General features: G+C 41.1%; 2 pseudogenes; one reads left to right on the top strand and one right to left on the bottom strand.

Moving 5' to 3' along the window:
• Positions 1 to 39,585: 39,585 nt before the first annotated feature.
• Zfp715-ps1 (zinc finger protein 715, pseudogene 1) lies at positions 39,586 to 64,365 on the bottom strand (annotated as a pseudogene).
• Atp6v1g1-ps1 (ATPase H+ transporting V1 subunit G1, pseudogene 1) lies at positions 40,881 to 41,223 on the top strand (annotated as a pseudogene).
• Positions 64,366 to 65,350: the final 985 nt, after the last annotated feature.

Here is a 65,350-nt window from a genome sequence, read left to right as displayed (position 1 = left end):
ATGAGCAAGGGATGGGGGCAGTCAGGGATGACTATGAACTAGTGGGTTACCCGGCCCACGCCAAGGTCCACTGTTCTTCGGGCAGTCCATAAGTATTGTTTGTTGCCAGTAGGCCCCTGTACCCAAGGTCTTTGGATACTGGCCCACTGGAGCATAGGAGCACAGAGCATTGGGTCCCTGTATCCATAAAACAACTGGGTAGGCTTCCCTCCTATCTCTGCACATAGCCAGCACTCCAGGACCGAAAGGCTCTCCAGTGTCCCCTCTTGTTCTTTCTGGGGCAGTCCCTGACCCAGTGTCTTTTTTTTTTCTTTGCATTAGGCACACTGATCTTTAGCCAGGAATTCTCTTCTGTTGCCAGGTACTGTCTTCCTAGGTTCCCTAACTACTGTGGCCAGTATATGTTCCTCTCTTGTCTTTTATCTCTCTTTAGCTCTCTAGCTTCCTCTTCTTTTTGTCTCTTTTCTTCCCTAGCTTTCTGCTCTTTTTACCTTCTTTTCTCTTTCTCTTTGTTTAACGTTACTTTCTCTGTAACTTATACTAACTCTCAGCAACTTAGCTTAACCCTTCAAATTTCTGTAACTTTCTCTTCATACCCTTTCCTTATCTTAGCCAGATTGGTGGGGCATTTTCCAGCCCCTAGGAGACCCACCCTTGGAGCCTGGGGGCAGACCTGGAGCACTCCCTACCTTCAGGCGTATTGAAGTCAACAGTCAGGAGCCTTCCATCCATGTCTGGAACATTCTTTCTGGCCTCTAGCAGGATTCTGTCTTTCCTTGGTGGTAAAGAAGATCTGTAACAGTTACTAACAAGCATCTCACGTGGGATGGTGAGAAAACAAGAGGAGAGAGGTCCACTGAAGAGGACAAATAGCATTTAGTCACACAGCTAAACCAGGAGGCCTTTTTCTGGACAAAAAGGCCACTGTAAATATAAGCACAAGCTTTGTCTATGAAACAGAAAGGCGAGCAGAGAGTCAGCCTAGCTGTTACCAGCTGTCTCTCTGGGCTTAGATTTTCCCTTAAGGAGTACCTACCTCCCTTCAGTGTCAGCTTGGTGGCTTTGTCTCTCAAGAGAACTAGCCTCCAAATGACACTAGGCTTTTAGTAACAACTAATAACAAAAGGATGGAGAGATGGTTAGAACCTGGTTGCTAGATGCCAGGTGGCTGAAAAAAGAATCATAACCAGTTCACCTGGGGCTATCAGGACCTAAGTAGCAGCCCTTTACCAAACGGTCTCACTGGGTTTAAAAGCCCATGGAAAAGAAAACATTAATCCTGACTGGCAAAACAAAGTTCTTCACAGTTGTAGATTCTTTGAAACTATTTTAGGGGCTCTTTTTGTCCCCCAGCCTGGGGCATTTTAACCATAGGGGCAGGAACTGGCTGCTGTGGGGATAGGACCAAAGGCACTCTCCATGTTAATGATGATCAGCGAGAAAAGTAATTTAATGTTGGAGACCGACTCCTCCCTTGGAATAAGGACAGCATATAAGGCAGGCTTCCTTAAAGAACTTCTCTTAATGAGCGCTCTCCTTCTGTGAGCAAATGTCAGAAATTCCTTTGTTTTCCTTATAGTCCTCTCCCACCTCGCTCTCAGCCTTTTTAGATAGTTCTTCCCGTAGCATTTCTAACACCGCCTGTCCCTTTTTTTATAGCCTGTTGACAGCATTTCTGATCTTTTAGGCAGCTACGCACTAAGTGCCATACCGGCTGAAACTCCGCCTTTCAGATTCCTTACTCCCGGGGCTGGGGATTTAGCTCAGTGGTTAGAGTGCTTACCTAGGAAGCGCAAGGCCCTGGGTTCGGTCCCCAGCTCCGAAAAAAGAACCAAAAAAAAAAAAAAGATTCCTTACTCCCAAGGAAAATTTAAATCTTTCCCAGCTCATCACAGCTGGCTGGGAGCACAAGCACAGATAAAACACTATGGTTTTGTTTTGTTTTTCTTTCCTTTTTTTAGAGCTGGGGACCGAATCCAGGGCTTTGCGCTTGCTAGGCAAGAGCTCTACCACTGAGCTAAATCCCCAACCCCCAAAACACTATGTTTTAAAAATTAACTTTGGCTATCAACCAACACACCGCCACTAGAGCGGGGTCCACAAAATTAAGTTTCTTACTCACTAAGCGTTAAGGGGACCAAGTAAAACTCTTCGACGAACAAAGCAAACAGTTTCATGATTTCAAACACAGTCATCGGTCCAAGATTTTAAACACAGTCGTCAGTCCAAATTCAAACACGAAACAAAAGTCAAAAAGACACTAACAGACACCAACACGTCCAGAAAACCACAGTCAGGTCACAAAGAAGACAAACAATTCCAACAGTCAAACAAGTAACAAACAGACGCGCCGCGCGGCTTTGGTACCAAACTGAAACCAAGAATTCAGACGGAGTCAGTGAGGGTCTTGGATCCTCTACTCCAATAAAATTCAGACGGAGTCATCAAGGGTGCGGATCCCTCTGAAAACGGACGGAGGTGCCACGGATCCGGATCTCCCTCTCCTCCAACCACCCTTGGAACGTCTTCCAGGGCTGCGGGGGAGAAGTCCGAGCTCGTCAGCTCCTTCTCTGGCCCACCCAGATAGTCCCCAGATCTGAGCCTATTGATCGATCGTTCACAGGACAAGACACAACAGACAAGACAAACACCGGCCGGCTTACCTCCCGGTGGGTGGTCGGTGATCTCTGGGCGGAGGGTCTCCAAATCCCGGACGAGCCCCCATAATGAAAGACCCCCAAAGAGGACCTTTCCCTCAGGAGGAGTCCCAAGCGCCCAATGACCGAGCCGAGTCCACTCGGATGCAATCAGCAAGAGGGTTTATTGGAAAACACAGGTACCTGCGGGCACACAGTCTCTTCGGAGGACTTGCGCGCCCAGCAGCTCCAGCATGGGGCTTTTATAGGGATTGGGGAAGCAGAAGCGGGCGTACAGAAGCAGATGCATAGTTACAGGGATTGGTGGATTCAAACGAGGCACATAGACATGTTCACATATGATTGGCTATTTCACATGATGAGGTAATAAGGCATAGCTACACACATTGGCAGGTTTGGGGCGTCCTGGATGTCGGGGGCTGGGGGCTTATCTCTTCCTGCCAGGTGGCCTGTGAGTCAGATCCGGTACTCCTGGTCTATTCTGCATTCCTTTCCTTATCTTTATGGCTTGCCAGTCCTGCCTAGACAGTGTTTCCTGTGCTCCTTTATCTTTATGGCCTGCTAGTCCTGGCTGTAGGGCTTAGCCCTCAGTCTGTGACCTTTTGGGGTTTATTCTTTTAATTTTGTATCTGTGGCCTTTTGGGGTTTATTCTTTTAATTTTGTATCTCCAAACCTAGAATTCGTATAATTCTCCTTTCAATTGGAATCTCAGGATCAGAGATATCCCCTCTCCAAAGGACCTGGCCCCAGACCATTACCAGCTCTCCCAAGCACATGGCTGGTTTTACAGAAGGAGCTCTATTTCTTGTTTTTGTTTTTTTAACAAATACATCAAGGCATTAAGGAAAGGCTCCAAGTTCTGGGACCCAGGCTGTTACATGCTCAGCCAAAGATATGGCTCATTTTCAGAGGGAACCATGTAATTCTCCATCCATGAAGGCCTCACGGAGAGCCTTGCTCAATCAGGCCATTCTGCAACACAACAGTGCTTTTCCTTTTCGAATGGTATCACCAGATGTCTTGTCCATGGGACAGAACTATGCTTTTCTCAAGAAGAAAAGCAGTCCTTTATGGCACACCAGGCCTTAGTGTTAGTTACAACCCCACAATGCTCCATTGAGCAGTTTTTTAATAGGCTGGTCTTTGACCCGGTCATGGACATTGTGGGTGTTTGGTAATTAAGGTTCTCTTCTTTTATATGATCTGGAGCCATATCTCCCCACAACCCTGAGAAACAAACATGTGTATCCTACCACCCTAATCTCTGACATGATTGGTTAACATACTACTTCTATGTGGGATGTTTTAAAGGGAGTCATTCCCTCAACTAAATTTTACTCTGTGTGACCTACTATTTTCCAAACTTTGGATAATCCTTTAAATCACAGATTCTAATCTCATCACAGCTTAAATTTGGAGCGTTACACAGTGGGTGAGATGGGTTTTACAGTCTCCACGAAATTAACTCCAAACGGATGTTAAGCAGCAAGGGCACACCTTCTACAACATACCAGACAAACCAGGCCTCTCCGAATTTGGCATATACCTAAGGATTTTTCTACATGCAAGCCCTTGCTCCAAAATGAAGTTATCCAGATGCCACCACTGAGTACATCTAGCAGCTCAGATCATAGGGAACCACACAGGGGGCTGTTAGTTTCCACTCCATACAAGGGTTGGGCCTGCCACCCGGACTCCCGCTTCTCAAGTCACCTTCTCTTCAGGTTAGGGGCAGTGGTCCCAGGCTCACCATATTGCCATTCACTTGCAATTCACCCGTCCGAACTCTGCTAAGGCACAGAGAAGCAGAGGTCAAACCACATCAAACCAATCCATTATGGTTGCTCTGCAATGGAGATGAACCTGCAGCAGAGACCCAAGTGCTCAGAAGTACCTGCTCTTCTGATCGGAAGGTCTTCTTGGAGGTCCTCATTGGCCAGTGAATCTTGAGTGACATGTGCACCAACGTTAGGCTAAGAATGGGAGGAACCTACAGCAGGCAGGAAAGCATTCGGAAGTTCCTGCCCCTTCTAAGTGGAAAGTGTTCTTATAGACCCTGATTGGCTGCTGCATCTTGAGTGACGTGAGCACTGCCCTTAGGGTTAGAGTGCATTGAAAGTACACAGTAAAGGCTTTCCTGCCCCAGGATTCTAGTGTAGGAGCTGACACTTTTCTGATGGTCAAGACTCTTGTTTCAATGTCACTTGTGCCAGTCCTCCAATAACCTATCTTTCTACATTCCAACACTCAGCAGGAATTTCTTCATTCGCCTCCTGGTTCTGCTGCTTCTGCCTCTCCCTTTCCTCTTCCTCCTCCGCCCCTCCCCCAACCGTCCTCCGTTCCTGCTCTTGAATCAAGGTGAATTGCTTGCACAGTCTATTTTTCACCTTTTAGCAGAGGGAAGTATAGGACCCACAGGCAGAAAGATTCCAAGGATAGTGACAGTTACAGGGCTATTGTAGGACACAATAGGTATTCGTTTCTGTGATTTCACACAGATGTCAAGAAAGGAGGAATTGATATTCACCAGCCACATGTTGTGATGGTCTGAAAATCACTGAAAGAAAAGTAGGCGACCTTTCTCTTGAGGTCATCAGAACTCATGGGAGCTCCTCTGCTCCCTTTCCTCACATCCTGTTTCATCTGTGTCCTGCTATTTCTCACCCCTCTTCTTCCAAGAAGTTCTTCTAAGCCAAGAGACAGAGATAGAGTCAAAAGAGACTGCCCACCAAGAGGGCTCTCGAATGTCTAATTGCTGCTAAAGACGACTCTATCTTCCTCACTATACCTTTGTCAGGCTGTAGCAGGTCATTGCAATTAGTGGTTCTGCTGTGAGGATCCAAGCACAGTCTGTAGGGAGTCAACAGTTTTCAACTTAACTGATGAGCACCTCAATGCATCCAGCTGACATGGCCTCAAGTCTGACAGCAAAGAAACAAGATCCCTCTCCAGCAATTTGTCTTAAAATAGGCAAGAACTTTCCTCTCTTTAGAATTCTTCTCTAGTGAGACTTTCAGACACACAACCAAACCACATATTTTCAGAACACACCCAGCTGCATCTGAAAAGGCAATATCTTCCTAAGCTTTGGTATTTTACTACAACTACTCTTTCTAGGAACCATAATCAAATATCCTCAACAATTTATGCTCTTCTTTTTGTTTTTTCTCAATCCTAGATTCTTCCCCACCAATTTCTTCTTTGTTATGTATGTGTCAATATAAATGCTCAAACATATTAATAAATTTTTGACTGCATTTCTACTGGTTATATGTATATGGTTGAAGGACTGACCATGTTGCACTGATTAGCCAAAAAGAAATTCACTGCTTGAGCCTAATTCTCCAACTTGAGGAGGAGTTCCAAAGTTTAATAAGCAATAGGATTTGCAGATCACAATGCATCCACCAATTATTAGGAAAATAAAGAAGGGGCCTCCCTCCTTAGAGATGGAGATCAAGTGCCTGCCTGGAATCTAAAACCTACAAATGTATTTTTTTTTATTTACATTTTCAGCTTTTTGCTTTTTGTGGGGGGAGAAGTCCCCTACCTTGATATACAGGTAGATGTCACCCAAATTCCCAAGAATGATTAAACCATGCTTTGCCCACTCAGAACTGTCACTTAACCTTATGTAAAATGTGACATGTATTTTATGGTCTGCCGTCCTCTTTGTTATTTGTCAGAGACCACATTTGATCATACATCTTTAAGCTAGACAATCTATTCCCTGGTAATATGCTTTTGGAAAAAGGGTTTCTGTCTCGGTACTCCCTAGGATGTATTTTGGCCCTGGAATTGGACTGATTGGATTGACAGTTGCCTGGAAAACTTTTACCTTATTGTAATATGTTTTAGGTATGCTGGCAATGATTTGCCTGGTGTTAGGTGCCCTGAATTCTGATCCAGGTTGAAAAAGACAATTTTCATGAGGTTTTCATTCTCATGTCTTCCCAAGATTTCCTTTCCTTTCTTCAGGGACCCATCTAGGAAATCATGACCTCCCCCCACATGTCCTAGCACACATATGATGAGAAACATGATCAAGAATAGACAACCTAGGATAGAATGTACCCCCCAAACACAGAGTCCTAAACGTTCTATCAGACCATTGAGATTTCATTCCCAGTATATAAGGTGGCCCTGACTAAAAGTAGTAGAGCCTTTTAATAGTCAAATCAAGGCACTACTGGTAGCCAGCACATCTTCCTCAGTGGGAGGTGAAAACACATATCTGTATTAGCAGAGGTTTTCCAGATGAACAGAACCCAAAGCATGGCTCTCTCTATGTATGGATGAAGTGGATATAGAGAAATGTCTCATGGAATGTTGTCCACAAGTAAAACAATGACTGTGTAACAATGGCAAGCTGAAGAATACAGTCGTGTCTATATGTCTCAGCTGGTCTTCAGCATATTCCAGAATTCCTAACACGGAACCTCTAATGCCAGAAAAATAGTGATCTCTCTTGCCAGAGTATGGCAGGAAGAAAAAGAAAAAGAGTTCCCATCTTCATCATCCTTACAAATGTAAGCTTCTACCAGAAGATATAGCCTAGATAAAGATTTTTCTTGTCAACTCAAAAGCTCCAGAAAAAAAGAGGGGTTTTGCCATGTTATATATTCCAAATAAGAAAAAGACCTCACATTAACCACCTGTTTCCGTTTAGGTAGTTGAGTGCAGCAATTTGACGTGAAGGGCGTTTTACCTCATCCTGAGTCCTGTGTGTCGAAGGCTGTGACATTCTAAACAAGACTCCATTTCTTTTTTTCCTTTTTCTTTTATAGGATATTTTCTTTATTTACGTTTGAAACATTATCCCCTTTCCCAGTTTCCACTCCAGAAACCCACTATCACATAGCCCCTCCCCTGCTTCTCTGAGGGTGCTTCCACAAACCCACCCACTCTTGCTTGCCTTCCTGGTATTCCACTACACTGAAGCATTGCAGCTTGACAGGACCAAGGGTCTCTCCTCCCACTGATTTCCAATAGGGCCATCGTCTGCTACAGATGTAGCTGGAGTCATGGGTGGCTCCACGTGTGCTCTTTTGTTGGGCGTTTAGTGCCTGGAAGCTCTGTGGGATCAGCTTTGTGGGATTCTTCCTATGGGGTTGCAAACCCCTTTAGGTCCTCCAATCCTGTTTCTAACTCCTCCATTGGGGACCCCGTACTCAGCCCAATGGTTTGCTTTAAAAATCCACCTCTGTATTTGCCAGGCTCTAGCTGAGCCCTTCACGAGACAGCTTTATCAGGCTCCAGTCAGAAAGCATTCTTGGCATCTGCAATTGTGTCTGTGTTTGGTGACTGTATGTGGGGTGAACACCCTGTGGAGTATTCTCTTGATGTCTTCCCTTCAGTCTCTACTCCATACTTTGTCTCCTTATTTCCTTCTGTGGGTATTTTGTTTCCCCTTCTACGGACTGAAGCATCCACACTTAGCTCTTCCTTCTTCGTGGGTTTCATAGGATGTGTTACTTTTATTGTGGGTATTCTGAGCTTTTGGGATAATATCCATTTATCAGTTTGTGGATATCATGTGTGTTGGTTTGTGACTGAGTTACCTCAGTTACTATGATATTTTATAGTTCCAACCATTTGCCTAAGAATTTTATGCAGTCATTGTATTTAATGGCCATGTAGTACCCCATTGTGTAAACTTACCACATTTTCTGTATCCATTCCTGTGTTCGAGGCCATCTGAGTTCTTTTAAATAAGGCTTTGATAAAAATAGAGCAGCATGTGTCCTTGGGAAATGACACCCTCGACAGCAGTCACAAAAACATAAAATACATTGTGACATTAACCAAGCAAGTGAAATGTCTGCATGACAAGAACATTAAGCCTCTGAAGAAAAATTGAAGATCTCAGAAGATGGAAAGATCTCCCATGCTCACAGATTGGCAAGATTAATATTGTAAAAATGGCCATTTGGCCAAAAGAAATCTAACATTCAATGAAATCTCTACCAAATTTCCAACTCAATTATTCAAAGATTTAGAGCAATTTGCACATTCATTTGGAATAACAAAAAAAAAATAAAAACCAGAATAGCATACAAAATACTCAACAATAAAAGAACTTCTGGGGAAATCATCATCCCCAAGCAGTACTACAGAGCAATGGGGATAAAAACTGTGTGGTATTGGTACAGAGACAGGCAGATCAGAGGAAAAGCATTGAAGACCCAGAAATGAACCCACACTCATGTGGTCAACTGATGTTTGACAAAGGAACTAAAACCATCAGGTGGAAAAAAGATAACATTTCAAGTAATGGTGCTGGTTCAACTGAAGGTTAACATGTAGAAGAATGCAAATTGACCCATTCTTATCACCCTGTACAAACCTTAAATTCAAGTGGATGAAAGAACTCCACATAAAACCAGATATTCAAACTAATAGAAGAAAACTTGGGGGTGAGCCTCAAATACATGGGAAAAGGTGAAAATTTACTGAACAAAACACCAATGGCTTCTCTCCAGGTGTATGTGTTGCTGCAAAATTATAAAAAATGGAATGCTGTCTTTTACCCCCACTTGGTCAGCACCACAGTGCCCCTAGATATCTGGTAGATATCTTAATCTCAGTCAGCAAAGCCTCTCATTGGCTTTGCTCGAGCCCCTATAACACTTCCTAAGGCCTCTCTCTGAGCCTGGCAACAATCTGTCTACCAATGCAGTCCCCAAGGCAGGCTGTAACCATGCCAGAAATATACATCTCAATTCCATCATGGCTTAGAGTCCCAGCTGACACATACTCTATGAAACTTAATTCCCCACAAGAAACAACACACAATAACCTCTGATCCAATTGATAAGATCCTCTTCCCTCAAACCTTTCTGCCACTCATCCTTCCCTCTCATCCAATGACAGGCCTCGTCCTATCTTGTACCTGCCTTCACCTGCTTAATGACATCACCCACTCCCCCTTGCCTTTTAAGATGACTGTGCTCTGTGCTGTCTTTCCCTGGCAGGTGAGCATCTATGACCGTGAAGGCTGAGCTGTTCAGTTTCAGCGGGTACAAGATCTACCTGGGACATGGGCAGCAGTATACCAATACAGATTGGAAGGTTTTCCAGTTTTCTTACTGGCAAAAGTGAGTCTGCATTCCTTTCCAAAGGAATCCTAGGCAGATGAACTAGACTGTCCTCTACAGAAACACAACACACCACACACACACACACACACACACACACACACACACACACACACAAACACAGGCTGAAGAAATTCAAAAGAAAAGAACCCACAGTACAGTCATGTTCCAGGGAGTCATCCCTGTGTGTCTTGTGCTGATATAATGCTAAGAAGAATCAGAAAACGGGAGTCAGGAAAGCTCACTGAGAGGAGGCTATAAGGACTGACAAAAAAAGCAAAAAAGGTTACGCGGATATCAAAGATAGCAATGGTGGCTGCCAAGGCCCCCACAAAGGCAGCCAATAAACAAAAGATTGTGAATCCTGTGAAGGTCTCTGCTCTGAGAGTTGGTAAAAAAAAGCTAATTTGGTAAATCAGAGTTTAAAATAAAATCTGTCTTTAACTCTAAGCAGAACAAAACAAACAAAAAAAGATAAATGTGGATTGGAACGCTTTTATCACAATTATTAATTTGTAGGATTTCTCTACAGTAAGTATTTTTCTATGTATTTGGAGACTATTATGTTGGGAAAAGGCTTTGTCACATTGGTTACATTTGGAGGGTATCTCTCCTCTGTGTGTTCTTTAATGTATTTGGAGATTACTGTGTTGTGAAAGGGTTTATCACATTGCTTAAGGTTGTAGGGTTTCTCTCCAGTATGAACTCTTTTATGTGTCTAAAGACTACTTTGTTGTGAAAAGGCTTTAACACATTCACTACATTTGACAGGTTTTGCTCCTGTATGAATTCTTCTATGCATCTGGAGTCTACTTGGTCGTGAAAAGGCTTTATCACATTCATGACATTTGTATGGTTTCTCTCCAGTATGAAGTCTTTCATGCTTTTTAAGTTTACTGTGATTTGCAAAAGCTTTCCCACATTGACTACATTCATAAGGTTTCTGTCTAGCTTGTGTTCTTTTATGTATTTGGAGAACTGTGTAAGGAGCAAAGGCTTCAACCCACTGAATAACTTCAGAGGGCTTCTTTTCTGAATGAATCTCTTCATTCCCTTTGAGGATGACTGTGAGCATGAAAAGCAAAGGGTTTTCCACAGTGAGTATATTCGGAGGGAATCTCTGCACTCTGACTTCTTTCATGCCTGAGAAGATAATATGCACATGTGAAAGGTTTACCACACTGATGAACACTTTCATCTGGATGATTTAATGTTACTGTTTGTCTAAATATAAAGAGGCATCTGGCCTCAAATTTTTTTCATTTTGTTCACGTTCAAGCTTTCCCCTTCACTATTGGCTGTTTTGCAGGTTGGAACATACCTGAAATGGCAGAGCATTTATTACATAGCTCAGATTTACATATCCTTTTTCTATAAAAGGTTTTTCCCAAAGTTGAAGAATAGGAAAAGAACTCAGAGTTTTAATACACTACATGTATTCCAATATTTACTGTACTGTTCTTAATACTATATTTGCAAATTGATGCAGGAGAAATAGAAGCGTTTCTACATGCCTTGTACTCAAGAGAATTTTCTACAGAATTACGTTGATTATGTGTTCCCAATGAAGTTGGAAAACCAATTAAATGTCATCTTGAATCATGTTGAAAATGTCTACTGTTACACCAACACACAATATATCTTCTCATTGTTATGGGACAGAGTGAAAGAGATTGAGATAGATACACACACACACACACACACACACACACACACACACACACAAAGACACACACACAGAGGAACAGGAAGAGTGAGAGCGAGACAGAGAGACAGAGAGAAAGAGATACATTGTTTCCTTCAGTATCCAGTTTATATACATGGTTTGCATTCATTATGATATATAACATACCTATGAAAGGAAGACTAACATTTCATTCACATAGTTTAACACTTTGTTCTTCATAGACATGTGATATAGAGATTAACATTACTGCACAACAATCCTTCTTAGCTCCAACAATCTGCCCATCTCACTAAATGTAACAATGTCACTACTAATATATGAGTAACACTAGCTTTACTATAGACTACTTGCTTATTAGAAGAATTTGGACATGTATTTGTCAACTATTCAATGTGTGGAGCTTTTACAAAATTAGCAGAAATGTATTGCCAGCTGTACAGTGTAATTGTCATAGGGCTGTGTTTCAAATGGTGATATACACTAAGGCATTGTTTCTAAGTCCTCTTTCTTAAAAAATTGCATTGCAAAAACAAATCAGATACAGGGCATTGAAGAATATGGTTTTGTTAGAATGTAAATATCATCAACGCACTTAAAGCTGTGCTTATTTACACTTGCTTTACTTTCAAACTTTGAGTACACGTTAAAATTTCTTCAGAGGCATATTTGAATGAGCTTGCACATCATAATTACCTTCTCTGTCTTCTAGATCTTTGACAATGTTCCCCAATATTTTGGTCTTCCCAACTAAAGCCTAAAACAGAGTAAGAGAAAAAGTATGGATGGAAAATATGAAAAAAAAATGTAAGTTACTATTGTCAGTGAACCATAGAGTCATACGTGCTTTATTCACTATATTCTTCATCCATCTCAATTGAAATTACAGAAGTGCTTCAAAAGAAAGAAAGAGTTTTCTCCAATTTTAAAACAGAAAAATGGAATTTACACTCTTACCTATAGCATTGAGGCTCCTGCAGGTCTCCAGCATGACATCTTTGTAGAGCTTCTTCTGGAAAGGATCCAGCAAACCCCACTCTTCATGAGTGAAGTTCACATGCACATCCTCATAAGTCACTGTCTTCTCGAGTATCCCATACATGGGAACAAAAGAAAGCATGATAGAGACAACATTGGGCATGTCTTCTTCATAGACAATGTATTGGTATAATTATGGGGCCTGTCCCACTTATTTCCTGACTCCGAAGTTCTACTGTAACTACCAATTCATATTAGAAGGAAACTTAATAATGAGGTTCACCCTGGTCATTTCTTACCATGTTAAATACAATGTAGCCTTTCTAGAGAAATGTCACCTACCTGTATAGAGAGGACACTGCTCTACAAGATCAATAGTGCTTACTACAAATCAAAGATTTTCTATTAACATTAACATTTACTAACTTTAAATATCAGTAAGCAAGCTGGGTCTATTGTCTTATGCCTCTAACACTGCAGTCAGGAGACAAAAGCAAAAGTACAATTTGAGGTAGATGACAGTGTGGTGTATACAGTGAGTTCTAGAACAGCGAAAGATACATAGTAAGAACCTGCATCCTCTGCCAGAATTAACCAACGAAACCAGAAATATAGAAAGAACTCAGGTTTTTAATTAAATTCCTAGGAAAATTATACACATAATCCATTTCATCTTCCGGAAACCTGTAGTACCCAGGTTCAAATTATAACATTCACAAGATATTACCAAATGGGAATCTATGTTCAAATAGTTACAATAGGACAGAAGAAAATATTAGCAATGTGAAAGTTGATTAGATGTAAACAACACAGTGCAGGATGGAGGGCTCAGCAGTGAAGTACAGGGCATGGATCTCATGCTTTGACTGGGAATCTGCATGTAAATTATGTAGTTCCTTGTCTCTAATTGGATTTTGATTGATCAAGATCCATTGACAGCAGCCAATGGAAAGGGTAGAAAAGGTGAGAAATCCAGGTTCCCAAAGGTGAGGAAAGAGAAGCAGGAGACAGGAAAGAGAGATTTGCTTTGCTTTGGAGAGAGAGCCGACAACCATGTAAGATGTTCAGAGGAGTGGTCATTGGCCGCAACCCCAGGTTGGCGATTAGAATTGCAATTAACCTGAAATTAAGCTGAGAATAGGTTTTTTTGTGTGTGTGTGTTGAGCAATGAAAAGATAAGTGGGCAAGTAAGCTAAGGTCAGATATAGAGCATAGAGCATAGAATAATGGAAAGGACACACTATCTGTGGGAGGCTTGGAAAACCACTGCCAGTGAGACATAAGTCAGGGTAAATATATTAACGTGTGTGTGTGTGTGTGTGTGTGTGTGTGTGTGTGTGTGTGTGTGTGTGTGTGTATTGTTTGACTTTGGCCCCCTGATACGGGAAGAAATAAAGAAAGAAGCTAAAACCTTTTTAGAGTTTAAATGGAAGGCACAACATACCAAACCTTATGGAATACAATGAAAGCAGTGCTAATAGGAAAATTCATAGCTTTGAGTGCCTCCAAAGAGAACCAGGAGAGAGCATACACCAGCAGCTTGACAGTGCACGTAAAAGATCTAGAACAAAAAGAAGCAAATACACTCAAGAGGTGTAGAAGGAAAGAAGTAATCAAACTCAGAGTTGAAATCAACCAAGTAGAATCAACAAAACCATGAGCTGGTTCTTTGAGAAAAATCAACAGGATAGATAAATCCTTTGCCAGAGGGCACAGAATGTATCCAAATTAACAAAATCAGAAATGAAAAGGGAGACATAACAACAGAATCTGAGGAAATTCGAAAAATCATCAGATAACTACTTCAAAAGCCTACATTCAACAAAACTCGAAAATGTGGAGGAAATGGACAATTTTCCAAACAAATACAAGGTACCAAAGTTAAATCAGGATCAAATAAGCCATCTAATCAACCCGATAATTCCTAAAGAAATAGAAGCACTTATTAAAACTCTCCCATCCGGGCTGGAGAGATGGCTCAGTGGTTAAGAGCACTGACTGCTCTTTCAGAGATCCTGAGTTCAAATCCCAGCAACCACATGGTGGCTCACAACTATCTGTAATGGAATCCTCTCCTTGTGTGTTGAAGACAGTGACACTGTACTCATAAAATCAATAAACAATAAAAAATATGTTTGAAGTTAAAAAAAAAACTCTCCCATCCAAAAAGAGCCCAGGTCCAGATGGGTTTAATGCAGAATTCTATCAGACCTTCGTAGGAGACCTCATACCAATACTGCCCAAACTATTCCACAAAATTGAAACAGATAGAACACTACCCAATTCCTTCTATGAAGCCACAATTATGCTTATACGCAAACCACACAAAGACCCAACAAAGAAAGAGAACATCAGACCAATTTCCCTTAGGAATATTGACACAAAATTATTCAATAAAATTCTTGCATACCTAATCCAAGAATACATCAGAATGATCATCCGTCATGATCAAGTAGGATTTACCCCAGGGATGCAGCAATGGTTCAATATATGGAAATCCATCAATATAATCCACTATGTAAACAAACTCAAAGGAAAAAAAAAGACATGATCATTTCATTAGATGCTGAAAAATCATTTGAGAAAATTCAACACCTCTTCATGACAAAGTCCTGGAAAGATCAGGAATTCAAAACCCATACGTAAACATAGTAAAAGCAATATACAGCAAACCAGTAGCCAACATTAAACTAAATGGAGAGAAACTTGAAGAAATCCCACTAAAATCAGGGACTAGACAAGGCTGACCACTCTCTCTCCCTACTTATTCAATATACTACTCGAAGTCCTAGCCAGAGCAATCAGACAACAAAACGAGGTCAAAGAGACACAAATTGGAAAAGAAGAAGTCAAAATATCACTATTTGCAGTTGATATACTCAAGTGATCCCAAAAGTTCTGCCAGAGAACTATTAAGCCTGGTAAACAACTTCAGCAAAGTGGGTGGGTATAAATTAACTCAAACAAATCAGTAGCCTTTCTCTACTCAAAGAATAAACAGGCTGAGAAAGAAGTCAGGGAAATGACACCATTCACAATAGTCACAAATAACATAAAATACATCGGTGTAACTCTAACCAAGCAAGTGAAAGATCTGTATGACAAAAACTTCAAGTCTCTGAAGAAAGAAATTGAAGAAGATCTCAGAAGATGGGAAGAACTCACATGCTTGTGGATCGGCAGGATTAATATAGTAAAAATGTCCATTTTGCCAAAAGCAATCTACAGATTCAATGCAATTCAATTTTTCATAGAGTCAGAAAGAGCAATTTGCAAATTCATTGGCAGTAACAAAAAACCCAGGATAGTGAAAACTACCCTCAACAATAAAAGAACTTCTGGGGGAATCACGATTCCTGACCTCAAGCAGTATTACAGAACAATAGTCATAAAAACTGTAGAGTATTGGTACAGAGACAGAAAGGTAGATCAGTGAAATAGAAGACCCAGAAATGAACCCACACACCTATGATCACTTGATCTTTAACAAAGGGGCTAAAACCATTCAATGGAAAAATGATAGTATTTTTAACAAATTGTGCTGGTTCAGCAGGTCAGCATGTAGAAGAATGCAAATTGACCCATTCTTATTGCCCTGTACAAAGCTTAAGTACAAGTGGATCAAGGACTCCCACATAAAACCAGATACACTCGAAACGATAGACTAAAAGTGGGAAAGAGTCTCAATCACATGGGCACTTGGGAAAATTTCCTGAACAAAACACCAATGGCTTATGCTCCAAGATCAAGAATCGACAAATGGGATCTCATAAAACTACAAAGCTTCTATAAGGTAAAAGACACTGTCATTAGGTCAAAATGGCAATCAACAGATTGGGAAAAGATCTTTACCAATCCTACATCTGATAGAGGGCTAATATCCAAAATATACAAAGAACTCAAGAAGTTAGTCTCCAAAGAGCCAAATAACCTTATTGAAAAATGAAATACATAGCTAAAAAGAGATTTCTTAGCTGAGGAGTATCAAATGGCTGAGAAGTTCCTAAAGAAATGTTTTATGGGCTGGAGAGATGGCTCAGCGGTTAAGAGCATCCGACTGCTCTTCCAGAGGTCATGAGTTCAATTCCCAGCAACCACATGGTGGCTCACAACCATCTGTAAAGAGATCTGATGCCCTCTTCTGGTGTATCTGAAGACAGCTACAGTGTACTTATATATAATAAATGAATAAATAAAAAAAAAAAAAAGAAATGTTTGACTTCCTTAGTCATCAGGAAATGCAAATCAAAACAACCGTGAGATTCCACCTCATGCCAGTCAGAAAGGCTAAGTTCAAAAGTTCATGTGACAACAGATGCTGGCCAGGATGTGGAGAAAGAGGAACACTACTCCATTGTTGGATGGGTTGCAAACTGGTACAACCACTCTGGCAATCAGTCTCGAGGTTCCTTAGAAAACTGGACATTGTAACTACCTGAGAACCCAGCTATACCTCTCCTGGGCATATACCCAAAAAATGCTCTAACATACAGCAAAGACACATGCTCCACTATGTTCATAGCTGCTTTATTTATAATAGCCAGAAGCTGGAAATAATCCAGATGCCCTTCCATAGAGGAATGGATACAGAAAATGTGGTACATCTACACAATGGAGTACTACTCAGCTATCAAAAACAATGACTTCATGACTTCACAGGCAAATGGATTGAACTAGAAAATATCATCCTGGGGTTGGGGATTTACTTCAGTGGTAGAGTGCTTAGTGCCTAGCAACCGCAAAGCCCTGGGTTCAGTCCCCAGCTCCGAAAAAAAGAAAAAAAAATATTATCCTGAGGTAACTCAATCACAGAAAAACACACATGGTATACACTCACTGATAAGTGGATATTAGCCCAAAAGTTCAAATTGCCCAAGATAGAATCCACAAATCACAGGAAGTTCAAGAAGAAGGATGACCAGGGCTGGAGAGATGGCTCAGTGGTTAAGAGCACTGAATGCTCTTCCAGAGGTCCTGAGTTCAAATCCCAGCAACCACATGGTGTCTCACAACCATCTGAAATGAGATCTGATGCCCTTTTCTGGTGTGTCTGAAGACAACTACAGTGTACTTAATAAATAAATAAATCTTTAAAAAAAAGGAAGGATGACCAACGTGCTGATGCTGCACTCCTTCTTAAACGGATATTCGTAGGAGGGTATATGGAGGCAAAGTTTGGAGCAGAGACTGAAGGTATGGCCATTCAGAGCCTGCCCACATGGGTATGCATCCCATTTATGTACAGCCACCAAAACTAGATAAGATTGATGAAGCTAAGAAGTGCATGCTGAAAGGAGCTGGATATAGCTGTCTCCTGAGAGGCACAGCCAGAGCATGACAAATACAGAGGCAAATGCTAGTAGCAAACCATTGAACTGAGAACTGGATGGCTGTTGGAGGAATTAGAGAAAGGATTGAAAGAGCTGAATGGGTTTGCAACCCCATATGAACAACAATGCCAACCAACCACAGCTCCCAGGAACTAACCACAACCCAAAGACTATACATGGACAGACCTATGGCTCCAGCTACATATGTAACAGAGGATGGCCTTGCTGGGCATCAACGGAAGGAGAAGGCCTTGGTCCTACCAAGGCTGGACTCTCCACTGTAGGAGAATGTTTGAAGGTAGGAAACAGGGTAGATAGGGAGAGGAACACCCTGATAGAAGAAGGGGAGGGGGAGGGGATAGTGAGCTTACATCGGGGAAACTGGGAAAGGGAATAACATTTGAAATGTAAATAAAAAAATCCAATAAAAGAAAATCAATGGCAGAGAATATCACTTCCCATTCCAATAAACAGGAATGGAGCAAGGCAAGAAGCCTGCAGGTCAGAAAGCAAGTCCTGTGGCTCTGTCTCAGATATATGTGGCTTACATTTTAAGGGGCAACTTCTCATATATCTGTTTTTTGGTTACTTCTACCCTGTGTGTGCAGCTCTCCACAGCAGATGTCTCATGTTTTGTATCTCAACGTCATGTGGTCAGGAAATACAACTGAAGCTGCATCCTCATGACCTCAAGTAATGAACTCAACAGGCTCATCATTGGGGCCTGACTCTGCAGAACACAGATGGCTGGAACAGTGCTGAATTGAAACCACAGAGCAAGCATCCATGACCTTTGCATCCTTCTTGTTTCCAACCCACAAGAAATAAGTGGTCTTGTTGAGTCTGGCTTCTAAACTGGGCTGGACCCCATCACAGATGAATAACAGTTGTAGAATCTTTTACTGGGACTAGGAATCACTTTGCCTACTCCTTCCATTAATTGGAGGGTTAACAGAAAGGTGTGCTACTCTTATGGCATCCTGTAATATTTCAAGTCTATAGCAAGGGCCCTCTGTTTAATGGTGAAAATCTCCTTGCAATTCAGTTCCTGTTTCTGTTTCAGCACTTGAGGGTCATATGAAACTCCCTTTTGTTCTGGGTACCCACAAACTTTGCTTTCACTTCTATCCCACTTGTTGAGTTATTTCATTTAAAACTTCTACAAACCAGACCTGAATTTCCCCTACATGTCCTGGTACCACAAACCAAAAGCTTGTTGTGTGCACTGCACAGAGACAGGAGCAGCAACACACCATCGAATGGCTAGAACTGCAGAGCCGCCCCTCCTCAAAGAATGCACAGTCACTGAGGAAAAACAGCCAAGTGCATCTACCCAGATCAACACATGAACCAAAAGAACAGTGTGGCAAACAGCACATCCTAGTCTAGCAGACTAGACTCTGATAGATCCACCAGTGTGCTCTTCCAGGTCTGGGGTTTGGGGTCCTCTTACTCATCACGGTGGGACTATGATCTTCCTCAGATTTCTTAATGGCTGTGTCTAAGGCCTTGCTATCTCGCACTGGTGTGTCTGACTGCTCGGTCTTCCCATGTCCCTCATTAGTTTGGAATACACAGCTAGACCAGCATCTCCCCTACTGGAGGTATGCTGATCAAGTAACTCAGACAAAACAGGTCTTCTGTGATCCACACTTCCACACGAAGTTGTTAGTGAGGTTAATTCTTACATAGGTTCCTCTTTGTTTGTAATTACCCACCAAAGGACAAAGAAACACTAATGAAAGGGTTTTTTTTTCTTTCCATTGTCCACTCCTGACACATCCTGGAAGGTTTCGCAAGAGTATCTTCCAGGAATAGGTTGCAGAGTCAAGATTGAGTGTTGAAAGCAGTAATCAATGAGATAGAATAATGCAAGCCTGAGCTAAAGAAGATACTGCTATAAATACAGACAAATAATCAAAGCAATTGGCAAGTAAATTGAAAATATTAGTGTTTGGGAATCGATGGAGAATTGAAACAAGCAATAAATTTGTCTGCCATTCTTTAAAAAAAGAAATTCAAAGAGTAATGCCAACAATGGACTTCTGGAAATGGAAAATAAATACAACAGCAAAAATGCATCGGTAAATTAACTTTGAAAAAGAGTAGGCCATTCCCTGGTAGAGGCAATGGCATCAATAAAATCCTTTTTAATTTGATTTTGCCCCTATGTGGACTGGTAGGTGCTGAGTCCTGTAACCTGACACACAGCCTCAGCTAATGAATGGGCTGTATCTCAAATATCTGAGGTGACTAAACTATGTCAATGAAGACAGCAAATAGCCACATAGGACAGTGCCCTACCTGCAAATCCAATATTCATTCGATCAGCCTAATCTCACCCACCAATCTTATGTGTTTACATTAGAACGTATGAATTAACACTCATTAGGAAATTACAAAATCACCCGCCCTAAGTCAAGCAGGACTTTATTCATAAAGGTGAGCCCTGCAGCTCAGTGATTTAAACGTCAATTAGTCTGTGATCTAGCTGTTGCCTGCCCTGTTTTCACTCTGCACTGTACACAGGACACTGGTCCTCCTGTTCTATTCTGAGGGCAGAAGTCCTGCCCCACATACAAATCCCTTCCCTGTTACTGCAATGCACACAGTTCATTCCCTGAATCAAATAGGTAATTTTAAAACTCGGTTGTGGTACTGCCCTTTATCTTAAGAATTTAGAAACTTAAATCAAGGGGAAAGCAAGGCCATTGCTCTGGGGACCAATACACATGCTGTAGGCCACCTGCTTCACTTCCATTTTCCTTCCCCACCTTCCCTCACTTCTCTCCTTCTCCCTAAAGCTTTTCAGCTCCATCTTACCTTCCCCAGCCCAATAACCTGCTCTAGCCTTTACTTTACATGATAAAATGGGGAGAAGTTTCCAATGAAGTCACCAGAGTATGTGAAATACTCCTCATTCTAGGCAGCCCCTCTGCGGAAAGTGGAATTAACATCAAAATACAAACAGCACCAGAGCAATCCACAGTGCCTCTTACTATTTCCTAAGCATTGGAAGATCCTACATCATAGACTCTACTCTTCCCATCACACATTAAATTCGAGTGCTACCCAGCCTTTGAGGTGTGGTTTACAACACCTACAAAATTCACTCCAAATTGATTTTAAATGGCAAGGGACAAGTTCTGGAAGATACTGAGAAACTAGGTCTCCGAATATGGCATCCTGCCCATGATGTTTCTGACAGAAACCCCTTGCTCCAAAGGCTTTGCACAGATACAGCTCCCAAACTGAACACATGAGAACACCTAATGACTAGGACCACAAGGAATCTACAAGATGGCTGCTAGTTCCCACCAAGCCCATGCATGGGAGGGCCACCTCCCTGCCTCCCCCTTCTCAGTCCACTGCTAATTCAGGTTAGGGGCAGTGGTCACATGCTCGCCATGATTCGACTTGGTAGTTCAGGGTTGGCACTCCGGTAAGGCACTCAGCAGCAGAGTTCAAAGCACGTCACACCAACCATTCAAGCCTGCTCAGCAATGGAGTGGAACTTGTACCACGAACCAAAGAACCTGGAAGAACACTCCTTTTCTCCTGATTGGAGGGTCTTCTTAGAGGTTCTGATTGGCCAATGAATCTTGAGTGACATGAGCACCTCCATTACGATTAGAGTGTGCTGACGGCACAGAGAGAATGTTTTCTGGACAGCATTGTACTCTATGAAATGTCCCTTTGCAAATCTGCAAGATTTGGGTTTCGGTATCACATTTGCCTCTCCTGCAATAGCTACCTTTCTGTTTTCCAGCACCAAGCAGGAATTTCTTCCCTCTCCTCCTTCCACCCCCATCCCTCATCCTCCTCTTCCTCATGCTGCTGCTCCTCCTTCTCATGCTTCTCCTCCTCTTCCTGTTCTATTTCTTCTCCTCTTCCTCTTTCCTTATCTTCCTTTTCTCCTCCTCTTCCTCCTCCTTCTTCTACTTCTTGTTCTTCTTGTTTTTGTTCCTTCTCTTTTTCTTTTTCCTCTTCTTCTCTTTTCTTCTACCCTCTTCCTTCCCCTCCTCCTCCGCTCATGCTAAACCTCATTAAATAAAGATGGATAGCATCTAAAGTCCATTATTCACTACATGACCCATTAACAGAATGGTTCCAAGCATAATAAAATTAAAGAGAGATTTTAGGACACAAAATATGTTTGTTTCTGTGATTCCACATTTGCATAAGGAAAACTGTAGCTAATATTCATCTGCTATACGATGTAAGGGTCTGAAAATTGTTGAAGACCCCAGACTCTGTTAGTATACAAAAACAAAGAGGGTTATTGTGCAGAAACAATCATCATTCAGGGGTCAATCATGAATTGAAATAGCAACCCTAGAAAAAGGAACAAAATTTCTTTTAGGGGAAGTTTCTAGACTAATCAAATATTTCATTGGTGGATGCTATGGTGTCACAGGTTGTCATTGGTCTGCATTCCTCTGTCATGAACTTTTCACCATGTAATGAAATAGAGCTGCCCAGTGCAGATGGCCCATTCTGGGAAAAGGTATTTCCCATTTTTTTGTAGTTATCCCTGGGCTGGCCTTAGGGGGTGTATGCTTATGAATTTGTTCTAGATTTTATTGTCTGTTCCTAGAGCCGGTGTCTCATGACTTTCTCTATGTTAATTGTGGTCTACTACAGAAGCTGGTGCTTTATGGCTGTTTTTTAAGTCAGGCCTGGTCTTCCGGTTTGTTTAAATGGAGATAAAAGGGGTTTATCCTTCACTCTCATTATGATTCTCCAGAAATGGGCTTTATCTTGTTCTTTCAATATGAGACTCTAGACAACCCTGGGAAAAAAGCAGGAAGTTGATGCCGATCACAGTGGAGCACTATTGGTAGCCAGCACATCTTCCTCAGTGGGAGGTGAAAACACATATCTGCATTAGTAAAGGTTTTCCAGATGAACAGAACCCAAAACATGCATCTCTCTATGTATGGATGAATTTGATTTAGAAAAGTCTCTCATATAATGTTGTCCAACGAGTAAAACAATGACTGTGCAACAATGGCAAGTTGAAGAATACAGTCGTGTCTGTATGTCTCAGCTGGTCTTCAGCATATTCCAGAATTCCTAACACGGAACCTCTAATGCTAGAAAAATGAAGTGATCTCTCTTGCCAGAGTATGGCAGGAAGAAAAAGAAAAAGAGTTACCATCTTCATCATCCTTACATATGTAAGCTTCTGTTGGGCCCTTCCTTGGAGTATTTCCCTTCCCCCTTGCTGAGTGAGCCTTTGAGCCTGCTGTGGCAAGAAGTTGTGTACACCCTTGGCAGCTACTCTAGGCCCCTGTTTTGGAGACTTTCCATGATGTTATTTCCTGGTTCCTGGTTGGGGGTTTTCCACTTACTAGCACATGACCTTTGAGACGTGTCTAGCACTTTTCCACTGCTTTTACCCCTTGTATACAAGGAGATTTCAGTAAAGCCCAGATGGCATTCTCTTAACACGAATGACCTCAGTATGTGTTTCTTCTTAAATCTCGCAGGCCTACTCCCGGTTCTCAGTGTTGTGATGACGCAGGCATTGTCAAGCTTCCACCAGAAGCTGTGTCCTAGATAAAAGATTTTTCTTGTTAACTCAAAAGCTCCAGAAAATGAAAAAGGTTTTCTGATGTTATATATTCCGAATAAGAAAAAGCTCTCACCGTGCCTACGTTTCAGTTTAGGTAATTGATTGCAGTACTTTTACCTGAAGTGCATTTTACCTCATCCTGAATGCTGTGTGTCTCAAGACTGTGACATTCCTTAGAAGACTCCATTTTTTTCTTTTATTGAATATTTTCATTATTTCCATTTCAAATGTTATCCCCTTTCCCAATTTCCCCTTCAGAAACCCTCTACCACATAGCCCCTCCCTTGCTTCTATGAGGGTCCTCCCACACACCCACCCACTCTCGTTAGCCTTCCTGGCATTCTCCTACACTGAAGCATGGCACCTTCACAGAACCAAGGGCCTCTCCTCCCACTGATGTCCAACGGGGCCATCCTCTGCTGCATAGCTGGAGCCATGGGTTGCTCCATGTATACTCTTTTGTTCAGCATTTAGTCCCTATGAGCTCTGGGGGATCTGCTTGGTTGATATTATTGTTCTTCCTATGGGTTGCAAACCCCTTCAGCTCCTCCAATCCTGTCTCTAACTCCTCCATTTGGGACCACATTCTCAGTCCAATGGTTTGCTGCAAAAATCCACCTCTGTATTTGTCAGGCTCTGGCGGAGCCTCTCAGGAGACAGCTCTATCAGGCTCCAGTCAGCAAGCATTTCGTGGCATCTGCAATAGTGTCTGTGTCTGCTGACTGTATATGGGATGAATTCCCATTGGGGGAGTCTCTGGATGGCCTTCCCTTCAGCCTTTGCTCCACACTTTGTCTCCTTATTTCTTCCTGTGAGTATTTTGTTCCCCCTTCTAATAGAGACTGAAGCATCCACACTTTGGTCTTCCTTCTTTTTGAGTTTCATATGGTCTGTTCAGTGTATTGTGGATATTCTGAGCTTTTATCAGTTTGTGTATACCATGTGTATTTGTTTGTGACTAAGTTACCTCGCTTAGTATGATAGTTTCTAGTTCTGTTAATTTGCCTAAGAATTTCACGCAGTCATTGTATTTAATAGCTTGTGTAAATATACCACACTTTCTATATTCATTCCTCTGATGAAGGGCATCTGGGTTCTTTCCAGTTTCTGGCTATTATAAATAAGGCTGCTATGAACATAGTGAGCATGTGTCCTTGTCTGTTGGAGCATCTTTTCAGAATAGGAACAGGTGTGGTATACCTGGGTCCTCAGGAAGTACTATATCCAATTTTCTGAGGAAACATCAGTCTGATTTCCAGAGTGGTTGTCCCAGCTTGCAATCGCACCAGGAATGGAGGAATGTTCATCTTCCTCCAAATCCTCTCAGGTATGTCCAATAACCTGAGTTTTTGAGTTTAGTCATCCTGACTGGTCTGAGGTGGAATCTCTGGGTTATTCTGATTTGCATTACCCCGATGACTAAGGATGTTGAACTTTTCTTTAGGTGCTTCTTGGCCATTTGATATTCCTCAGGTTAGAATTCTTTGCTTAGCTCTGTACCCCATTTTTAATAGGGTTATTTGATTTCTGGAGTCTAACTTCTTAAGTTCTTTATATAATAGATGTTAACCCTCTATTGGAGGTAGGACTGGTGTTCGAGGCTCTTCCCCACTTTCATTTCTATTAGTTTGAGTGTATCTGATTTCATATGGAGGTCCTTGATCCATTTGGACTGGAAAATTTTACAAGACCACGTGGACTAGAGCATTTTACAAGGAGATAAGAATAGATTGCTCACTGCCATTTGAACCACTATCATTTGTTGAAAATGCTGTCTTTTTTCTGTTGGATATAAACCACCATATAAACAAACTCAAAGAATAAAACCACATGATCATTTCATTAGGTGCTGACAAAGCATTGGAAAAAATTCAACATGTTTTTATGGTAAAGGTCTTGAAAAGTTCCAGAATTCAAGGCCTATACCTAAACATAATAAAAGCAATATAGACCAAAACCTTGTAGCCAACATCAAACTAAATAGAGAGAAACATGAAGCAATCCCACTAAAATCAGGGACTAGACAAGGCAGCCCTCTCTCCCTATTGTATATAGTACTTGAAGTCCTAGCCAGAGCAATTAGACAACAAAGGGAGGTGAAATTGAAAAGGAAGAAGTCAAAAATATCACTATTTGTAGAGGTATGATAGTATACTTAAGTGACAAAAAAATTCCACCAGAGAACCCCTAAACCTGAAAAATAACTTGAACAAAGTATCAGTGTATAAATTAACTCAAATAAATCAGTAGCTGTTCTGTCCTGTACTCAGAGAAACAACAGGCTGAGAAAGAATTTGGGGAAATAACACCCTTCAGAGTGGTCACAAATAACATAAAATACTGTGTTTTGACACTAACCAAGCAAGCGAAATATCTGTATGACAAGAACTTCAAGTCTCAGAAGAAAGAAATTGTACCCTATATTCCAGATCTCCTTCAGAGTTTTGACATAAAGTCATGTTTTGATTTCGTCAAAGCCTTTTTCAGCATCTGATGATATGATCATGTGTCTTTTTTCTATCAGTTTTTAATATGGCAGTTTATGTTGATGGATTTTCATATATTGTACCATCCCTGTATCCCTGGAATGGAGCCTAGTTAACCATGGTAAATGGTGTTTTAATATGGTCTTGGATTCTATTTATAAGTATGTTATTGAATATTATTGCACTGATATTCATAATGGAAATTGGTTTGAAATTCTCTTTCTTGGCTGAGTCTTTGTGTATTTTAGGTATTAAGGTGACTGTGGGTTCCCAGAATGAGTTTGGCAATATTCCTTCTGTTTATATTTTGTGCAGTGGCTTCAGGAATGCTTGCATTAGTTCCACAGAACTGGACAGGAGTGACCCACCACCGCTGAATAGATACAGAGATTACAATAGAAGGCAGTTGTTTAGGTACATCTCAAGCATTACAGTCCAGAGGGCCTTTCCGTCATCTTCTTTAACATCTGAAGCCCCACCCCACCCAATACTTCATCCATACTCCATGGTTCTTTCTTTCATTTTTAAAGATTTATTTACTTTATTTATATCAACACATTGTAGCTATCACACAAACCAGAAGAGGGCATCAGATCCATTTCAGAGGGCTTGAGCCACCATTTGGTTGCTAGGAATTAAACTCAGGACCTCTGGAAGAGCAGTCAGTGTTCTTAGCCACTGAGCCATCTCTACAGCTCCCATGGTTCTTTATAAATACCTGACTTCCACAGTTTTAGAGTGACTTCTATTTGAGGTCCAGGGTCCCCTGATAACAGACTTGACGTCACCTAGAAGCACCACTACTCAGATTTCCTAAACGAATGTTTTCTGGAAACAAAAAACCAAAGTAGGATCCCATTTAGCCAATCAATCTTCATGCATACATATTCCTTTTCCCTCCTCACAGGAAGCTTAAACTGCATCAGATATACACCTGACATGCCTTGTTGTGGACTCCCAGTGCTGCCAACTGAGTCCAGAAAACACTCAGATTATATTAGGGAATTTCAATAAAATAAGGTATGCTCTTTCTTTTTGCAATTTTTTCTTGAGACAGAATGTCATCATAATGTACACCACCCTGGCCTAAAACTTAAGACTGGCCTATCACCATCCCCATATCCTGGGATTACAGGTATACACCTCAACACCCAGCTGAAATGTTTTTTGAATGTCTTAGCTTTGAATCAAAGAATGAATGACAAGGTAAGAATTAAAGAATAAACCTCATGGTTTTGATGTTCAGTAATACCTACTGAAATCTTATACTAATAATTTAAACTGGCAAATCATTTCCTATGTTCTCAAAAATAGGGTTATTTTCTTTGCCTTGTTCATTTTCTCCATGTAAAAATGTTTCAACTGTGTGTGTGGATATACACCTGTGCCATGGGTGTAGGTAGCAGTGAGAAAACACCTCACAGATGTCTATTATCTACTTCAACTATGTGAGATTTAGACATAAAACCCAAGAATGCTTTTACGTTCAAGTGACATTATTGATCCTTATATGGTTTAACATTTTATATACTGCTGGTGTCTGACATACATATGCCAGACCCTAAGTATAGAAATAAGAAAAGAATTTGTAGGTAACATAGGTCTATCAGACATTGAAATCAGGTCATCGGGATTAGAAGCAACCAGCTGTACTCACTGAGACAGTTGTCTGGCACTCATTTGTGGTTCTGAGAAAAGTGCTCTGAAGAAGTATTTCTTCGAATGAAATAACACTTAAAAAAGACAGTAGTACATCATTTCCTTTTGCAAAGAAGATTTATTATCAATTTGTGCTGTTTTCCTCAATTCTTATAGGGCAAGGTATTTACAATCTGAAAAGAAGGCAGTATTTTCTGACGAAATATTTCACCTAATCTTTTTTGAGCATCAGTGAGAAGGCTCATTGTGAAATGTCTCTGGTGTGCAAGGGTGGGAAACTGACCTTGATCACCACATAACAATGGCCAAATACAAAGCATGCAACAAATGTGCATCACACAAATATAACTGTCAATTTATACTATAAAAATATAATTGTCAAACTATATACATATGTGTGTAAATATCTATATATTTCCCTTTCCTGACCATTTGATAGTTCACCCTGCTGCAAGTTTTGAATAATGCTCTGTGCAAACTATCCACCTTGATTATACATATATATATATTCACTTGAATTATATATATACATATATATATAAAATCACTTTGAAATTATGTTGTGAGATATACGTGACTGACTGTTCTACAAGACCTCTAGAAACAGGTGAATTTGAGTATACACATCAGATTATTGAGTGACATGAACACTTCCTTAGGGTTAGAGTATGTTATAGGCACACATCATAGAGTTTCAGGGCTCAGGATTCTACCAGGAGCTGACCCTTTCCAGATCCACAAAACAATGTGTTTAAGTAGCACTTGTGCCTGTTCTCTCATAGCTTATCTCTCTGTCTTCTAGCACTTAGCAGGCATATCCTCTTGTTCCTCCTGGAATCAAGGTAGATAGTTTGCATAGTACATTATTCAACGTGCAGAAGGGTGAACTATCAAATTGTAAGGAAAAGGATATTGTCAGTAGGAATAGCACAGCAGCCTAGAGATTTGGACAGAATCTTAACTAACCTGTCATCTGACAGAGGGTTAATATTCACAATTTCTAACAAACTCAAGAAGTTAGACACCAACAACTGAAATATCCCAATTAAAGTAGAGGGCACAGTGCTGAACAGAGAATTCTATACAGAGTAATTGTGAATCGCCAAGGAATACTTAAGGAAATGTTCAAAGTCTTTAGTCACCAGGGAAATTCAAATCAAAACAAGTATGAGCATCAATCCTGCACCTAAAAGTATTGCTATCGTCAAAAACTCAAAAATTAGTACACACTGGAAAGAAGGTGGAGCCAGAGAAACACTCATCTATTACAGGTGGTCGTGCGAACTGATACAACCACTTTGAAAATCATTTTGTCAGTTTCTAAGGAAATTAATAATAGTTCTACTCACGACCCAGCTATGTTACTCCTGGGCATATACCCAAAAGATGATCACCCATACCACCAGGACACTTGCTCAACTATATTAATAGAAGCTTTATTCATAATAGACAGAAACTGGAAAAAAAAACTTTTTTTTCCTTTTCTTTTTCTTCGGAGCTGGGGACCGAACCCAGGGCCGTGCGCTTGCTAGGCAAGCGCTCTACCACTGAGCTAAATCCCCAACCCCCCCCAAAAAAACTTTTTCTCTCCTTCAACTGAAGAACAGATAAAGGAAATGTCATTCAATTATACAAGGAACACTCAGGGATTAAAAACAAAGACATTATGCAGGCAAATGGAAAAAGAAAATGTTATCCTGAGTGGCATAACCCAGACCCAAAAGTACATGAATAGTATGTAGTGACTTATAAGTGGATATTAGAGATTAAAGTATAAGATAACCATGCTAAAATCCATAGACACCCCCCCCCAAAAAAAACCCAAATAAGATGGCCCAAGGAAGGCTGGTTGATTTTTTTCTCTTACGATTTCAGTGGTGGACAGGGGAAGGGAATTGGGTAGGAGAAGAAATGGGGAAGCAAGATGTGGGTGGGAGGAGGACAGGTGTAGGGATAGCAGAGGATTTAAAGGATAAAGGTGGTATAGGGCTGTACAAGGCATCTCTAGACCAGCCAGGTACCTGGAAGAGGGAGAACCCCCAGTATAAGTATTGCAAGACTCTAGCTAAACCTCCTAGGAATGGAAGCTGTAGAACATGAAGAGGTCACTGTACTCAAGCAGGTCTCCTACTGGCAAAATAAAGACATCACCCCACACACAAAATCTTCCATCTAAAATCTGTGCTGTCTATAGGACAAATATGGACAAGGATGGTTTAGACAAAGACAGAGTGGAGAACCAATGAATGGGCCAAATTCATATCCACCCAATGGTTAAGAAATAATCCCTCCTGCTACTAAAGATATCATGTTAGGCTTGCAGACAGGATCCTAACATAACAGGATGCTGGTTTCTGAGAGGCTTGAAAGAACAGTTTAGAGAAACAGATGCAGAGACAAATAGCCAAGCACTAGACAGAGCTTGGAGAGTTGTGTGGAAGGATTTGGGGAAGGATTAAGTGACCAAAAGAAGATAGGGAATCACAGGAAGACCAACAGAATTTACTACCCTGGAACCTTGATGGCTCCCAGAGACTGAAAAACAAGCAAATCTGTGAGGATGAACTGGATCTACGCCCCATCTCATATATGGAACAGATGTCCAGCTTTGTCTTCATGTGGCTTCCTGAATTTAATGCCTGCCTGTGGATCCCATTCGCCTAACTGGGCTGTCATGTCTGGCCTCAGTGAGACTATGTGTAGAGTCCTATAAAGAATGTGTCAGTGTAGAAGGGTTGAGGGGCAGGTAGGTTTGGGGATCATACACAGGATTGGTTCCTCCATCTCAGAAGAGAAGGTGAGGAGGAGCTGTAAGAGGGTAGTGAACGAGATGAGCTAGTACTAGGGTTTAAGATGAAAAAAAATCAATAATATTTTTAAAAATCAATTCTAGACTCTTAAAAAAGACAAATATCATTGAAAAAATTCCACATAGCTTTATTGACTTTGAAAAACAGAAAGCCATTCCTCTACAGAGAGAAGGGCATTAAGAAGGTACTGTGCCCCTAGGTACAATGTTAACTTCTGAGATATGTAAACATACATTGTTTGAGTTAGTATTCTACTGCTGTGAACAGACACCATGAACAAAGCAACTCTTTTAAAGCCAACATTAAATTGGGGCTGGCTTACAAGTTCAGAGACTCGGTCAATTATCTTCAAGGTGGGAATATACCTGTATCCAGGCAGTCATGGTGCAGGAGAAGCTGAAGGTTCTCCATCTTCATCTGAAGACTGCTAACAGGACAAGGGTATTAAAGCACACATGGAAAAGGCCACACCTTCCAAAAGTGCCACTCCATGAGCCACGCATGTAGGAAGCATCAGAAACACAGACAACGAAAACCAATGGCCTGTTTCTCATCCCTCTGAGATGAATTAACTGTGAGTAGATAGAACATATCTCCAAGGAGCACCCTCTACTTTTAAATATTCACTGGATCAAGCTAACCTCCCCAAATTGTATGCACAAATATCTGGTCTGCATTCATTCACATGATGTGAATTATGAATACATACTGGGAAATTACAAAATCCTTACGCATGCCACAATGAGGTACTGCTTCATAATTGTGACTCCAGCAGCTCCTTGCCTATAATATTTATTCCTGTGAATTACACAATAAGAGACTACTCTCATTCTGGTCTGAAGTTAAAATCCTTACTCATGTTGAGTCATGACAACATGACTCAAACAGGTAATTATAATACTGAGTGGTGGTAAAGCCAGCTAATTTAAGATTTTAGCTAGGTTAGTCTAGGAGACAACACATTACTGCCCCGTGGAAGAACAATGGAATCAAGGTCCACCTAAAGGAGTTTTTCTTACAAATATCATTCTAGACTGGAAGTAGTTGTTCTAGAAATAGCATGCATTTCTTGGAAGAAATTACTCTACATATTAAAAAGATTTAAAATATCATTTTACTAACAACCTACACACAGCTGCAGTTAATGCTCAAAGACAACACAAGCTAGAACACAACTGGCACTCCACATATGCTGCCATTCTGAAGTCTCTATTGTTTACAGGTCCCAGGTTGTATTTTAAATATTTGAATAGGGACATGAGCCTAGAAGTCTAGCCTCAGACAGAGATGGATATTTACAAAGCAAATCTCCCACCACAAGATCATACTATATGATCAAAATATAGATTTGTAAGATGTTATCAATGATACAACTCTGCCATATGCAAAGGAATAGAAATACAAAGTCAAAAACCATCAAGTAAAAGTCACGAAACAGCATTGTTGTGGTTTGCCCTGAAGTTATCTGTATTTTAATGCTAATTCCACTGCCCCAAGGACAGCTGCCTAGTAACATACTCAGGAATCAGGTGACTTCACCAGAACCTTCTCCCCATTGAATTTGTTAAGTAAAGGTGAGGGGCAGGTACTGGATAGAAGGAGTCCTGTCATTGGAGGAGAAGGAAGGATGGGCAGGAGAGAAGTTTGAAGGAAGAGGAGGAGACTAGAAGAGAAAGGAAGAGACGGGGGGAGGAGAGGAGAGAGAGAAGCCGTGGCAGGACAATGGAGGCTGACATAAAGATTTTGCACTGTGTATTTACAGGTTGTTATCAATGTTCCTAAGGGATGGATGGTACCAGGCTTTGTATGTTTAAGTGAGCAATTATATCTTATAATTGTATCTAAGATTATTGTGTTTTGTGTTCTTTTATGTGATGGTTTGAGTATAGGAAAGTGTGCAGCGGAGGCAGGAGTCACTGAGCCTCCGAGGAGTTGGGATGTGTTTCCACTAAGATATCTAAGGGCTGGGGATTTAGCTCAGTGGTAGAGCAATTGCCTAGCAAGCACAAAGCCCTGGGTTCGGTCCCCAGCTCCAAAAAGAAGAAAAAAGAAAAAAAAAGATATCTAGCAGATATCTTGGGGCACCGCGGTGCCGAACCAAGTGGGGTAAAAGACAACAATACTTTTTTTAATTTTTATATTTTTACAACAACACAGCATCATGGTTTACTCACATGTGAACAGTTGGGCTGATCTATTTTAATCCTGAAATAGGGCAGATTTTCATGTTGAGCCAGCTGGTTCAGCGGATGGCCACAGTCCCTTCCATGTAGGGCTGGAAAGGAGTTCATTTTAACACTGACTGCTGTGTATATAAGGCCCGTGACACCCCTGTAGAGATATACACTTGTTCAAGTTTTGTTTTATTTTAGTTAAATGGTTGATTTTCATGCCTGTTTTTGTGCAGATTAATCCCAGAGGCCAAGCGGGGCATCGTATCTCTCCCAAAGGCAGTTACCAACCAGGTAGTCCTGGGAACTGGACCTCTATCTGTTATAACAATGTCCAGTTCACTGAAGTGCTATGCTGTCTGTCTGGTGACCTTTTTATTTATAATTCATTTTCATACATCTTCAATAAAATATATTGCAATATTTTCAACCTTCTCCATCTATTACCAAATTCTTCCTTTCCAGCTACTTTCTTGTTAAGAATGTGTGAGAATGTATGCACATATATATGAAGAAAACCTGCTGTGTACATTTCTGTTGGTGTGTACATGGTTTCAGGGATGAAGACTTTGCACTCAATAGGCCATTAAGGAGCTTATCATAGCCTGAGAATAATTTTCTGACTTACAAGAGAGTCAGAACCTGAAGTCACTTAAGCTGTTTGAGACAGGAGGCATTATCGAGAATAGAAAACTTGTGGTGGTAAACATTGCAGCAACACTTATTGGTGTCATGATCCTGAACTTCTGGAGCTGCAGGGAAGACTATGGCTATTGGCCTGAGCCAATCACAGTCTGCCTTGGCTCTCTAGGCCTAGCATCATATCCTGTTGTCCGTTACTATCTTATAAGACTGTGAAATCTTGAAACTAATGTCTCCATCTTCAAAGCGCCATGATTATAGGCATATGCCACCATTCCTGGTTTACATTGTTTCCACTTCAACTGGAAACACATTAGAATTACACCATGTATAAGATGAACAGTTCCCCTTAAGTATATTTAAAAGCAACTTTACTCTGCAAGCCTCCATTTCATGGTCTGTAGAATAAGGGCAGAACTCTACCCTAGATTTGGCAAATTATAACCGAGGCCATGAAAAAACCAAAACAATATCTCTCTTAGTTGGAAGACAGTGGAGTTTTTGGCAGGAGGGCTGCATATGATGGGAGACTTACTAGTGCTAGAGCTAGAGCCTGTTTTCTAACTACTCCAACCAGCTAGGCTGAACCATTCACCCTTATTAAGGCAAAAAAAAATTGTTACATAGCAGTAACATGCCCACCTATAAAAGGTGTTTCCTTCTAAGACTGAAATGCCATATTACAAAGGGAAACATAGTATTTGATTTTCTTATTATTCATTTTGTCCTGTTTTCTTCTATCCTTAGATGACAATCACCTTACAATTTCAATTGAAGATAGTATTTTACTGAGTTAATTAGTCTTTCACCTAATTCTATTTGAGCATCAGTGAGAAGGCTTAGTGTGAAAGGTCTGTTTTGAGAAAGGATGGCAACCTGACTTTGATCTTCATACAATGATGACCAAAAGTAGAATCCACAAAGTTGTCTTCCAATCTCCAAATATCTGTAGTGATCTAAAATGCATCATCACATTCTGAACGCACACAAGTGTAAAAAAAAATTAAAAGAAATCTCACTGCGCTTAAATCATCCTATGTCTGCAGATAATTTCCTTACAAGACAATGTTTTCAAGATAATGTGCATTTGAATAACTCACAGGATATGAAGCATGGACTGCCAAACAATACATACACATTGCACAGCAAGGTATATTGTGAGATATACAGTTGATTGCTGATTACTGTCCATTATTACTTCTCTGTGAGATAGATGATTATGATTCTTTGGGCATATACCTAAGGCATTTAATGTTCTATTTTCATCTGTTAAGCATTTTAACATTAATATTATTAAAATGTGTTGAGCTAACAGGGCATATTAAGCATATATCTTCTGTCCCCATATTTGTACTCAGAAGGCTGACACATGAGTATGAAGAGGTAAAACAACACTGAATAATTACTGACAAAGCCAGGCTGTAAAACAAACAACATCTCAAAGGAATTTGTGAAATAATGAAAAACTAAAGAGAGCCCACCATAGTTTCACCAGCAACCTTCCTGGGAATGTATGATCACACTACCCTCATATTTAAATGAACAATGACCCAGTTACAAGACTGGGATCCAACTCAATAGACAGCAGCAGAAAAGTACCTTTTACCAAGTAAAGTGGAATTAAAGATGAACAGAAATCACAGAAGGAATTCCAGAACAGCCCAAGAAACAGCCCTACATGCATTTGCCATGCATACAACAAATTTTAATATCTATTCCAGAGGGTTGAAAATAAGAAGCACCCTCATAAATCTGCAAAGCTTCTGTAAGGCAAAGGACACTGTCATTAGGACAAAATGGCAACCAACATATTAGGAAAAGATCTTTATCAATCCGACACCTGATAGAGGCTAATATCCAAAATATACAAAGAGCTCAAGAAGTTAGACTCCAGAGAGCCAAACAATGCTATTAAAAAAATGGGGTACAGAGCTAAACAAAGAATTCTCAGCTGAGGAATATCAAATGGCTGAGAAGCACCTAAAGAAATGTTCAACATCCATAGTCATCTGGAAAATGCAAATCAAAACAACACTGAGATTCCACTTCACACCAGTCAGAATGGCCAAAATCAAAAACTCAAGTGACAGCAGATGCTGGCGAGGATGTGGACAAAGAGGAACACTCCTCCATTGTTGGTGGGACTGAAAACTGGTACAAACACTCTGGAAATCAGTCTGGACGATCCTCAGAACATTGTACATTCCACTATGTGAGCACCCAGCTATACCCCTCCTGGGCATATACCCAAAAGATGCTCCAACAAACAACAAAGACACATGCACTGCTATGTTCATAGCAGCCTTTTTTTTTTTAAACAGGCAGAAGCTGGAAAGAACCCAGATGTCCTTCAACAGAGGAATGGATTCAGAAAATGTGGTACATCTACACAATGGAGTACTACTCAGCTATCGAAAACAATGACATCGTGAAATTCATATGCAAATGGTTCGAACTAGAAAATATCATACTGAGTGAGGTAACCCAATCACAGAAAAACACACATGGTATGTACTCACTGATAAGTGGATATTAGCCCAAAACCTCGAATTACCTAAGATGCAATCCACCGACCACATGAAGTTCTAGAAGGATGACCAAAATGAGGATGCTTCACTCCTTTTTTTTTTCAATTAGATATATTTCTTTACTTACATTTCAAATGATATTCCCTTTTCCGGTTTCCTGTCCACAAGTCCCCATCCCCTCCCCTCCCCCTCCCCCATACCGGTATTCCCCCCATCCATCACCCTTACTGTCCCCCCATATTCCCCTGCACTGGGGGTCCAACCTTGGCAGGACCAAGGGATTCCCCTTCTACTGGTGTCCCAACAACGTTATTCTCTGCTACATATGCAGTTGGAGCCCTGGGTCAGTTCATGTAGTCTTTCGGTAGTGGTTTAGTCCCTGGAAGCTCTAGTTGGTTGGCATTGTTGTTCTTATGGGCTTGCAAGCTCCTTCAACTCTTTCAATCCTTCCTCTAATTCCCCGCAAGGGGGTCTTCAATTCTGTTCCATTGGTCTATCTGTCTGTCTCTGTACCAATACCATGCAGTTTTTATCACTATTTCTCTGTAATTCTGCTTGAGTTCAGGGATAGTGACTCCCCCTGAAGTCCTTTTATTGTTGAGGATAGTTTTAGCTATCCTGGGTTTTTTGTTATTCCAGATGAATTTGCAAATTGTTCTGTCTAACTCTTTGAAGAATTGGATTGGTATTTTGATGGGGATTGCATTGAATCTGTAGATCGCTTTTGGTAAAATGGCCATTTTTACTATATTATTCCTGCCAATCCATGAGCATGGGAGATCTTTCCATCTTCTGAGGTCTTCTTCAATTTCTTTCTTCAGAGTCTTGAAGTTCTTATTGTACAGATCTTTTACTTGCTTGGTTAAAGTCACACTGAGGTACTTTATATTATTGGGTGTATTAAGAAGGGTGTCGTTTCCCTAATTTCTTTCTTGGCTTGTTTCTCTTTTGTGTAGAGGAAGGCTACTGATTTATTTGAGTTAATTTTATACCCAGCCACTTTGCTGAAGTTGTTTATCAGCTTTAGTAGTTCTCTGGTGGAACGTTTGGGATCACTTAAATATACTATCATATCATCTGCAAATAGTGATATTTTGACTTCTTTTCCGATCTGTATCCCCTTGACCTCCTTTTGTTATCTGATTGCTCTGGCTAGAACTTCAAGAACTATATTGAATAAGGAGGGAGAGAGTGGGCAGCCTTTTCTAGTCCCTGATTTTAGTGGGATTGCTTCAAGTTTCTCTCCATTTAGTTTGATATTAGCAACTGGTTCACTATGTTTAGGTATGGGCCTTGAATTCCTATTCTTTCCAGGACTTTTATCATGAAGGGGTGTTGAATTTTGTCAAATGCTTTCTCAGCATCTAATGAAATGATCATGTGGTTTTCTTCTTTCAGTTTGCTTATATAATGGATCACGTTGATGGTTTTCCGTATATTAAACCATCCCTGCATGCCTGGGATGAAGCCTACTTGATCATGGTGGATGATTGTTTTGATGTGCTCTTGGATTCGGTTTGCCAGAATTTTACTGAGTATTTTTGCGTCGATATTCATAAGGGAAATTGGTCTGAAGTTCTCTTTCGTTGTTGGGTCTTTGTGTGGTTTAGGTATAAGAGTAATTGTGGCTTCATAGAAGGAATTTGGGAGTGATCCATCTGTTTCAATTTTGTGGAATAGTTTGGATAATATTGGTATAAGGTCTTCTATGAAGGTCTGATAGAATTCTGCACTAAACCCGTCTGGACCTGGGCTCTTTCTGGTTGGGAGACCTTTAATGACTGTTTCTATTTCCTAGGAGTTATGGGGTTGTTTAACTGGTTTATCTGTTCCTGATTTAACTTCGGTACCTAGTATCTGTCTAGGAAATTGTCCATTTCCTGTAGATTTTCAAGTTTTGTTGAATATAGGCTTTTATAGTAAGATCTGAATTTCCTCTGAGTCTGTAGTTATGTCTCCCTTTTCATTTCTGATTTTGTTAATTTGGACACACTCTCTGTCTCCTCTCGTTAGTCTGGCTAAGGGTTTATCTATCTTGTTGATTTTCTCAAAGAACCAACTTTTGGTTCTGTTGATTCTATGGTCCTTTTTGTTTCTACTTGGTTGATTTCAGCTCTGAGTTTGATTATTTCCTGCCTTCTACTCCTCCTGGGTGTATTTGCTTCTTTTTGTTCTAGAGCTTTTAGGTGTGTTGTCAAGCTGGTGACATATGCTCTTTCCTGTTTCTTTCTGCAGGCACTCTGAGATATGAGTTTTCCTCTTAGCACAGCTTTCATTGTGTCCCATAAGTTTGGGTATGTTGTACGTTCCTTTTCATTAAATTCTAAGAAGTCTTTAATTTCTTTATTTCTTCCTTGACCAGGTTATCATTGAGTAGAGCACTGTTCAATTTCCACGTATACGTGGGCGTTCTTCCCTTATTGTTATTGAAGAGCAGCTTTAGGCCGTGGTGGTCTGATGGCACGCATGGGATTATTTCTATCTTTCTGTACCTGTTGAGGCCCATTTTTGACCAATTATATGGTCAATTTTGGAGAAAGTACCATGAGGAGCTGAGAAGAAGGTATATCCTTTTGCTTTAGGATAGAATGTTCTATAAATATCTGTTAAGTCCAATTGGCTCATGACTTCTCTTAGTCTGTCTACGTCTCTGTTTAATTTCTGTTTCCATGATCTGTCCATTGATGAGAGTGGGGTGTTGACATTTCTTACTATTATTGTGTGAGGTGCAATGTGTGTTTTGAGCTTTAGTAAGGTTTCTTTTACGTATGTAGGTGCCCTTGTATTTGGGGCATAGATATTTAGGATTGAGAGTTCATCTTGGTGGATTTTTCCTTTGATGAATATGAAGTGTCCTTCCTTATCTTTTTTGATGACTTTTAGTTGGAAATTGATTTTATTTGATATTAGAATGGCTACTCCAGCTTGCTTCTTCCGACCATTTGCTTGGAAAGTTGTTTTCCAGCCTTTCACTCTGAGGTAGTGTCTGTCTTTGTCTCTGAGGTTGTGTTTCCTGTAGGCAGCAGAATGCAGGGTCCTCACTGCGTATCCAGTTTGTTAATCTATGTCTTTTTATTGGGGAGTTGAGACCATTGATGTTGAGAGATATTAAGGAATAGTGATTATTGCTTCCTGTTATATTCATATTTGGATGTGAGGTTATGTTTGTGTGCTTTTCTTCTCTTTGTTTTGATGCCAAGACGATTAATTTCTTGCTTCTTCTAGGGTATAGCTTGCCTCCTTATGTTGGGCTTTACCATTTATTATCCTTTGTAGTGCTGGATTTGTAGAAAGATATTGTGTAAATTTGGTTTTGTCATGGAATATCTTGGTTTCTCCATCTATGTTAATTGAGAGAGAGTTTTGCAGGATACAGTAACCTGGGCTGGCATTTGTGTTCTCTTAGGGTCTGTATGACATCAGTCCAGGATCTTCTGGCTTTCATAGTTTCTGGCGAAAAGTCTGGTGTGATTCTGATAGGTCTGCCTTTATATGTTACTTGACCTTTGTCCCTTACTGCTTTTAATATTCTTTCTTTATTTTGTGCGTTTGGTGTTTTGACTATTATGTGACGGGAGGAGTTTCTTTTCTGGTCCAATCTATTTGGAGTTCTGTAGGCTTCTTGTATGCTTATGGGTATCTCTTTCTTTAGGTTAGGGAAGTTTTCTTCTATGATTTTGTTGAAGATATTTACTGGTCCTTTGAGCTGGGAGTCTTCACTCTCTTCTATACCTATTATCCTTAGGTTTGATCTTCTCATTGAGTCCTGGATTTCCTGTATGTTTTGGACCAGTAGCTTTTTCCGCTTTACATTATCTTTGACAGTTGAGTCGATGATTTCTATGGAATCTTCTGCTCCTGAGATTCTCTCTTCCATCTCTTGTATTCTGTTGGTGAAACTCGTATCTACAGCTCCTTGTCTCTTCTTTTGATTTTCTATATCCAGGGTTGTTTCCATGTGTTCTTTCTTGATTGCTTCTATTTCCATTTTTAATTCCTCCAACTCTTTGATTGTGTTTTCCTGGAATTCTTTCAGGGATTTTTGTGACTCCTCTCTATGGGCTTCTACTTGTTTATTTATGTTTTCCTGGAATTCTTTTAGGGATTTTTGTGATTCCTCTCTGTAGGCTTCTACTTGTTCTCTAAGGGAGTTCTTCACGTCTTTCTTGAAGTCCTCCAGCATCATGATCAAATATGATTTTGAAACTAGATCTTGCTTTTCTGGTGTGTTTGGATATTCCATGTTTGCTTTGGTGGGAGAATTGGGCTCCGATGATGCCATGTAGTCTTGGTTTCTGTTGCTTGGGTTCCTGCGCTTGCCTCTCGCCATCAGATTATCTCTAGTGTTACTTTGTTCTGCTATTTCTGACAGTGGCTAGACTGTCCTAGAAGCCTGTATTTCAGGAGTGCTGTAGACCTGTTTTCCTGTTTCCTTTCAGCCAGTTATGGGGACAGAGTGTTCTGCTTTCGGGCGTGTAGTTTTTCCTATCTACAGGTCTTCAGCTGCTCCTGTGGGCCTGTGTCCTGAGTTCACCAGGCAGGTCGCTTGCAGCAGAAAAGTTGGTCTTACCTGTGGTCCCGAGGCTCAAGTTTGCTCATGGGGTGTTGCTTATGAGCTCTCCGCTGTGGCAGCAACCAGGAAGATCTGCGCCGCCCTTTCCGGGAGCTTCCGTGCACCAGGTTTCCAGATGGCGTTTGGTGTTTTCCTCTGGAATCAGTAATGTGTGCAGAGTGCAGTCTCTTCTGGTTTCCCTGGCGTGTCTGCCTCTCTGACGGTTTAGCTCTCCCTCCCACGGGATTTGGGTTCAGAGAACTGTTTATCCGGTCGGTCCCTTCAGGTTCCGGCGGTGTCTCAGATTGCTTCAAGCCTTCTTAAAAGGGGGAATAAAAACATCCATAGGAGTGCCTATGGTGGCAAAGTTTAGAGCAGAGATTGAAGGAACGGCCATTCAGAGCTTGTTCCACATGTGGCCCCTAACAGATTGATCACCTGCTAAACGTTTTACCCTTGCATAAAAATACTGCAAAGTGCAGAATTTTACCACATTGACTACATTTATAGGGTTTGATGCAGCATGGATTTCTCTCTTGATTTCAAAAATGACTGGTACCAAGCTTTACCACATTGCCTATTTTCATGAGGAGTTTTACAAGTCTGTGTTATTTTATACAAGGTAAATATCACCTGCAAAGTCCTTACCACGTTACTCTCACAGTTTCTCTCACTGGTGGGTTCTTCTAGGAATTCTGAGATATGTTATGGGCAATGACTCACAGGGCATCCAGCAGCTATTGCAGGCCGAGAAGCAGGCAGCTGAGAAGGTGTCCACGGCCTGAGAGCCAAAAAACGAGAGGCTGAAGCAGGCCAAAGAAGCCCAGGCTGAAATTGAACAGTACGTCCTGCAGAGGGAGAAGGAGTTCAAGGCTAAGGAAGCTGCAGCACTGGGGACCCATGGCAGTTGTAGCAGAGAGGTGGAAAAGTAGACCCAGGAGCAGAGGACTATCCTCCAGAACTACTTCGAGCAGAACAGGGATTAAGTCCTGGATAACCTTTGTGTATGACATCCAGCCAGAAATCCATGAAAACTACCGCATAAACTGATAGGAGGTGGAAGTGCCTGCTCTGTGGTTTAACATGGGATCTGCCCCCACAGAATAGGAAACCAACCCAGAGTGTGAGTTCTGTTCTGGAAGGCATTAAATTATTTCTCTATACTGTCACTTTTTGAGAGTATCAAATCTAGCTTTTCGCACAGACTTACTACTCAAGTAAAATTTCATCTTCTTACCTTGTGAGTCTTTAAGAAATATGTCACCTGTTTTCCTTAGTATTCTAGCAAGTAGTGGATATTAATGTTGACTTTTCTTTTTTTAGTCTAGTAGAAAAAGAATTCTTTAAAGAAAGAAAGGGAATAAATTGTTCCCTTCTACCCTCCTAAAGGTTAGGGCGTTATCTACTAAAAAGTAATAACTTGCTGTTTGTAATGCCTATGGAGACGCAGTTCTCCTTATAGGACTCCAGCCTGAAGCATTTAGGGCAGTGGATATGCTTGTTCAGGGTGCTGTTATTGCATCCTAACCCAAGTCACTAGAGGCTAGAACTCAACTTGTTATTTGGTGTGCTTGCAATCATTTAAAAGTTAAATTTTGTCTCGCTTTTCAAAAAAAAAAAAAAGATGACTGTGATATGCAAAGGAATACCATATAATGTCCATTCATAAGGTGTCTCTCCCTTACTCCCTCATTCCCTCAGTCCCTCCTTCCCTCCCTCTTTCCAGGATGTGCTCCTTGCTGCATTAGGAGATAACTGTACTGGGCATAGGCTTTACCATCATGCTTATATTCATGTTTCTCGCCAATACAAATATGTTCATGATGATTAAGACTATGATCACATTCAAAGGGTTTCTCATCAGCATGTTCATATATATTTTTAACAGTGAAGGCATTGTAAAAAGGCTTTTTAACATTCATGATTTTGGGGGATTTTTCTCTCCAGTGTGTCTTCCTTTATAAATTTGTAGGTGTAGATTAATAATGTTAAGAAAATGCTTGTCACATAGATTACATTTGAAGAGCTTCTCTCCAGTATGTAGGCTTCCATTTCTTTTAAGATGACTGGGCTCTTCGCTGTCATTCCCCCAGGAGGCAGACATGTATAACCTTTCAGCTGGTACAAGACCCACCCTGGACACAGTGAGCAATACACCAGGACCGGTGGCAAGGTTTTCTAGTTCATTAATGCCAAATGTGAGTATGCATTCCATTCAACAAGGAATCCTAGACAGATATACGGGACTGTCGTCTACAGAAGAAAATACAAAACAGGACAGTCGGAAAAAATTCAAAAGAAAAGAATCAAAGTGCACTCAAGTTCCAGGCAGCCATTGTTGGTGTGCCTCTTCCTGATATAATGGCCAAGAAGAATCAGAAACCAGTAGTCAGGAAAGCCCAGTGAGAGCAGGTTATAAGAGCTGCCAAGGACGAAAAACAGGCTAAACAGGCAAAAAAGGAGACAGCAATCACTGCTGCCAAGGCCCCCACAGCCTGTGACTGTCTCTACTCCCAGAGTGGGTGACAAACAGTAATTTGGTAGCTCAGAGTTTAAAAATGTTAGACAACTGTGGACTGTAAAGCTGTTATTACAGTGATACATTGATTACATCTGTAGGGTTTCTCTGCAGTATGTATTTTTCTATGTATTTGGAGACTATTATGTTGGGAAAAGGCTTTGTCACATTGATTGCATTTGGAGGGTATCTCTCCTGTGTGTGTTCTTTAATGTATTTGGAAATTACTGTGTTGTGAAAAGACTTCATCACGTTGCTTATGTTTGTACGGTTTCTCCCCAGGATAAACTTATCCACTACTTTTATGATGACTGAGATTAGAAACGGTTTATCACATTGATGATATTTGTAGGGTTTCTCTGCTATATGTGTTATGACTGTGTTGTAAAAAGGATTTACCACATTGATGACCTTACTAGAGTTTCTCTCCAGTATCGGTTCAATTATGTTTTAGGAGATTTCTGGGTTGTACAAATGCTTTCCACATTGATGACAGTCATAGGCTTAGTTTTCAGGATGAATTCTCCCATGTTTCTGGAGGTTTCCATGGTATGAAAAGGCTTCATCACATTCATTACATTTGTAGGGTTTCTCTCCAGAATGTATTCTTATATGTATTTGGAGATATTTTTTGTTGTGAAAAGGCTTTACCACATTCATTATACTTGTAGGGTTTCTCTCCGGTATGAATTCTTTTATGCATCTGGAAGGTATCAGTTCGTGAAAAGGCTTTATCACACTCATTACATTTGTAGCGTTTCTCTCCAGTATGGATTCTATTATGCCTCCAGAGGCTACTGTGTTGTGAAAAGGCTTTATTACATATATGACATTTGTAGATTTCCTGTCCAGTATGAATCCTTTCGTGTATCAGGAGTCTATTGTGTTGTGAAAAGGCTTCACCACAGTCACTACATTTGTACAGTTTGTGTTCAGTATGAACTCTTTTATGCCTCCGAATGCTACTATGGTCTGAAAAGGCTTTATCACATTCATTACATTTGTAGGGTTTCTCTCCAGTGTGAACTCTTTTATGCCTATAGAGTATACTGGGTCGTGAAAAGGCTTTATCACATTCATGACATTTGCAGGGTTTCTCTCCAGTATGAATCCTTTTATGCATCTGGAGGCCATTGTGTTCTGAAAAGGCTTTATCACATTCAATACATTTGTAGGGTTTCTCTCCAGTATGAATTCTTTTATGCTTCTGGAGAGTACTGTGTTGTGAAAAGGCTTTATCACATTCATTACATTTGTAGGGTTTCTCTCCGGTATGAACTCTATTATGCATCTGGAGTCTACTGGGTCGTGAAAAGGCTTTATCACATTCCTTACATTTGTAGGGTTTCTCTCCAGTATGAATCATTTTATGCTTCAGGAGTCTACTGGGTCGTAAAAAGGCTTTATCACACTCATTACATTTGTACGGTTTCTCTCTAGTATGAATTCTATTATGCCTACAGAGTCTATTGTGTTGTGAAAAGGCTTTATCACATTCCTTACATTTGTAGGGTTTCTCTCCAGTATGAATCCTTCTATGCATCAGGAGTCTATTGTGTTGTGAAAAGGCTTCACCACAGTCACTACATTTGTAGGGTTTGTCTTCAGTGTGAACTCTTTTATGCCTCCGTAGGCTACTGTGGTCTGAAAAGGCTTTATCGCATTCCCTACATTTGTAGGGCTTCTCTCCAGTGTGAACTCTTTTATGCTTCTGGAGGCTACTGTGTATTGAAAAGGCTTTATCACATTCATTACATTTGTAGGGTTTCTCTCCAGTATGAACTCTATTATGCATCTGGAGTCTACTTGGTCGTGAAAAGGCTTTATCACATTCATTACATTTGTAGGGTTTCTTTTCAGTATGAAGTCTTTCATGCTTTTTAAGTTTACTGTGATTTGAAAAAACGTTACCACACTGACTACATTCATAAGGTTTTTGTCTAGCTTGTGTTCTTTTATGTATTTGGAAAACTGTGTAAGGAGCAAAGGCTTCAACACACTGAATAACTTCAGAGGGCTTCTTTTCTGAATGGATCCTTTCATTCCTTTGAGCATGACTGTGAGCATGTAAAGCAAAGGGTTTTCCACAGTGAGTATATTCGGAGGGAATTTCTGCACTCTGACTTCTTTCATGCCTGAAAATATAATATGCACATGTGAAAGGTTTACCACACTGATGGACACTTTCATCTGGATGATTTAATGTTACTGTTTCTCTAAATATAAAGAGGCATCTGGCCTTAAATTTTTTCACTTCGTTCACATTCAAGCTTTCCCTTGACTATGGGCTGTTTTGCATCTTCCAAGATCCCTGAGATGGCAGAGCATTTATTACATACCTCAGATTTACATATCCTTTTTCTATAAAAGGTTTTTCCCAAATTTAAAGAAAAGCAAAAGAGCTCAGAGCTTTAACACACTAAGTGTATTCCAATATTTACTGTAGTGTTTTTCATACTATATTTGGGAAGTAATCCAGGAGAAATAGAAGCATTTCGGCATTCCGAGTACTCAAGAGAATTTATTACAAATTGAGGTTCCATATGTATTGCTAATGAAGTTGGAAAAATAATTAATTGTAAACATTTATCGTGTTGAAACAGTCTAGTATAACAGCCACCCACTATATATCTTCTCATTGTTATGGGAGAGTGTCAGCAAAAGATCGAGATATATAGATAGAAAGAGAGGTAGAAAGATAAATAGATGGAAGGGTGGATGGATGGATAGATATGATAGATATAGATAGATACATAATTGGATAGATAGATAGACAGAGAGAGAGGTACATTGTTTCCTTCAATATCCCTTTTATATACATGGTTTGTGTTCATTATGATATATGACATATCTATAAAAGGAAGACCTACACATTGCATTCACATAATTTAACATTTTGTTCTTCATAGACATGTGATATAGGGATTGAGGTTACTGCACAACATCCTTCTTACAACAAATAATCTGCCTATTTCACTAAATCTAACAATGTCACTATTAATATCGGAATGAGCTTATTAGAAGCTTTTCAACATGTATTTGCCAACTATTCAACATGTGGAGCTTTTACAAAATTAGCAGAAATGTATTGCCAGTTGTACAGTGTAGTTGTAATAGGGCTGTCTTTCAAATGGTGATATACACTAAGGCATTGTTTCCAAGTCATCTTTCTTAAAAAAATTGCATTGCAAAAACAAATCAGATAAAAGCACATGGAATACCATGGTTTGTTAGAATGTATCAATCACCAATATATTTAAAGCAGTTCTTATTTACACTGTTGCTTTACTTTCAAACTTTCAGCACACATTAAAATTTCTTCAGAGGCATATTTATATGAGCTCGCATTTAAGAAGTACCTTCTCTGTCTTCTAGAACTTTGACAATGTTCCTCAATATTTTGGTCTTCCCAATTAAAGCCTGAAATAGAGTAAGAGAAAAACGATGAATGGAAATTATGAAAAATGTAAGTTACAATGTTCAGTGAATCTTAAAGTCATGCATGCTTTACTCACCAAATTCTGTACCCATCTCAATTGAAATTACAGAAGTGCTTCAAAAGAAAGAAGGGTTTTCTCCAATTTTAAAACAGGAAAGGGAATTTAAACTCTTACCTATAGCATTGAGGTTCCTGTAGGTCTCCAGCATGACATCTTTGTAGAGCTTCTTCTGGAAGGGATCCAGCAAAGCCCACTCTTCCTGAGTGAAGTTCACATGCACATCCTCATAAGTCACTGTCTTCTCGAGTATCCCATACATGGGTACAAAAGAAAGCATGATAGAGACAACATTGGGCATGTATTCTTCATAGACAATGTGTTCATATAATTATGGGGCCTATCAGACTTATTTTCTGACTCCGAAGTTCTACTGTAACTACCAATACATATTAGAAGGAAACGTATTAATGAGGTTCAACCCTGTCATTTCAAAGCCTGTTCAATAGGATGCAGTCTTTCTAGTGAAATGTCACCTACATATGTAAAGAGGACACAAGCTCTACAAGATCAATAGTGCTTACCAAACATCAAAGAAGTTGTGTTAACACTAACAATTACTGACTGTAAAAATCAGTTAAACGCTGGGTCTATTGTCCTGTGCCTTTAACTTTGCAGTCAGGAGACAGAAACAGAATTATCACATTGAGTCGGATGCCAGTGTAGGGTATACAATGAGTTCTAGAACAGCCAAAGGTACATAGTAAGACCCTGTATCCTCTACCAGAATTGACTAACCAAACCAGAAATATAGAAAGACCTCAGGTTTTTCCTTAAACTCCTAAGAGAATTATACATAATATCCAGTTCTGTATTCATCTTCCAGAAACCTGAGGTCCATAAATACAAATTATAACATTAAGAAGATATTACCAAAAGGAAATATATGTTTAAACATTTACAATTAGGCAGAAGAAAATCTTAGCTATATGAAAGTTGATTAGATGTAAACAACACAGTGCAGGATGGAGGGCTCAGCAGTGAAGTACAGGGCATGGATCTCATGCTTTGACTGGGAATCTGCATGTAAATTATGCAGTTCCTTGTCTCTAATTGGACTTTGATCGATCAAGATCCATTGACAGCAGCCAATGGAAAGGGTAGAAAAGGTGAGAAATCCAGGTTCCCAAAGGTGAGGAAAGAGAAGCAGGAGACAGGAAAGAGAGATTTGTCTTGCTTTGGAGAGAGAGCCGACAACCATGTAAGATGTCCAGAGGAGTGTTCATTGGCCACAACCCCAGGTTGGAGATTAGAAATGCAATTAAGCTGAGAGTAGCTTTATGGTGGTGAGCAATGAAAAGGTAACTGGGCAACTAAGCTAAGGGCAGATATAGAGCGTCGAGAAAAGAGTAACGGAGAGGACACACTAGCTGTGGGAAGCTTGGATGAGACATTAGTCAGGATAAACATATTAGTGTGTGTGTGTGTGTGTGTGTGTGTGTGTGTGTGTGTGTTCTATTGTGTGGCACTGTTCCCCAATACAAGGGAACCAGGGCAGGGACTGGAAGTGTACCTGTCAGGAACTTAAGGCCGGGTAGTGAAAGGGCTACATGCTTCAGGAAGAGCTCTTGCAGGTCCTACAAATAAGTGAGGTGAATTGCTTGTATTTACTGCAGGATCACAGCTATCCATTATTCTACTTTCAGCAGGTGTCAGACCATTGTCTGGCTACTCTGAGGACTAGACACAACTAAGGTGTATATTCATGCATATAGGCAAAAGACTCATAGACTTTCTAACATAAAGTCACAACAAACACGACAGTTAGAAAAAAGGTCAGTGAATGCCCTGCAATGACTGAGATGACTCAGAAGTATTAACATCATGAGTATGTGGCACCCTAGGAAATAGAATGAGAATGTCTAAGAAATTTCAAAAATCAAGATGTGGGGTAAGCTCAGCACAAAAGGATATGCTTGATGTATAAAAACAAATACATTCCAGGCCCATTTACGTCAATAAAAGAAAAAGGCCAGGCATGTTGGTCCACATTTGATTTTAGCACTAGAACCCAGAATCAATTTGATCCCCCACAGTGTAAGGGAAAGTCAGGAGGGTGGGAAGGGAGGGTGGTTGGATTGGGGAACACCCTTATAATGAAGGAGAAGGGGATATGATAGGGGGTTTATATCCGGGATACTGGGAAAGGGAATAACATTTGAAAGGTAAACAAAAAGTATTCAACAAAAGAAAAAAATGGGACAGAATATCACTTCCCATTCCAATAAACAGGGATGGGTACATCAGTAGATGGAGCAAGGCGAGAAACCTGCAGGTCAAATGGCAAGTCCTATGGCTCTGTCTCAGACATATGTGGCTTACATTTTAAGGGGCAACTTGTAACATAGCTGTTGTTTTGATTACTTCTATATTATGTATGCAGCTCTCTATAGCAGATGACTCATGTTTTGTATCTCAACATCATGTGGTCAGGAAATACAACTGAAGCTGCATCCTCATGACCTCAAGTAATGAACTCACCCTGGCCCATCATTGGGGCTCTGACTCTGCAGAACACAGATGGCTGGAAGAGTGCTGAATTGAAACCACAGAGCAAGCATCCATGACCTTTGCATCCTTCTTGTTTCCAACCCACAAGAAATAAGTGGTCTTATTGAGTCTGGCTTCTAAACTGGGCTGGACCCCATCACAGATGAATAACAGTTGTAGAATCTTTTACTGGGACTCGGAATCACTTTGCCTACTCCTTCCATTAATTGGAGAGTTAGTAGGAAAGCGTGTTACTCTCATGGCATCTTCTAAGATTTCAAGTCCATAGAAAGGATCTTCTCTTTAAAGGTGATAATCTCCTTGCATTTCAATTTATGCTTTCCTTTCAGCACTTGATGGTCATTTGAAACTACCTTTTGTTCTGGATAAGCCACAAACTTTGATTTCACTCCTACGGAACTTGTCGAGTTATTTTATTTGGAACTTCTACAAACTGGACCTACAAGTCCGTGTACCACACACTAGAAGCTTCAGTGTGTGCACTGCATAGAGAAAGTAGCAGCAACACAGCAATGGCTAGAAATCCAGATTCTCCCTTCCTCAAGGAATGCCCTCTCACTGAGGAAAGAAAGCCCAGTGCATCTCACCAGATCCACACATATACCAACAAAAGAGTGTGGATCAAGCTCATCCTAGACTAACACATTAGACTCTGATAGATCCACCAGTGTACTCTTCCACGTCTGGGGTCTGGGGTCCTCACACTCACCACGGTGGGACTGTGATCTCCCTCAGATTTCCTAATGGATGTGTCTAAGGAGAATCCTAGAACACACTGCTTGCTATCTCCCACTGGTGTGTCTGACTGCTCGGCCTCCCCATATCCCTCATTAGCTTGAACCACACAGCTAAGTCTTAGGAACTTAGCATCTCCCCTACTGGAGGTATGCTGGTCAAGCAACTGAGACAAAACAGGTCTCCTGTGATCCACACTTCCACACGAAGTTGTCAGTGAAGTCAATTCATACACAGGATCCTCTTTGTTTGTAGTTACCCCCCAACCCCCGCCCCACGCCAAGGACAGAGACCTCAGAAAACACTAATGAAAGGTCCTTTCTCCTTCCTACTGTCCACTCGTGGAACATCTTGGAAGGTGTTGTAAGACTGTCTTTCAGGAGTGGGTCCCAGAGTCTCACCCACCAATCTTGTGTGTTTACATTAAAAGGTATGAATTAACACTCCTTAGGAAATTACAAAATCACACACCCTAAGTCAGGCAGGACTTTATTCATAAAGGTGAGCCCTGCAGATGAAGGCTTTAAACTTCAATTAGTCTGTGATCTAGCTGTTGCCTACCCTGTTTCACTCTGCACTGTACACAGGACACTGGTCCTCCTGCAGTGTTCTGAGGGCAGAAGTCCTGCTCCACATACAAATCCTTTCCCTGTTACTGCAATGCACAGTACAGTCCATGACCCAAATAGGTATTTTTAAAACTCGGTTGCGGTAGTGCCCTTTATCTTAAGAATTTAGAAACTTGGGCTGGAGAGATGGCTCAGCGGTTGGGGGCGCCCGACTGCTCTTCCAGGGGTCCTGGGTTCGGTTCCCGGCAGCCACATGGTGGCTCACGGCCATCTGTGGGGAGATCCGATGCCCTCTTCTGGTGTGTCTGGGGACGGCTACAGTGTACTTATATGTAATAAATGAATAAAAAATCTTAAAAAAAAAAAAAGGGACTTTCTTAGCTTGGTCTTTAAAAAAAAAGAATTTAGAAACTTAAATCAAGAAGAAAGAAAGGCCATTGCTCTGGGGACCAATACACATGCTGTAGGCCACCTGCTTCACTTCCAGTTTCCTTCCAGCATCCCCACCTTCCTTCAATTCTCTCCTTCTCCCTAAAGCTTTTCAGCTCCACCTTTCCCTCCAGGCCCAATAACCTGCTCTAGCCTATCTTTTACATGTTAAAATGGGGAGAAGTTTCCAAGGAAGTCACCTGAATATGTGAAATACTCCTCATCCTAGGCAGCCCCTCTGGGGGAAGTGGAATTAACATCAAAATACAAACAGCACCAGAGCAATCCACAGTACTTCTTACTATTTCCTAAGCATTGGAAGATCCTACATCATGGATTCTCCTGTTCCCATCATGGATTAAATTCCAGTGCTGCCCAGCCTTTGAGATATGGTTTACAACACCTACAAAATTCATTCTAAATTGATTTTAAATGGCAAGGGACAAGTTCTGGAAAATACTGAGAAGCTAGGTCTCCGCATTTGGCATCCTGCCCATGATGTTTCTGACAGAAACCCCTTGCTCCAAAGGCTTTGCACAGATGCAGCTCCCAAACTGAACACATGAGTACACCTAATGGCTAGGACCACACGGAATCTACAAGATGGCTGCTAGTTCCTACCAAGCCCATGCATGGGAGGGCCACCTCCCTGCCTCCCCCTTCTCAGTCCACTGCTAATTCAGGTTAGGGGCAGTGGTTACATGCTCACCATGATTGGACTTGGTAGTTCAGGGTTGGCACTCCGGTAAGGCACTCAGCAGCAGAGTTCAAAGCACGTCACACCAACCATTCAAGCCTGCTCAGCAATGGAGTGGAACTTGTACCACGAACCAAAGAACCTGGAAGAACACTCCTTTTCTCCTGATTGGAGGGTCTTCTTAGAGGTTCTGATTGGCCAATGAATCTTGAGTGACATGAGCACCTCCACTAGGATTAGAGTGTGCTGAAGACATGGAGTAGCAAGTTTTCTGGCCCATCAGTGTACTCTAGGAGATGACCCTTTTTAGATCTGCAAGATTTGTGTTTCAGTATCCCATTTGTCTGTCCTCCAATAGCCGACCTTTCTGTCTTCCAGCACTAAGCAGGAATTTATTCCCCCTCCTTTTTCTACTCCTTGTCCTCATCTTCCTCTTCCTAGTGCTGCTCCTCCTCTTCCTGGTGTATTTCTTCTCCTCCTCTTCCTCATCTTCTTTTTCTCCTACTCCTTGTCATTTTTGTTCCTCTTCTTATTCTTTTTCCACTTCCTCTTCTTTTCTACCACCATCTTTCTGCCCCTCCTCCTCCACTCATGCTAAACCCTCTTGAATCAAGATGGATAGCTTCTAAAGTCCAATATTCACTACATGACCCCTTGGCAGAATGGTTCCAAGGATATTAATAATTAAAGAGATCTTTTAGGACACAAAATATGATGTTTGTTTCTGTAATTTCACATTTGCATAAGGAAAATTGTAGCTAATATTCATCTTCTATACGATGTAAGGGTCTGAAAATTGTTGAAGACCCCAGACTCTGATAGTATACAAAAACAAAGAGGGTTATTGTGCAGAAACAATCACCATTCAGGGGTCAATCATGATTTGAAATAGCAACCCCAGACAAATGACGCTCTGGAGCCACAGGTTGTCAGTGGTCTGCATGCCTTTGTCATGAACTTCTAACCATATAATGCAATAGGGCTGCCCAGTGCAGATGGTCTATCCTGAGAAAGAATATTTCCCATCTTTTGTGGTTATCCCCTGGCTGGTCTCTGGGGGTATGGTTTTATGAATTTGTTCTAGGTTTTATGGTCTGTTCCTAGAGCTGGTGTCTCAGGACTTTCTCTATATTAATTAGGCTCTACTTCTTAAGCTGGTGCTTTATGGCTGGTTTTTTTTTTTTTTTTTTTTTTTTTGATTCTTTTTTTCGGAGCTGGGGACCGAACCCAGGGCCTTGCGCTTCCTAGGTAAGCGCTCTACCACTGAGCTAAATCCCCGGCCCCATGGCTGTTTTTTAAATTAGGCCGGGTCATACAAATGGATACAAAAGAGTTGCCTCAGTGGAGATAAATGGGGTTTATCTTTCCCTTTCAAAATGATTCTCCAGAAATGGCGTTTATCTTGCTCTTTCAATATGAGACTCTAGACAACCCTGGGAGAAAAGCAGGAAGTGGATGCCAATCACAGTGGAGCACTATTGGTAGCCAGCACATATTCCTCAGTGGGAGGTGAAAACACATATCTGCATTAGCAGAGGTTTTCCAGATGAACAGAACCCAAAGCATGGCTCTCTCTATGTATGGATGAAGTGGATATAGAGAAATGTCTCATGGAATGTTGTCCACGAGTAAGACAATGACTGCAACAATGGCAAGTTGAAGAATACAGTCGTGTCTTTATGACTCAGCTGGTCTTCAGCATATCCCAGATTTCCTAATATAGAATCTCTAATGCTAGAAAAATGAAGTGATCTCTCTTACCAGAGTGTGGCAGGAAGAAACAGAAAAATACTTACCATCTTCATTATCCTTATATATGTAAGTTTCCACCAGAAGAAATGGCCTAGATAAAGATTTTTCTTGCCAACTCATAAGCTCCACTAAAAAAGGGGGATGGGTTCCCATAGTAAATATTCCAATAAGAAAAATCCCTTAGAGTGCTCACCTGTTTCAGTTTAAGTAACTGACTGCAGTCATTTGACCTGAAGTGCATGTATCCTCATCCTGAATGCTCTGTGTCTCAAGGAATCTTCTGTAGAAGGTTCCTTTTCTTTTTCTTTTTTTTTCTTTTCTCTTCTTTTACTGGATATTATCTTTATTTACACTTCATATGTTATCACCTTTCCTGTTTTCCCTTTCAGAAATCCCCTATCACATAGCCCCTCCCCTGCTTCTCTGAGGGTGCTCTGAAAAACCCACCCACTCTCACCTGCCTTTGTGGCATTGCCCTACACTGAATCATCGAGCCTTCACAGGCCCAAGTGCCACTCCTCCCACTGATGTCCAACAAGGCCATTCTCTGCTACATATGTAGCTGAAGCAAAGGGTCACTCCATGTGTACTCTTTTGTTGGATGTTTAGTCCCTGGAAGCTCTGGGGGGGGTCTGCTCCATTGATATTGTTGTTCTTCCTGTGGGGATGCAAACCCCTTCAGCTCCTCCAATCCTTTCTTTAACTCCTCCATTGGGGACCCCGAACCCAGTCCAGTAGTTGGCTGTGAGCCTCCAACTCTATATTTGTCAAGCTATGGCCGAGCCTCTCAGGAGAAAGCTATATCATGCTCCTGTAAGCAAGCACTTCTTAGCATCTGCAATAGTGTCTGAGTTTGGTGACTGTATATGGGATGGATCCCCAGGTGGGTCAGTCTCTGGATGGCCTTTCCTTCAGTCTCTGCTCCACACTTTGTCTCCTTATTTCCTCCTGTGTGTATTTTGTTCCCCCTTCTAAGAAATACTGAAGCATCCACACTTTGGTCTTCCTCCTTCTTGAGCTTCAGATAGTCAGTGAATTGCATTGTGGGTATTCTGAGTTTTTGGGCTAATATCTACTTATCAGTTTGTGCATACCATGTGTGTTCCTTTGTGGTTGGGTTACCTCACTCAGGATGATATTTTCTAGTTCCATCCATTTGCTTAAGTATTTCACGAAGTCATTGTTTTAATAATCTGAGTTATACTCAATTGTGTAAGTATACCACATTTTCTGTATCCATTCCTCTGTGGAAGACATCTGGGTTCTTTTCAACTTCTGGCTATTATAAATGAGGCTGCTATGAACATAGTGGAGCATGTGTGTTTGTTATATGTTGGAAAATCTTTTTGGTAAAGACACAGAAGTGGTATAGCTGGGTACTCAGGGAATACTATGTCCAGTTTTCTGAGGAACCACAGACTGATTTCCAGAGTGGTTGTCCCAGCTTGCAATCCCACCAGCAATGGAGGAGTGTTCCTCTTTTTCTACAGCCTCGAAGACATGTGCTGTCACCTGAGTTTTCGATCTTAGCCATCCTGACTGGTATGAGGTAGAATCTCAGGGTTGTTTTGATTTGCATTTCCTTGATAACTAAGGATGCCGAACATTTCTTTAGGTGCTTTCTCGGCCATTTGATATTCCTCAGTTGAGCAATCTTTGTTTAGCTCTGTACCCCACTTTTTAATAGGGTTATTTGATTTCTGGAGTTTACCTTCTTGAGTTCTTTTATATGTTATATGTTAGCCCTCTATGGGATGTAGGTCTGGTAAAGATCTTTTCCCAATCTGTTGGTTGCCGTTTTGTCCTATTAACAGTGCTCTTTGCCTTACATAAGCTTTGCAATATTATGAGGTCCCATTTATCAAATGTTGATCTAGAGCATAAGCCACTGGTGTTTTGTTCAGGAAATATCTCCCTGTGCCCATGTGTTCGAGCTCTTCCCAACTTTCTCTTCTATTAGTTTCAGTGTATCTTGTTTTATGTGGACCTCCTTGATCCATTTCAACTGGAGCATTTTACAAGAAGATAAAAGTGGACTGGTTTGCATTCTTCTACATGCTGACTGCCATTTGAACCAGCATTTTGTTGAAAATGCTCTCTTTTTTCCCATTGGATATAAATCACTATATATACAAACTCAAAACAAAACAAAACAAAACAAAACCAAAAAACAAACCAACAACAACCTAAAGATCATCTCATTAGATGCTTAGAATACATTTGACAAAATTCAACACCCTTTCATGTTAAAGTCTTGGAAAGATCAGGAGTTCAAGGCCCATACCTAAACACAGTAAAAGCAATATACAGCAAACCAGTAGCCAACATAAAACTAAATGGAAACTTGAAGCAATCCCACTAAAATCAGGGACTAGACAAAGCTGCCTTATCTCTCCCTACCTATTGTATATAGTACTTCGAGTCCTAGCCAGAGCAATGAGACAAAAAAAAAAAAAGGAGATCAGAGGATTAGAAATTGGAAAGGAAGAAGTCAAAATATCATTATTTGCAGAAGATATGATGATATACTTAAGTGACGCCAAAAAACCCACCAGAGAACTACAAAACCTGATAAATAGCTTCAGCAAAGTGGCTGGGTATAAAGTTACCTCAAACAAATCAGTAGCCTTCCTCTACTCAAAGGGTAAACAGACTGAGAAAGAAATTAGGGAAATAACACCCTTCGCAGTAGTCACAAATAATATAAGATTCCTCAGTGTGACACTAAGCGAGCGAGTGAAACGTCTGTATGACAAGAACTTCAAGTCTGAAGTAAGAAACTGAAGAAGATCTCAGAATTTGGAAAGATCTATGCTCATGGACTGGCATAGATTAATTGGCAAGATTAATTTAGTAAAGATGGCCATCTTGCAAAAAGCAAACTACAGATTTGTGCAATCCCCATCAACATTCCAACTTGAAGAGATAGGTAGAGCAATTTGCAAATTCATTTGGAATAACAAAAAAACCTATGCTAGCAAAAACTATTTCTAACAATAAAACAATTTTGGGGGGAATCATCATCCCTGACCTCAAGCAGTATTACAGAGCAAGAGTGATGAGAACAGACAGGCAGGAATGGATAGAATGGAAGACGCAGAAGTAAACCCACACACTTATAGTCACTTGATCTTTGACCAATGAGCCAAAACCATCCAGTGGAAGACGCCATTTTTTATACCTTATTTTTATTTTATGTATATGAGTGCTTTCCTGGCACTTGTTTGTGTGCAGCACCTGCAGTGGTCAGAAGAAGGCATTAGATCCCTTGGGACTACAGTTACAGCAGCTGGTTTAATGCCACATGGTTTTAGAGAATGCAACCTGTGTCATCTATAACAATATCCAATGCTCATAACTAAGCCATCTCTGTATTTACCATATTTTCATTTAAAATTGATTTTATACAATTGAATTAAAATAAGTCACTTTCTCTAGCCTTTACCTTTTTACATTTTCTGATATATATTCCCAATAATGACAAATGCTGTGGGAGGTTTGGTAAAGACATGCTACCCTAGTGAGCTAACTTCATTTTTTTAACTATATGTAACATATATATTGACAAGCTTGAATGTAGAACTAAACTGCAAGACACTCAGAAATCTCTTTCTGTGTATGCCCTTCTACCTAGTCTACCTTTCTCCTGAAAACATCAAACCCAAGTCAGCTCCTTTGCTCCCTTTCCTCAAATCTTGTTTCATCTGTGTTCTGCTCTTTCTTACCCTTCTGCTTCCAAGAATCTATTGTAAGCCAAGAGATAAAGCTAGAGTACAAAGAAAGTGCCCACCATGACAGTTCTCAGACATCTAATTGTTATAAAAGAAGGCTCTCCCCCCAGTACACCCTTGGCAGGCTAAAACACTTCATTTCTTGGGGGTGGGTGGTAGGTGGGTGATTCAAGTCCAGTCTATAGGGAGTTAAAACTTTACAACTTTTCAACTTTAATGAGGAGCATCTCAATGACTTGCAGCTGACTTTGCCTCAAGACATCCAGAAAAGACCACAAGATCCCACCCAAGCAATCGGCCTTCAAATAGGCAGGAACTTTCCATTCTTTAGCATTTTATCCCTCAGCACATCAGCACAGATGCCTTTGCCACAGCTCCCGTCCACCGGGCTATATACCAAGGTAGAAAAAGAAGCCAAAATCTTGGATCTCTTGGATGACATGATGAAGGAAACAAGTATGAGCATTCATTGCCCAGGACATCAGATGGGAAGAGACTCAGTGGCACTGGACAATAACCAGGCAGATCAGGTGGCTCCAGAAATGGTTATACAAGAGCCTATCCCGGTTTTGGGCCAGCAAGAAACACCTGCTGTGATCCGGGATTAGACTAAGGGATGGGCTCATTTAGAATATACAACAGAAGAAAGGGCCCAAATTGCTTAGAAGAGGAAAGACAGTGGCACACTCAAGGGTAAAGCCGTACTCCCCAGAAAATAAACAAAAGACTCACTTTCCCAAATGCACAAATGGACTCATTTAGCCCTCACCTGTATAAAGACAACAATTCACAGACACCCTAAGTTTGATTCTGAACAATTTAAGGATAGAGTGGTGACTGCTTGTTTTAGCCACGTGGCAGTTAGGAGATTTACATAGCAAATATATTTCACCAATCATTCTTAACTACACCAATACTCTGAAAGAGTAGGCCATTCTTCAGGGACAGAATCCTAAGTGGAAGGCTTCAGAGGATACAAAAGATAGAAAAAGTAGGAGATAGAAAGTATAAAAGCTGGGGTAGGGTAGCAAGGAGCTATGGCTTCTGCTAAGGAAGCTTCTTAAGAACAACAGCAGCATTTATACTACCTACAAGGGAAATGGAAAGAAATGGGAGACTTCCATGAAGTCAGCAGAATCAACCATACAAAGGACAAATTAAGGAGGGATCTGATCAAACAATGTTGCTCACAGAGTACAGGGCCATCTCATTAACATTAAAGACCTTGCCTGTACTGGTTTGGAACTGATGTCTTCAGCCCCATGTGGTAGCAATTTTTGGAATCTCAGGATCAGAGCCGACCCCTTTCCACAGACCTGTCTGCAGACCATTAACACCTCTCAAGAATATGCCTGGCTTTAGACAACGAGCTCTGCTTTTTCAATACACACATCAATGCCTCAGGGAAAGGCTCCAGGTCCTAGGCCCTAGGTCCTAGGCCCCAGGCCCTTACAGGCTCTAAGATGTGGCTGAGTTTGAGAAGGAGCTATGTAATTCTCTATCCACGAAGTCCTCAGGGAAAGCCTTGCTCAATAAGGCCAGTCCTCACCACAACAGTGTTTTTCCTTTTCAAATGGTGTCACCTGGTGTCCTGCCCACCTGGCAGATCTATGCTTTTCTCAAGAAGAAAAGCGATCCTTTATGGCACACCAGGCCTTAGTGGTGGTTGTGACCCTGCAATGCTCCATGAAGCTGCTTGTTAAAGGGCTGCTCTGTGATCTGGGGATGGGCCTAGTGCTGTTGGTTAATCAGGGCTGTCTCCTGTGTTACCTTCTGAAGCCATATTTTCTGACAATCCGGGTGAAAAACCATGTGTATCCTAACATCCTAATCTCTAAGATGCTTGGTTACCCTGCTACGTACCTGAGGGAGGCAGTCTCTCCGAGGTAAACTCTACTCAGTGTGATTCACTATTTCCCAGGCATTGGAAAATCCTTTACATCAAAGATTCTATACTCTTTTCATCACAGCTTAATATCAGAGTGCTACCCAGCACATGAGATGGGGTTTACAACCTCCACAAAATTAACTCTAAACGAAACTTACATTTAATGTTAAATGTCAAGGGCACAACTTCTAGAACATACCAGAGAATCTAGGCTTCTCCAAATTCAGCCTCCTGCCAAGGATATTTCTACACACAAGACATTGGTCCAAGGGATTCATCTAGACACATCTCCCATAATGAACTCAGATGCAACGGTTCAGTGCATCAAGTGACTAAGACCACAAGGAACGCTACAGATGCTCACATCTAACCACTAGTTCCCACCCAGTCAAAGGAAGGGCCCACTACCCCAGCTTCAACAGCTCATCCCCCTGCTTTTTCATGTCAGGAGTAGCAAGCACAGGCTCACCTGAGAGCTGAATGTCCGGCATGGCAGAAAGTACTAGGAAGAACCCTCCTATTGCTCTCATCAGTCTGCCTGGATGACCTGATTGGCGAGTGATTCTTGAGTGACATGAGCCCCTTCCTTAGGGTTAGAGTGGGCAGAAGGCACACAGAATAGAGAGTTACAATGCCCAGGATTCTACTCCAGGAACTTTGAAAGTGGTGTAGTCACAGTCCAGAAAGGGACAGAACAAAAGGAAGTTGATAACTTCCCTTCTTTGACAATACTTAATATTAGGAATGAACAGTGAGGTAATCAATTTTAGATGACTGATGAGAGTCTGACTGGCCCAGTTTTGGGTCTACACAGGCTATCAAGAATCTGAGTAAAACATTGAACTTAGTGTGAAACCAAGATACTGTAGTTACACTAGTCCTACGAAATAGAAGATCTGCGTAATGCAATGTGGCCCATCGACTCAGGGGAGAAAAGGAGAGGCAGCTAGGGGAACAATTATGGGAGGGTGTAACCGGGAGGAGGGCAGTGTGCAGAATGTAAACTGAATAGATAAAAGAAATAAATCAGTTTATTAAAAAGCAGGGGATGGCTTTTATACTTAAGCTCAAGGCCTAGGTACATAGCATGTGCTTACAAAAATAGAATCTTTTTCAGTTAGTAACTTAGTTCACTATCACCCTGTCATTAGAATATACCAAGAACACTGGAAACCATGTATGATATGCAGATCACAACAATGTACATGAAGAACAAGTCAAAAAAAAAAAGAAAAGGTAACTTTTAACTTGGAATCAAATTTTACCATTAAAATTAATTAGTAAAAGAAAGAAAAACCGAAACATGCTAGCCTAACACAAATACAGTTCTGATTATTTCCTTTGTTTGAGACATGGTCTGATTTAGAACCCCAGCTGACTTTGATTTGATGAGCACACTATAATGTATAACACATATTAAAAGTATACTAGATAGCAGTCTGTGTTTAAGCAAGCGCCTTTCAACAAATATTCCTAGCATCGGAATCTTCTACAGAAGAGAGAGCTGAGAAGTCATTTGATGTTGGTCTCATTATTAGTAAAGGAGAATGTTCTTAACAGGATTATTCCTCACGGCAGCCTAGTCTTGTCAATCTTGGGATCACTCCAACCTTAAGGAATTTGCACTGATGCTAACCGCTCTACAGCTAATGTAGAAGAAAATCCTCCCTGGTTTGTGTAGTTGGAAGGGGAAATTTACTGTGTTCCGATCATCCACACAACCATACTGTATGGTTAATTTTCACTGATATCATAAAATAGGCCATGGCCAAGAGGAATCATTATTGAAAGCATTGAATTGGACTTGCTCTTCTAAAGGATTAGAGTCTATGACAGCAATGTAGGCACATGGCAACACGAAGACCAAAGAGCTCACTGATTGAATCTCAGACACGATGGAGACAGCAACTCAGGTTTAAAAATACTATAAATTAAAATATCAAACAATTGGCACTGGTAAGATGGTTCGGTGGTTAAGAGCACTGACTGCTTTTCCAGGTAGACTGAATTCAATTCCCAGCAACCACAGGGTGGCTCACTACCATCTGTATTGGGATCTGATGCCCTCTACTGGTTTATCTGAAGACAGCTACAGTGTACGCATAGACATAAAATAAATAATTCTTTTAAAAAATGTATTTATAAAAACATTCCAACAATTTATGATGGGGAAGCTGATTCCAGGGTATGTGCTACATTATAGAATTCAGAGTAATCAATAGGATAATAAAGAAATAGAAAACACACAGACACAGTAAGACACAAAGATACAATAATCAAAACTGTGTGCAGTCTTGCTGATATAATGAGGGAATGGAAAGAAAAAGCCATGAACAAAAGCACAAAATATAGTCAGGCTTTCATCAAACACTTAAGGAGACTCTGCCAGGCATAATGTCAACTTGACCATTATTACCTATGATTGTATGTGTGAAAAATTTTAAAAAAACACAGACTTCATAGCCACCACAAAAATAACTCAAGCTGCCCTCTAATCTGTTTATTTCTTACTGTCAATTGCTACTGATCTTTCTCTCAAGAGTGCTCCCCATCACCTCCTCTCTATCAATTTCTAAACAATTAGTAAAATGTAGGAGGCAAACCAAAAATGTGGAATGCAGTGGTCTCAAGTCCTAGGAACCAGACCATCATTTCTTAGAAATTATCTTTTGACGTCACAACAAGGGCACTGTTCATTCCTAATGTTAAATATTCTCAAAGCAGCGATGTTATCAACTTCCTTTTGGGGTACAGAGCTAAACAAATGAGGAATCTTGAATGGCTCGGAGGCATTCAACTCGAAACTGCAGTTCCATCAAATGATCATGTGGTCTGAAATGCTGACAATAAGCAAATTAGGAGGCAGAGACAATAATATATGAGAAAATTGTGAGAACCCCAAACCAAATCAGTCATTTAAGTATTAAAAATCCAAACACTGGGGCAGGAAAGAACACTCCTCCATTGTTGGTGGGTTTGCAAGCTGGTACAAACACTCTGGAAATCAGTCTGACTGTTCCTCAGAAAATTGGACATAGTAGTCCTTGCGGACCCAGCTATATCACTCTTGGGCATATACCCAAAAGATGTTCCAACATATAACAAAGAGACATGCTCCACTATGTTCACAGCAGCCTTATTGATAATAGCCAGAAGCTGGAAAGAACCCAGATGTCCCTCAACAGAAGAATTGATACAGAAAATGCGGTACATCTACACAATGGAGTACTACTCGGCTATTAAAAACAATGACATCATGAAACTCACAGGCAAATGGATGGACCTAGAAAATATCTTCCTGAGTGAGGTAACCCAGTCATAAAAGAATAAATATGGTATGTACTCCGTGATAAATAGAGGTTAGACAAAAAGCTCTGAATACCCACGATTCAACTCATAGACCATATGAAATGCAAGAAGGAAGACCAAAAGGTGGATGCTTCAGTCCTACTTAGAAGACAGAACAAAATAATTACAGGAGTTAGAAATAGGGAGAGGGAAAAGCTGGGCAAGGGGTGGAGAGCATTAGTTGTGGGGAGAGACAGGAAAGAAGTACAGAGGGTCAGGAAATGGAAGGGAAGTATGTAGCAGTGGGGAATGAGGAACTGGGAGTAGCCACTAGAAAGCCCTAAATGCTAGGAAAGCAAGAGGCTCCCAGCACACAACTGGGATGGCATTAGCTGAAATACCCAACAAAGGGGAAAGAGAACCTGTAGAGACCATATGCAGACCCAGGTGAGTCTGGGTCACACACACATCTCAAAAATATTAACACACAATTGTTCCTGTCTAAGGGAAATGCAGGGACAGAGAATGGAGCAGAGACTGAAAGAAAGGCCATCCAGAGACTGCCCCCCCCCCATGCTGATCCATGTTATCTGCAGACACCAAACCCAGACACTATTGCTGATGCCAAGAAGCATGAGCTGACAGGAGCCTGCTATGGCTGCTCCCTGAGGGGCTCAGCCAGAGCCTGACCAATACAGATGTGGATGCTCACAGCCAACCATCGGACTGAGTGAGCACTAGGACAGCAGAGAGGACTTAGGGGAAAGACTGAAGAAGCTGAAGGGGTTTGCAACCCCATAGCAAGAACAACATTATCACCACCCAGATTCCCCTAGAGCTACCAGGGATAAACCACCAACCAAAGAGAACACCTGGAGGGATCCATGGCCCCAGCTGTTCACATACCAGAGGATGGCCTTATCTGACATCGATGGGAGCAGGGAAGGCCCTTGGTCCTGTGGAGACGCTGCCCCAATGTAGGGGAATGCTAGGGAGGTGAGGCAGGAGTTGGTGGGGGTGCGGGACAGGGATATAATAGGGGGTTTACAGAGGGGAAACCAGGAAGGGGTCTAACATTTGAAATGTAAATATATCCAATAACCAATAAAAATGAACGAATTAATAAATAAGAAATGAAATATAAAACGTGAAATCAATCGTTGACTCTTTCAAAAGAAAAACATTATTAATAATAAGAAAATCCCCACATATCCGTACCAATTTGGAATAAGTAAAGGCCATTCCCTGGCAGAGAGAATGGCTTTGACCTGGACCCTATGTGCAATGTTAGGTGCTAGATATGTAACATAACACACAGCTGGAAGAGACGGCATTCTCCTCAACCCACTGAGCTGAAATAATTGTGCAAGTGGATTGGACACAGCTGCAAAGGGGTACCCTCCAGTTGGAAATTCAATATGCATTGATCAAGCCAACCTCCCCAAAACATACGATTTTGTATAGAACTTAGGTGAGTTTATCCATATTTGCCTGTATAAAAGTCTTTCTTCTCTGAGGGTGTCTCTCTTCTCCTGGCTCATAGAAGTTTACTGCTCCAAACTTCCCCCAAGCCTATCAAGTGAGTGCATCTGGACTTGAGGGAAAGGATCTAGCAATCAATCCTTTACTCAATTACCCGATTCCCTTTTAGTAGACAACGTTTGAGAAAAACTTGGAAATAAACATTAAAGTCACCTTTCAAAGTGTGTCACTTTTCTCCCTGTGACTTCAACTACCAGGCTGGAAGTTAGAGCAGCCCAGTTCCCTGGAGATAGAAGAAAGGCTACTTAACCCCCTGCTGTTTTAAGGTGAGGGGCTACACACCAGAGATTGCAGTTTACAGTCTGGCCTCTGAGGAACTCAGGAACGTCAGCTACAGCTGCAAAGCGCCTTAGACTTAAAATAGGTAAAACGGCAACCCTAAATATCTCGCAAGACCAAGTCTTGCCCCCGAGGACATTCTTCCCCTCCGCTGCCTCAAAAGAAACCAAAAAGAAAGAACAGCCAGGGTTGGCCCCCTGCATCCCACCACACCGAGTCCCGCCCGCTCCTTCTGGTTTTGGGCAGTGGTCACCTACTCACCATGTCCCGACTTAGTAGATTGCCAGCACGTCCATAAGACACCCGGCAGCCGACATCAAAACACATCAGGCCAATCATTCAAGCCCGCTAAGCAACTCCGGTAAATCGGCAGCTGGAAACAGGGCAGCAGGAAGTACACTCCTCTTCTACTAGTGGAGGGCCTGCCTGGAGGCCCTGATTGGCCAGTGAATCTTGAGTGACATCAACCCATCCCGTAGGATTAGAGTGCGCTGAAGGCACACAGCATAGCGTTTCCTGGCCCAGAATTCTAGTCCAGGAGCTTACCCTTCTGAGAGCTGCAAGATTTTTATTTCAGTATCTCGTTAGCGTGTCTTCCAATAACCTATCTTTCTGCCTTCCAGCACTCAGCAGGAGTTTCTTCCTCCCGATCTTGCTACTGTTGCTGCTCCTCCTCAATCAAGAGGGATACCTTGGAGTATTCAGCTTGGAGCAGAGTGAAGTATATAGTTTGACCTTGCCTCTATCTGGATTGTTGGCTGCTGAGACCCGTAACTTAACCCAAACAGCTACAGCCAATGAAGGCCTGTGTTTCTAATTTCTGAGCTGACTTCACTATGTCAATGAGGACTCCATATATCTCCCCAGGACAGTAACCTGAGTGCAATTTGAATATTCATGGGCTTAACTGACATCACAAATCCTACACCCACTGATCTAGTCTGTTTTCATTCACCCAACATGAATTAATAAATTCTGTAAAATTACTAAATCATTACCCTGCCACGATCAGGTTCTTTTTCCTTATGGCTACTCCAGCAGCTGATTGCCTACCCCCCCCCCCCCATAGTGTACCCAGTAACCTTCCTCCTATTCTGGTCTGAATGCAGAGGCTATGCCCCTCATGCAAATCCTTTCCCTCTGGATGCAATAAACAGTTGATTATATGACTCAAATGTGAACTTTTAAAACACAGTGGTGGTACAGATGTTAACTTAAGATTCAGCTGGTGTTATCAGTAGGACAGCAATGTTACTGACGTGGGAAATAACATAGTGGAATGAGGGCTCTGTGACTCGCCATGGGAACGCTTGTCTCAGAAACAATGTTCTAAAAGGCTGGATGTACAGCTGGTGTAGAATTAACATCCTTTCCCAGGGAGAGATCACTCATTCACCTCTGGCTGATGCCCAAAGAAGAGGCATCCTAGGACAGAGTTTGAGTTCCACGTGTGCTGTCATCCATAAGACTCTTTTAAGTTTGGGCTCTAGGTGATGCTTTGAACAATTTAAATGGGAATAGGATCTTGCAAGTTTAGTCACTGAGATAGATGGACATTTACACAGCAAAACTATCTCATACTAGTCCTTAATGTTTTGATCAAAAAGACAGACTTAAAAGATGTTTCAATGCCACAACCCTCCCATATACAAAGGACACAGAACACAAATACAGAATACATCAAAGAACAGTCACATGACACTGCAATGGTTACTGTTCTTACCTGAACACCTGTGCTGAG

This window comes from Rattus norvegicus, chromosome 17, assembly GCF_036323735.1.
Source record: "Rattus norvegicus strain BN/NHsdMcwi chromosome 17, GRCr8, whole genome shotgun sequence".
Classification (NCBI taxonomy): Eukaryota; Metazoa; Chordata; class Mammalia; order Rodentia; family Muridae; genus Rattus; species Rattus norvegicus.
The sequence above is the reverse complement of the archived record's forward strand: the minus strand, read 5'-3'. Positions and strand labels throughout refer to the sequence as shown.